Below are 71003 nucleotides of genomic sequence, written 5' to 3' on the forward strand. Positions count from 1 at the left end.
ATGGATAAGGGTTTCTCGTTAATCCAGACGGCGAGGCCAAAGGATTATGCGTCAGGCCGAAGCCGAAAGGTCAAGGACGTGGATAGGGATGGAAGGTGATCCCGACCGCAAGGCAACAGGATTCAGCGTCGGGCAGTTGCCAGAGTCATCCGCGATAACGCCAGGTGGAAGGGACACTTACAAAACGGCACAAGGATACGGGTAACGTAGAAGAGAGTATGCGCGGAAGGAGACAAGCAACACAAGACGCGCAGTCCAGACATACACCGCAGCATCCGGAGATTCTATACGGAATGCGCCGGACGAGCTCGTCTAGTTGTTACCCGAGGAAAAGGGGAGGACGGTGCAGAATCAAATCTACACCGTAGCCAGCTGGTCACAAAAAAAAAAAAACAGAAACACGCACCACACCAACAGTTGACTAAAAACAAGAAAAAGAACGGGGCATGCATGGGCCGCACCAGCAACCTGAAATTTAAAGGGGGCTTAATGCAGGAAAGAGAAACGGACATCATAAATACTTACCTGCTGTCCTGGTTGCGAAGCGAATGCGAAGTCCTCTCCGCACCCGCTCTCAAAAGCTGCCAATGTGGAGTCAGATGCTGCCAACAGAGGACGAGTGAAGGGCGAGAGAGGACGAAAGGATGAGATAAAAAGGAGTGAAGGAAATGCAAAAGAAACTTACATACCTATGAAAGTTGCAAAATCACCACGAGCCAGGGAAGGGGGCGCCTCGATAGGCGATCGATTGGCACTGGACGATAGTGCGATCGATGGGCACACGGCAATGGAAATATCGGCCAAGGTGGAAATATCGCAAACGTGCAGGTGGCAACGCCGCACCGTCGGTATCGATATGCGAATAAATATCGATCACGCACGAATGGTGTGACCAGGCGGAGGAAACATGGAAAGGAGTGAGACGCAGCAACGAGCACCGAGCTGGGATCGATAGCCCATGAGTATCGATGTCCCAGTGGAGACACGGGAAACATCGGCGCGGGAGATTTAAAGTTGCTACGAGGAGGATGATCAGCGCTGTAGAAGCTCAAGGGAGTAACGAGCGTCGAGGGAGCATCGAGGGAGCAACGAGGGAGCGCCGCGGGAATCACAATGACTCGAAGGCTAGGACATGCAAGGAAACGCCGGAGGGTAGAAACAAGTTCTAAATGTTTCCCGAAGTAAGGGGGGAATGTGAGGAGTTGAATAACTCCCCACAAATAGAAGCAGCAGCAGATGGCCGGCCGCTTACCAGTTACGCGGCGAATTCGCGGAGTAACGGCGCGGCGAGGAGAGTTTGAAGACTTGGATGGAGAGCGAGAGAGTTTGGAGACCAAGGATGGAGATCGAGAGAGTTTGGAGACCAAGGATGGAGATCGAGAGAGTTTGGAGACCAAGGACGGAGAGCGAGAGAGTTTGGAGACCAATGAAGGAGAGCGAGAGAGTTTGGAGACCAATGAAGGAGAGCGAGAGAGATTGGAGACCAAGGATGGAGAGCGAGAGAGTTTGGAGACCAAGCATGTTGAACGAGAGAGAATGGAGACTTCGCGGGCAAGGCAAGAGTGCCGTGTGCAAAACAGGATAACGGAACTCAACCGGACTTTGGACATCTCGGCAGTGGAGCGGCACACAGGCGTGCCACAAGCAGCACGGCAATCAGCGGAGTGGCACCAGTGGGCGGAGCATCTATTGGAAGCGGTACGTGAAGGACAAGTGGGTCAACCAGGAGGCACGGACTTTGGACCCAGAGTGGAGAGATCCTTTTTTTTTTTTTTTCATTTTATTCAAATTTTATTTCGGCCGCTCCTCGAACACTCTCGTGCCCGCCAGCCCCAACCGGACGCGGAACGCGCGCCCCTCTCTCCATACGCGCACGCTGCGCCTGCCGCCCAGGATGCGAGCCTCCTGTACCACCGGTGCCTCCGCGATCCCTTCGGACCACTCATGCTCCGCGATCTCTCGCCATCGCTGGCCCTCCGGCGCCGACACCGTCCGCGACAATTTCGGCCGTGTCACCACCTCGGACACTTCGGGCGCCCAGTGCTGCCGCTTGAGCGGAGGACGGCCGTTTTCCACGGGCTCAGGCCAGGGTCCTCGCTCCAGAGGCTCCGCGGTTACTGTCGCGCTCCCGGTAGGCATTGGCGTCGATGGCCCTGTCCTTGGCGTTGTTGGTCCGGTGCTCGGTGTCGGTGGTGCCCACTCCGGTCTGCCACGGGTCCTGGGATCCAGCGGGCTCACCCGGGGACCACTTTCTTCCCAGATTCGGGGCTCCTCCGTCGCTGCCGTCTCCTCTACGGGTCCCTCCGGCTAGGTCCAGACAACCGTCTGCTGTCGCCACCTAACTCATTCGGCCACGAACGTCCGGGTGCCGGTATGTCCGTCCGGATGTGTTGCTGCTGCGGTGGTGGCTGCTGCTGTGGTGGTGGCTGCTGCTGTGGTGGCTGCTGCTGCGGTGGTGGCTGCTGCTGTGGTGGCTGCTGCTGCGATGGTGGTTGCTCGCGCTCGAGCTGCTGCTGCTGTGGTTGCTGCTTCTGCGGTGGTGGCTGCTCGAACCTCGGCGTGGGCGGTCGTGCTGGCGTCCACTGTGGTGACCCCTCGTACCGCGGTGTGGGCGGTATTTAGGGCAGCCACCGCGGAGGTGAGGACGCCCAGTCGTCTGCCACTTCTTGCGGCGGGATGCAGGGCTCGGGCGCATACCTCGGCGTGGGTGGGTACCCCGGGTTTTCCCACAGCTGCTGCTCCTCCTCCTCGGCCATCCGCAGTTGGGCCTGCCACTCCGGCGACTCCTCCATCTCCTTTCACCGCCGCTCCTCACTCCGCCTTCGCGCCACGCACTTTCGTCGAAACTCCCACGTTGCCGCTACCACAGCCTCGGCATGGCTACTGGGAGCCAGCTGGTCCTGGGGCGGCTCTTCGCTAGCCCACTCCACCTCCGCCTCGCCAGTCGGGATGCGTCCGTCGGCCCGGTTGACCGCTTTGGGAAACCGCCATCGCCGTTGCTCCACCCGCGGGTCCTCCACCAACTCGACGTCGCTGTCGGAGCTGATGACCGGCTCGGGGACGCCCCGCCCGGAGATCCGCCGCGAGGTTCGGGTAGGCCGGGCTGTCGACCATCCTTGCCCCGGGCTAGATCCTCCGGACGGCTGGTGGGCAGCCATCATTTTGCGCGCTTCGCTCCTGGCTATGCGAGTGCTCATGATGCTCGTCGATTTTGATTGTTCAGCTGGAGCCTGGGCTCCCTTTAATGACACCTCGGTTCCGAGCCTTCCTCTTTGCTCAATCCCGCTATTTCCATCGGCCTCTCCTTCTTACTACCCAGATCTACGGTACAGCTCTCTGCTCTGTGCCGTCTTCCCCCTTCCTTCGGCAGACTTTTGATGCGTGTTTTTCCTTCCTCCGATCAGTCCCAATCGAGACCTTAGACGCTCTGGTTCGCTCCCTTTGTGTTCTTAACGTTCTCCTGATGTCCTTTATGTGTTTCATTGCGCCTTTGTAGATGCCCTGTAGTATCCTTGGAGTCGATTTGTAGTATTCCTTTCGAATCCTTGGAGGTATCCTTGGAATTTGTTCGTAGTATCCTTTGGGAATCCTTGCAGGTATCCGTGGACTCTTTTCGTAGTATCCTTTGGGCATCCTTGGAGGTATCCTCGGAATCCTTTCGTAGTACCCTTTGGGCATCCTTGGAGGTATCCTTGGACTCCTTTCGTAGTATCCTTTGGGCATCCTTGGACGTATCCTTGGACTCCTTTCGTAGTATCCTTTGGGCATCCTTGGAGGTATCCTTGGGATCCTTTCGTAGTATCCTTTGGTCATCCTTGGAGGTATCCTTGGACTCCTTTCGTAGTACCTTTTGGGAATCTTTGGACGTATCCTTGGACTCCTTTCGTAGTATCCTTTGGGAATCCTTGGGGGTATCCTTGGGATCCTTTCGTAGTATCCTTTGGTCATCCTTGGAGGTATCCTTGGACTCCTTCCGTAGTATCCTTGGGGCATCCTTGGGGGTATCCTTGGACTTTGTGAGGAGTCGTTTGACCCCTCACAAATAGCGCCACCAACATCGCCAGCGCCAACAGCATCGGCCGCCAGCGCCAACAACATCGCCAGCTAGCAGCTACAACATCGCCAGCGCCAACAGCATCGGCCGCCAGCGCCAACAACAACGCCAGCTAGCAGCTACAACATCGCCAGCGCCAACAGCAAACAAAACCCTCGCGAATAACTTTGTAAAAAAAAACATTGTACAGTGCATTTAATATATAAGCTTAGCCAATAATCATAAGATTTGTAGTTATATTGATACACAATAATTATTTTAGCTCAGCCTAAGCGATAGGATCTGTTTACCTTTTCCCCCTCCGTTCTCACATCAGCAGTAGCCACACACACACACACACACCAGGAGAGCAACGAAATATTCACCACGATAAGTGCAGCGCCGCACAGGAGCAAGCGAGAGAGGACATGCGATCGAGGAGGAAAACAACCCCCGAAAATTGGCACGCGCCAAGCGAAGAGCGAGATAAAAGGAGTACCGAAACTTCGACAAGTGGAAAAAACCCAGAGCAGCCGAAAACTTGAACAAAACGCGGCGGCAAAGCTTAACTAGCTCTCTTTTGGAAAAGGCGGTGCACGGGATCAGAAGTGCGAGGAGTCATTTTTGCAAAGGCGGTGCACGTGATCAGAAACAGGAGCTCTCTTTTGGAAAAGGAGGTGCACAGGATCAGAAGTGCGAGGAGTCATTTTTGCAAAGTCGGTGCACGGGATCAGAAACAGGTCTCTCTTTTGGAAAACGCGGCGCACCGGACCAGAAGTGCGAGCAGTTCACTTTTGGAAAACGCAGCGCACCGGACCAGAAGTGCGAGCAGGTGACTTTTGGAAAACGCGGCGCACCGGACCAGAAGTGCGAGAAGCAGGGGACTCTTGCAAAGGCGGCGCACGGGATCAGAAGTGCGATCAGAGCAAATTTATGTGGACAACAGGAGTCTTTTGCCTTCGGGCTGATGCCAAGTGACCCAGGAAGGCGTTTACCTAGACGACCTCGAGGAGAGTGTGCCGGCCCAGGACCAGCGGCGGAGCACCCGTAGTCACGCGTGTGTGTGTGCGTGAGAGCGAGACGGGTGAGTGAGTGGAGTGAACCGCGTTTTGGCCAGCGAGAGTCCCGTGCAATGAGAAATTTCTCGAAGGCCTCGATGCGGTTTCGCCCAGAGTAGGCTAGAATTTATAAACCATGACCTAACCTAACCCGTTAGTTGCGAGCACTGAGAAAAAAAAACATGAACCAAGAATTTAAATAAAGAATATTTTCTTACATATCTGAACACATGTTGTTGCCATGTTGTTCTTTTTCCCTTTGACTACTTTGATTTCTGATTTGATTTCCGAGCTGACTACACCGAGAGAAAGGGGTGGACCCAACTTTAGGAAACCCGTTGCTCATTAATTAAATAAAAATATTTCTCAGACATTAAAAATACTACGCACTGCCACACCCTCTTTCCAAAGGAACTTCGGGAAATATTTTTTTAAAAGGAAAATTTATTCTTCTTCTTTTATCACTGCCGGCTGTATTGAGCCAACTCGCGCCCGACTACACTGGGAAAACAAAATAAAGTAGAAACTCGAGTTACAAATGAATCAATAAAAATACCCCAATAAAAGTATTTCTCGCCTGATTTTAATGCAACTCGTAGGGAAAAAAAATACAATCAAGCTGGCCACGCATAAATATGAATATTTCCAGACAAATGCCTAGATTTTAGGCCATAAATTCTGCCCTAGGGAAAAGTTGTCCCCATAATCGATCCCCTCTCTCTCGTCCTTCTCGTAGCGAATGCTATGAGCCAGGCCCAAATGCGCGTTACCGCTGACGCTTTTCACTCTGCTACAGACACCGAATAAACTGTTTCTCTCACTCCGTACCCCGGTGGCTGGCACTCTACATCTCACGCCAGCCAACCGATTTTCGTCTTAGACCTTTTTGTCCCATATCTTTACAAATATTTTCGGAAAAGAGACCCTGGCGGGACTGAGTATATCCCAGCCTACGAGACTTCTTTACAGAATGGAGCCCGAACAGGGACATGGGGTTTACGAAAATTTTAGACGACCTAAATATGGCCTAAATACCCATCTGTGTACAGAGTTTGAAAATTTTCGGTTCAGTCACTTAGAAGCGAAATTTTTAAGTCGGAACGTAAGGAGAGTCATATATCGAGGGACACAAAAATTTCTAGGGCAGGAAACAGGAAAATATATATATATTCAAAAATATACCAACGCATCGAACATAACCTCAGAAAAAAAAACTTAGAATTTAAGCAGAGCACATGGCATTCGGGAGAACTTATACAAAAGTATACCCACACACAGCGAGAAATTTATAACGCACGCAGACACACATACATGTATTTCTAAGCAGAGCAAAGTACATAACCTAAAATCAGATATTCTTTGTTCCAAGCTCACGTGGCCAGCAAATCAAGTGAGGACGAAACACATACAGGCAGATAATCGGAAAGAGAGAGAGAACGAGAGCCCTCTAGGCTAGCCAACTCAGCGCAGCCATTTTGTTTTTTTCGTTTTCACTCTCATCGTCGTCCCTCTCACACGAGCAGGAGTCGATCAAGTACAGGCAACGGGATCACATCGTTGGGGGCTTCTCATATAACCATCGCCGAGTCAACACGTGCATCGGCAGCTCTCAAAAACATCGTCGTGGAAAAATTTAAAACTACATCGTCGTCGAACAAAATTTAATCACCGTCGAGAAAATTTAGGAATTAAATCGTCGTTTGACATCGGATTGTGGTCACCATCGTTGCACGTGGGAATTTAGTGAATTCTTGATGACAAATAAAATAAAATTTTCAATGAAGATTTTAACCAGTTCGAACATCGTTTGACCCTCGTCCAAGAATTTCTCTCGTCCTATCGAAACTTTTCCTGTCGTTTGCCAGTTAACTATTATTTCACAGCAATATGGGGGCGCGTTGGATTTCGTATCTCCGGAAGCGGGAATTGGAGGCGATTCTGAAGGAGTTTTCCTTGGAAGCAACCGGAACAGTTGAGGAAATGAGGAGCCGGCTGTCTGCTTTTAATAATCGGGACGACCACGTGCTGGAGATAGCCGAGCGGCTACAGGATTGCGAAGCGGAAATTACAGCCGCCCTAACGGATAGGAAGCAGCGTTCACCGACTCCGTACCCACACCCACCGGGTCCAACACAGCTTCAGGTGCCAGCACTGGAAGGCCGAGGTGCCGCCGATGTAGTCGGAGACACGGAGATCCATCCGGTCAAGCGGGAAATTTTTCCCAGGAAATCAGAGATGTCCGCAGCCACGCTAGCGGAAAAGCTGAAGAATTGGGGAATCACTTTTGACGGGACCACGGACCCCATAACCTTCATCCAACACCTCGAGGAACGAGCCACCGCACACGAAGTTGACGTGGAGAAGATGCCGCAGGCCATCCCTGGTCTTTTGACGGATACAGCTGAGCACTGGTTTCGGACAAGCCAGCTGCTAGGAAAATCTTGGACGAACTTTAAGAAGGCGTTTCTTGACTTCTTTCTGCCACCCAGGTACTTTCAGCGACTCGAGGATGAACGAGTACGAGATCCCAGCGTATGCAGGAGCATCACCAATAGGTCAACAGAATTTCACACGACCGGCCAGACGACCACCCACCCCAGCCACAGTTTTACAATCAGTTCCTCGAGTGGGGAACAGGTCAATGGTGCCGAACTTCAGTCTTGCTTGCAGGAATTGTGCCCAGGAGGGTCACCGTTTAGCTACATGTCGCAATCCCATAGTCCTCTTTTGTTGGGATTGTGGTCGCAGAGGAGTACGCACTCTCGAGTGTTGCCGTCGTACCCAGCCGGGAAACGAGAGGAGTCTTCCCCGGAATTAGGAGAAATCTTACAGGTTCAGTCGAGCAGAAATATCGCGCAGGTGCAAATCGAGGGTCAGGAGTTTAACGCTACCATAGACACCGGAGCTAGCAGAAGCTTCGTGAGCGAACGAGTTGTTCAACGTGTAGGGACGCCACATAACGTACGGTCGGTACACACACACGTGCGAAATAATTTATTTCGACGGAATCATGCTACTGTTTCAGCGGAACCAGTAGAGGAAGGGCGAGCGCCTTCCCCAGTCAGACCAGGATACACGCCTGACACTGGAGGAGCACTAGCCGCAATCACCGCAAACGCCGAGCAAGAAGAATTAGAACCCTGGGTAAACAAATTCCTACAGGAGGAATTGGCCAAATTCGAAGGATTGACGGGAGTGTCAAATATCGCTGAGCATACGATCACGATGCGAGATGATAAGCCCATCAAACAGAGGTATTTTCCTAAGAATCCCGCGATGCAGAGGATTATCGATGAGCAGATCGACGAACTGCTACGCAACGACTGTATAGAGCCTTCTCGGAGCCCCCACAGCGCCCCTATTGTACTCGTGGGCAAGAAATCTGGAGAGATGCGACTATGTGTAGATTTTCGACAACTAAATGCCCATTCTATTCCAGATGCATACCCGCTGCCAAGGATAACACACATCTGGGAGCGTCTGCGCCATGCCAAGTACATATCGACGCTCGATTTGAAGAGCGGATATTGGCAAATCCCTGTAGCCGAGTCCAGCCGCGAGTGCACAGCATTTACAGTCCCCAGGAGGGGCTTGTACCACTGGAAAATGATGCCGTTTGGCCTCCACTCAGCACCAGCCACATTCCAGCGGGCGCTCGACAGCGTCATAGGACCGGACATGGAGCCCAACGCGTTCGCGTATTTGGATGACATCATCATCATCGGCCGCACTCTGGAGGAGCATGTGCAGCATCTACAAGAAGTATTTCGACGGCTACGAAAGGCGAACCTTCGTCTCAACGCGAAGAAATGCAGTTTCTTTAAGCGCAGCCTGGTGTACTTGGGACACGTCATCAGTGAGGAGGGAATTCACACGGATCCCGACAAGATTTCGGCAGTACGGCGACTGAGTCCGCCCACCACATGCAAGGAGTTGAGGAGATTTGTACCCAACTTTGCCAGCGTAGTGCAGCCCATGTCTTTGCTACTCAAGAAAGGAAAGAAATGGCAATGGTAGCAGGAGCAGCAAGATGCGTTCGAGGAACTCAAAAGAAAACTCACGGAGGCGCCGGTTCTCGCCTGCTCCGACTTCAACGAGAAGTTCGTGTTGCAAACAGACGCCAGCGACATCGGCCTAGGAGCAGTTTTAACGCAGAAAATCCAGGGAGAAGAACGAGTCAACGAGAACGCATTCGCCAGCAGACGCCTCATCGCCGCCGAGGAGAACTACTCCGCCACAGAAAAGGAGTGTCTGGCTATCATATGGGCCATCAGGAAACTCAGATGCTACTTGGAAGGTTATCGATTTGAGGTGATAACGGACCACCTCGCCTTGAAGTGGCTCAACTCGATTGATAATCCCACCGGCCGCATAGCGCGCTGGGCGTTTGAACTGCAGCAGTACCAGTTTGACGTCACCTATCGACGCGGGAGCCAGAACATTGTTGCAGATGCACTTTCTCGACAGCCTTTGGAAGTACTTCAGATGATCCAGGAGGATAAGCCGGGATGCACATGGTACCAGCGGATGCTGAAACTTGTTCAGGACAGGCCTGAAGATTACCCGGACTACGCGTACGAGAACCAACAGCTCTATCGGCATATCGGATCCCGACCTGACGACGAAGACTCCGTGCCCTGGAAACTGTGCGTAGCCAAGGAACACCGACAGCGAGTACTGTCGGAATGCCATGACCAGCCGACGGCAGGACATCTCGGAACCAGGAAGACAACCACCCGCATCGCCCAGAGATATTACTGGCCAGGTCTTTTCCGCGATATTGCCAGGTATGTCCGCAAGTGTGACACTTGCCAACGGTTCAAAGTCAGCCAAACCAAACCGGCGGGTAAAATGTTCACCAGACAGATTAACGAGCCGTTCGATACTGTCTGCGCCGATTTTATTGGCCCCTTCCGCGATCCAAGAGTGGGAATACGATGCTGCTCGTATTCTTCGACGCCTTTGCGAAATGGGTTGAGTTGGTCCCCTTGAGAAAAGCTACTTCGGCGCATCTCGAAAAATCCTTTTGGGAGAGGATTTTGAATCACTTTGGTATTTCCCGAACATTTGTCTGCGATAATGGGACACAGTTTACGAGTCGTTCATTCAAAGCCTTCTGCAAGCAGGCGGGAATGGAGATCCAACATACAGCACCTTATACTCCGCAGCAGAACCCGACAGATAGGGCCAATCGCACCATTAAAACGATGGTCGCCCAGTATATCGAGGACAAGCAGACGACGTGGGACGAACTTCTGCCCGAACTGAATCTGGCAATTAATAGCAGCATCTCAGAATCAACCGGATTCAGTCCAAGGCAGAGAGCCACGACTCCCAGGAGCCTTGTATGATGAAGTGACTCCAGGACCAAGCCAAGCGCCACGTTAACCCGAAGCGAAAGCGGAATTGCTACGGGACATTTTCAAGGTAGTACAGGAGAACACTCAGAGAGCTTCGTTGGAGCAGCGGAAGCATTACGATCTCAGGCGACGTGCGTGGAGACCGACCATAGGATCGCTGGTCTTCGTAAAACAGCATCATTTGTCCAGGGCAGCGGATAACTTTGCCGCTAAGCTAGCACCCAAGTACGAGGGCCCGTACAAAGTAAAGTAAAAACCCAGTTAGTAATCGTTAAAACAAAGCACTAATACCCTTTTGTTCTCCCCTACAGACATGGCGTCGGACAACCCGTCACACCTGTGGCGCATGACAACACGCAAGCCACGGCCACCCACATTTCTCAACGCCCCCCGAAGTAGGAGGGGAATGTGAGGAGTCGTTTGACCCCTCACAAATAGCGCCACCAACATCGCCAGCGCCAACAGCATCGGCCGCCAGCGCCAACAACATCGCCAGCTAGCAGCTACAACATCGCCAGCGCCAACAGCATCGGCCGCCAGCGCCAACAACAACGCCAGCTAGCAGCTACAACATCGCCAGCGCCAACAGCAAACAAAACCCTCGCGAATAACTTTGTAAAAAAAAACATTGTATAGTGCATTTAATATATAAGCTTAGCCAATAATCATAAGATTTGTAGTTATATTGATACACAATAATTATTTTAGCTCAGCCTAAGCGATAGGTTCTGTTTACCTTTTCCCCCTCCGTTCTCACATCGGCAGTAGCCACACACACACACACACACCAGGAGAGCAACGAAATATTCACCACGATAAGTGCAGCGCCGCACAGGAGCAAGCGAGAGAGGACATGCGATCGAGGAGGAAAACAACCCCCGAAAATTGGCACGCGCCAAGGGAAGAGCGAGAAAAGGAGTACCGAAACTTTGACAAGTGGAAAAAACCCAGAGCAGCCGAAAACTTGAACAAAACGCGGCGGCAAAGCTTAACTAGCTCTCTTTTGGAAAAGGCGGTGCACGGGATCAGAAGTGCGAGGAGTCATTTTTGCAAAGGCGGTGCACGTGATCAGAAACAGGAGCTCTCTTTTGGAAAAGGAGGTGCACGGGATCAGAAGTGCGAGGAGTCATTTTTGCAAAGTCGGTGCACGGGATCAGAAACAGGTCTCTCTTTTGGAAAACGCGGCGCACCGGACCAGAAGTGCGAGCAGTTCACTTTTGGAAAACGCAGCGCACCGGACCAGAAGTGCGAGCAGGTGACTTTTGGAAAACGCGGCGCACCGGACCAGAAGTGCGAGAAGCAGGGGACTCTTGCAAAGGCGGCGCACGGGATCAGAAGTGCGATCAGAGCAAATTTATGTGGACAACAGGAGTCTTTTGCCTTCGGGCTGATGCCAAGTGACCCAGGAAGGCGTTTACCTAGACGACTTCGAGGAGAGTGTGCCGGCCCAGGACCAGCGGCGGAGCACCCGGAGTCACGCGTGTGTGTGTGCGTGAGAGCGAGACGGGTGAGTGAGTGGAGTGAACCGCGTTTTGGCCAGCGAGAGTCCCGTGCAATGAGAAATTTCTCGAAGGCCTCGATGCGGTTTCGCCCAGAGTAGGCTAGAATTTATAAACCATGACCTAACCTAACCCGTTAATTGCGAGCACTGAGAAAAAAAAACATGAACCAAGAATTTAAATAAAGAATATTTTCTTACATATCTGAACACATGTTGTTGCCATGTTGTTCTTTTTCCCTTTGACTACTTTGATTTCTGATTTGATTTCCGAGCTGACTACACCGAGAGAAAGGGGTGGACCCAACTTTAGGAAACCCGTTGCTCATTAATTAAATAAAAATATTTCTCAGATATTAAAAATACTACGCACTGCCACACCCTCTTTCCAAAGGAACTTCGGGAAATATTTTTTTAAAAGGAAAATTTATTCTTCTTCTTTTATCACTGCCGGCTGTATTGAGCCAACTCGCGCCCGACTACACTGGGAAAACAAAATAAAGTAGAAACTCGAGTTACAAATGAATCAATAAAAATACCCCAATAAATGTATTTCTCGCCTGATTTTAATGCAACTCGTAGGGAAAAAAATCCAATCAAGCTGGCCACGCATAAATATGAATATTTCCAGACAAATGCCTAGATTTTAGGCCATAAATTCTGCCCTAGGGAAAAGTTGTCCCCATAATCGATCCCCTCTATCTCGGCCTTCTCGTAGCGAATGCTATGAGCCAGGCCCAAATGCGCGTTACCGCTGACGCTTTTCACTCTGCTACAGACACCGAATAAACTGTTTCTCTCACTCCGTACCCCGGTGGCTGGCACTCTACATCTCACGCCAGCCAACCGATTTTCGTCTTAGACCTTTTTGTCCCATATCTTTACAAATATTTTCGAAAAAGAGACCCTGGCGGGACTGAGTATATAGCAGCCTACGAGACTTCTTTACAGAATGGAGCCCGAACAGGGACATGGGGTTTACGAAAATTTTAGACGACCTAAATATGGCCTAAATACCCATCTGTGTACAAAGTTTGAAAATTTTCGGTTCAGTCACTTAGAAGCGAAATTTTTAAGTCGGAACGTAAGGAGAGTCATATATCGAGGGTCACAAAAATTTCTAGGGCAGGAAACAGGAAAATATATATATATTCAAAAATATACCAACGCATCGAACATAACCTCAGAAAAAAAAACTTAGAATTTAAGCAGAGCACATGGCATTCGGGAGAACTTATACAAAAGTATACCCACACACAGCGAGAAATTTCTAACGCACGCAGACACACATACATGTATTTCTAAGCAGAGCAAAGTACATAACCTAAAATCAGAGATTCTTTGTTCCAAGCTCACGTGGCCAGCAAATCAAGTGAGGACGAAACACATACAGGCAGATAATCGGAAAGAGAAAGAGAGCGAGAGCCCTCTAGGCTAGCCAACTCAGGTCACGAGAGTTTCGAAAGAACGAGGTAGGGAAAAGCTAACGTATACTCCCTACAGCGCAGCCATTTTGTTTTTTTCGTTTTCACTCTCATCGTCGTCCCTCTCACACGAGCAGGAGTCGATCAAGTACAGGCAACGGGATCACATCGTTGGGGGCTTCTCATATAACCATCGCCGAGTCAACACGTGCATCGGCAGCTCTCAAAAACATCGTCGTGGAAAAATTTAAAACTACATCGTCGTCGAACAAAATTTAATCACCGTCGAGAAAATTTAGGAATTAAATCGTCGTTTGACATCGGATTGTGGTCACCATCGTTGCACGTGGGAATTCAGTGAATTCTTGGTGACAAATAAAATAAAATTTTCAATGAAGATTTTAACCAGTTCGAACATCGTTTGACCCTCGTCCAAGAATTTCTCTCGTCCTATCGAAACTTTTCCTGTCGTTTGCCAGTTAACTATTATTTCACAGCAATATGGGGGCGCGTTGGATTTCGTATCTCCGGAAGCGGGAATTGGAGGCGATTCTGAAGGAGTTTTTCTTGGAAGCAACCGGAACAGTTGAGGAAATGAGGAGCCGGCTGTCTGCTTTTAATAATCGGGACGACCACGTGCTGGAGATAGCCGAGCGGCTACAGGATTGCGAAGCGGAAATTACAGCCGCCCTAACGGATAGGAAGCAGCGTTACCGACTCCGAACCCACACCCACCGGGTCCAACACAGCTTCAGGTGCCAGCACTGGAAGGCCGAGGTGCCGCCGATGTAGTCGGAGACACGGAGATCCATCCGGTCAAGCGGGATATTTTTCCCAGTTGACGTGGAGAAGATGCCGCAGGCCATCCCTGGTCTTTTGACGGATACAGCTGAGCACTGGTTTCGGACAAGCCAGCTGCTAGGAAAATCTTGGACGAACTTCAAGAAGGCGTTTCTTGACTTCTTTCTGCCACCCAGGTACTTTCAGCGACTCGAGGATGAGATCCGCACCAGAGATCAGCGACGGGGAGAGGCTTTCAAACAATACCTAGTCAACATCAGACTCATGATGCACAGAGCGGGGTATAATGCAGAGCAGGAGTTGGACCGGATCTATGAAAATCTCCAACCGGAGTACCAGATGTACGCAAGGAGGCACGACTTCACCACTTTGGAGCAACTTACCACTTTAGCGGTAAACTACGAGGTCACCCGCGATCGGAGCACAGGAAGCCATGCCAGAATGTTGGCCGAACCACAACCAGCGCCTAGAAGGAACGAGTACGAGATTCCAGCGTATGCAGGAGCATCACCAATAGGTCAACAGAATTTCACACGACCGGCCAGACGACCACCCACCCCAGCCACAGTTTTACAATCAGTTCCTCGAGTGGGGAACAGGTCAATGGTGCCGAACTTCAGTCTTGCTTGCAGGAATTGTGCCCAGGAGGGTCACCGTTTAGCTACATGTCGCAATCCCATAGTCCTCTTTTGTTGGGATTGTGGTCACAGAGGAGTACGCACTCTCGAGTGTTGCCGTCGTACCCAGCCGGGAAACGAGAGGAGTCTTCCCCGGAATTAGGAGAAATCTTACAGGTTCAGTCGAGCAGAATTATCGCGCAGGTGCAAATCGAGGGTCATAGACACCGGAGCTAGCAGAAGCTTCGTGAGCGAACGAGTTGTTCAACGTGTAGGGACGCCACATAACGTACGGTCGGTACACACTCATGTCAGCCTGGCGGAAGGCTCACGCAAGGAGATAACCAAGTCTCTGGTAGTTTTCCCTTCGTTCATGGAAGACGTACTATTGGGCATGGGCATGTCTGCCACTCTCCAATGCGGCCGCGCTTCGCTGCAGCTGTACCCTCTCCTAATAAGCAGCCCCACTAACGACTTAGCTATGCCTCCTCTCTTGACAAATGCGTTCACTCCAGCAAACAACGATCCAGATAACGAGGTGCAAACCACCCCGACCAGCAGTATTTTAGGGTCTCGAGACGACAACGCCGTGCGAAATAATCCATTTCGACGGAATCATGCTACTGTTTCAGCGGAACCAGTAGAGGAAGGGCGAGCGCCTTCCCCAGTCAGACCAGGATACACGCCTGACACTGGAGGAGCACTAGCCGCAATCACCGCAAACGCCGAGCAAGAATTAGAACCCTGGGTAAACAAATTCCTACAGTAGGAATTGGCCAAATTCGAAGGAATGACGGGAGTGTCAAATATCGCTGAGCATACGATCACGATGCGAGATGATAAGCCCATGATAGGTATTTTCCTAAGAATCCCGCGATGCAGAGGATTATCGATGAGCAGATCGACGAACTGCTACGCAACGACTGTATAGACCCTTCTCGGAGCCCCCACAGCGCCCCTATTGTACTCGTGGGCAAGAAATCTGGAGAGATGCGACTATGTGTAGATTTTCGACAACTAAATGCCCATTCTATTCCAGATGCATACCCGCTGCCAAGGATAACACACATCTGGGACCGTCTGCGCCATGCCAAGTACATATCGACGCTCGATTTGAAGAGCGGATATTGGCAAATCCCTGTAGCCGAGTCCAGCCGCGAGTGCACAGCATTTACAGTCCCCGGGAGGGGCTTGTACCACTGGAAAGTGATGCCGTTTGGCCTCCACTCAGCACCAGCCACATTCCAGCGGGCGCTCGACAGCGTCATAGGACCGGACATGGAGCCCAACGCGTTTGCGTATTTGGATGACATCATCATCATCGGCCGCACTCTGGAGGAGCATGTGCAGCATCTACAAGAAGTATTTCGACGGCTACGAAAGGCGAACCTTCGTCTCAACGCGAAGAAATGCAGTTTCTTTAAGCGCAGCCTGGTGTACTTGGGACACGTCATCAGTGAGGAGGGAATTCACACGGATCCCGACAAGATTTCGGCAGTACGGCGACTGAGTCCGCCCACCACATGCAAGGAGTTGAGGAGATGTCTAGGGATTGCGTCATGGTACAGGAGATTTGTACCCAACTTTGCCAGCGTAGTGCAGCCCATGTCTTTGCTACTCAAGAAAGGAAAGAAATGGCAATGGGAGCAGGAGCAGCAAGATGCGTTCGAGGAACTCAAAAGAAAACTCACGGAGGCGCCGGTTCTCGCCTGCTCCGACTTCAACGAGATGTTCGTGTTGCAAACAGACGCCAGCGACATCGGCCTAGGAGCAGTTTTAACGCAGAAAATCCAGGGAGAAGAACGAGTCAACGAGAACGCATTCGCCAGCAGACGCCTCATCGCCGCCGAGGAGAACTACTCCGCCACAGAAAAGGAGTGTCTGGCTATCATATGGGCCATCAGGAAACTCAGATGCTACTTGGAAGGTTATCGATTTGAGGTGATAACGGACCACCTCGCCTTGAAGTGGCTCAACTCGATTGATAATCCCACCGGCCGCATAGCGCGCTGGGCGTTTGAACTGCAGCAGTACCAGTTTGACGTCACCTATCGACGCGGGAGCCAGAACATTGTTGCAGATGCACTTTCTCGACAGCCTTTGGAAGTACTTCAGATGATCCAGGAGGATAAGGCGGGATGCACATGGTACCAGCGGATGCTGAAACTTGTTCAGGACAGGCCTGAAGATTACCCGGACTACGCGTACGAGAACCAACAGCTCTATCGGCATATCGGATCCCGACCTGACGACGAAGACTCCGTGCCCTGGAAACTGTGCGTAGCCAAGGAACACCGACAGCGAGTACTGTCGGAATGCCATGACCAGCCGACGGCAGGACATCTCGGAATCAGGAAGACAACCACCCGCATCGCCCAGAGATATTACTGGCCAGGTCTTTTCCGCGATATTGCCAGGTATGTCCGCAAGTGTGACACTTGCCAACGGTTCAAAGTCAGCCAAACCAAACCGGCGGGAAAAATGTTCAACAGACAGATTAACGAGCCGTTCGATACTGTCTGCGCCGATTTTATTGGCCCCTTCCGCGATCCAAGAGTGGGAATACGATGCTGCTCGTATTCTTCGACGCCTTTTCGAAATGGGTTGAGTTGGTCCCCTTGAGAAAAGCTACTTCGGCGCATCTCGAAAAATCCTTTCGGGAGAGGATTTTGAATCACTTTGGTATTCCCCGAACATTTGTCTGCGATAATGGGACACAGTTTACGAGTCGTTCATTCAAAGCCTTCTGCAAGCAGGCGGGAATGGAGATCCAACATACAGCACCTTATACTCCGCAGCAGAACCCGACAGATAGGGCCAATCGCACCATTAAAACGATGGTCGCCCAGTATATCGAGGACAAGCAGACGACGTGGGACGAACTTCTGCCCGAACTGAATCTGGCAATTAATAGCAGCATCTCAGAATCAACCGGATTCAGTCCAGCGTTCATCGTCCAAGGCAGAGAGCCACGACTCCCAGGAGCCTTGTATGATGAAGTGACTCCAGGACCAAGCCAAGCGCCACGTTCACCCGAAGCGAAAGCGGAATTCCTACGGGACATTTTCAAGGTAGTACAGGAGAACACTCAGAGAGCTTCGTTGGAGCAGCGGAAGCATTACGATCTCAGGCGACGTGCGTGGAGACCGACCATAGGATCGCTGGTCTTCGTAAAACAGCATCATTTGTCCAGGGCAGCGGATAACTTTGCCGCTAAGCTAGCACCCAAGTACGAGGGCCCGTACAAAGTAAAGTAAAAACCCAGTTAGTAATCGTTAAAACAAAGCACTAATACCCTTTTGTTCTCCCCTACAGACATGGCGTCGGACAACCCGTCACACCTGTGGCGCATGACAACACGCAAGCCACGGCCACCCACATTTCTCAACGCCCCCCGAAGTAGGAGGGGAATGTGAGGAGTCGTTTTACCCCTCACAAATAGCGCAACCAACATCGCCAGCGCCAACAGCATCGGCCGCCAGCGCCAACAGCATCGGCCGCCAGCGCCAACAACAACGCCAGCTAGCAGCTACAACATCGCCAGCGCCAACAGCAAACAAAACCCTCGCGAATAACTTTGTAAAAAAAAACATTGTACAGTGCATTTAATATATAAGCTTAGCCAATAATCATAAGATTTGTAGTTATATTGATACACAATAATTATTTTAGCTCAGCCTAAGCGATAGGTTCTGTTTACCTTTTCCCCCTCCGTTCTCACATCAGCAGTAGCCACACACACACACACACACCAGGAGAGCAACGAAATATTCACCACGATAAGTGCAGCGCCGCACAGGAGCAAGCGAGAGAGGACATGCGATCGAGGAGGAAAACAACCCCCGAAAATTGGCACGCGCCAAGGGAAGAGCGAGAGAAAAGGAGTACCGAAACTTCGACAAGTGGAAAAAACCCAGAGCAGCCGAAAACTTGAACAAAACGCGGCGGCAAAGCTTGACTAGCTCTCTTTTGGAAAAGGCGGTGCACGGGATCAGAAGTGCTAGGAGTCATTTTTGCAAAGGCGGTGCACGGGATCAGAAACAGGAGCTCTCTTTTGGAAAAGGCGGTGCACGGGATCAGAAGTGCGAGGAGTAATTTTTGCAAAGGCGGTGCACGGGATCAGAAACAGGTCTCTCTTTTGGAAAACGCGGCGCACCGGACCAGAAGTGCGAGCAGTTCACTTTTGGACTTTTGGAAAACGCGGCGCACCGGACCAGAAGTGCGAGAAGCAGGGGACTCTTGCAAAGGCGGCGCACGGGATCAGAAGTGCGAGCAGAGCATATTTATGTGGACAACAGGAGTCTTTTGCCTTCGGGCTGATGCCAAGTGACCCAGGAAGGAGTTTACCTAGACGACCTCGAGGAGAGTGTGCCTGCCCAGGACCAGCGGCGGAGCACCCGGAGTCACGCGTGTGTGTGAGAAATTTCTCGAAGGCCTCGATGCGGTTTCGCCCAGAGTAGGCTAGAATTTATAAAGCATGACCTAACCTAACCCGTTAATTGCGAGCACTGAGAAAAAAAAAAACATGAACCAAGAATTTAAACAAAGAATATTTTCTTACATATCTGAACACATGTTGTTGCCATGTTGTTCTTTTTCCCTTTGACTACTTTGATTTCTGATTTGATTTCCGAGCTGACTACACCGAGAGAAAGGGGTGGACCCAACTTTAGGAAACCCGTTGCTCATTAATTAAATAAAAATATTTCTCAGACATTAAAAATACTACGCACTGCCACACCCTCTTTCCAAAGGAACTTCGGGAAATATTTTTTTAAAAGGAAAATTTATTCTTCTTCTTCTATCACTGCCGGCTGTATTGAGCCAACTCGCGCCCGACTACACTGGGAAAACAAAATAAAGTAGAAACTCGAGTTACAAATGAATCAATAAAAATACCCCAATAAATGTATTTCTCGCCTGATTTTAATGCAACTCGTAGGGAAAAAAATCCAATCAAGCTGGCCACGCATAAATATGAATATTTCCAGACAAATGCCTAGATTTTAGGCCATAAATTCTGCCCTAGGGAAAAGTTGTCCCCATAATCGATCCCCTCTATCTCGGCCTTCTCGTAGCGAATGCTATGAGCCAGGCCCAAATGCGCGTTACCGCTGACGCTTTTCACTCTGCTACAGACACCGAATAAACTGTTTCTCTCACTCCGTACCCCGGTGGCTGGCACTCTACATCTCACGCCAGCCAACCGATTTTCGTATTAGACCTTTTTGTCCCATATCTTTACAAATATTTTCGGTAAAGAGACCCTGACGGGACTGAGTATATCCCAGCCTACGAGACTTCTTTACAACTTTCAATGTTGTTTTGCGTCTGTTGTGTTTGCTTGCTGTGGCCGCTCGCTTGTGTTTTCCGTTTGTTGCTGTTTTTTGAATATAAAATAAACGACGCGCCGAAAGTAATTGTTATTTGTTCCCCGTGCCCCGTGTTTTTTTTCGCGTCTAGTAGTCCTTGTGCCCGTCGAACGGAAGTGTCAAACTCACCAGTGCTAGTCGCCCCAGTTGTGCAGTCAGTAGGACCACAAGTTTCCACACACGACAGGCCTGTTTGCTGCTCTCTCTGCCCGGCAAACAAACATTTAGTGAATATTTTCTACACTTTTTGTTCGGTCGTGTTTTTTTTATTTTGCTAAAGTCACGTTGTGCCATCGGTATTGTTTTCGTTTCGGTTTTCGGGGAACAGTGCCGTTGTTCGTCTTGGGGGTCTAGTGACCTTGCGCGACCCGCACCATGGACCTGCGCAGCTGGCGTAAGGTCCTTATCCAGTAGGTCATCGAGTGTCGCTTCACCGAACACAACTTCATCACACTGGAGCAGTCGGACATCGATGCCTTCTTCTCGATCTACGTGCAAAAGGCCCAGGTGGCGCCGGTAGAGGAGGAGAACGCGCTGCCGGCCCAGCCTGGGGAGCACCGCTCCCCCCTGCAGAACTTCCTCCGAGATCATTATCCAGAGTTCAGTGCCCACATAGATGGCCGTGGCCAACTTGTGACCGCGGACTACGTGTATGTCTACACACTGCTCCTGCATTACTCATGCGTGAAGCAGCCCAGCGTGTTTATCCACAGCATCTGCAAGAAGCTGCCGGAGCTAGTGCAGACCTGCATCGCAAACTTCTTCGGCCAGACGTTGGAGCAACAGCTGACGCGCCAATTTCTCCGCCAGTCTATGAACAATGTGGCTGTGATTTACCGCCAGGGCGTCCAGATCAGCCCCAGTCGTCCGAGCTGCAGCACCATGAGTCCCGAACTGACCATTGACACCACACCGGACACATCCTCGTCCACATCCGCATCGCCTCAGCCGCCGAGCAGCACGCCACAGATCCGTCATCCAGCGCCTCCAAATGTCCGCCAACGAAATGCTAGCAGCGCACCCGGGAGCTGCACGGTGTTCGGGCCCAGCTGGAGGTGGTGTCCTACGAGAAGACCATGCTCGAGGAGCAGCAAACGGAGAAGGAGGACCTGATCATAGAAATGCTGGACAACATTGATGGGGCCAGAGGGTCAGGCTCGATGCTGTGCTTCTCGACGAAGCAAGCCACACTCTCGCTTAGCTCCAGCAAGATAGCGTTCTGCTTCTGCAGCTCTTTCCTCAGCTCGGCGTTCTCGTGCTCCTTCTCGCGCAGCTGCTTGTCGACCACAGAGCTGTGCAGATTCTCGGGCGTGGTGTTCGGGGACAGGGAACAGTTGAGCAAATCCGAGGACGCATTTAGAACCTCACGTCGGTTGTGTAACTCCTCGCGCGCTTCCTGTAGACAACGATCCAGCTCCTGCTTGTCGCGCTTCAGGCTGGATTCCTCCAGGCGCTGTTCCAGCTATTCAAGAAGAAAAACAAAAAAATATAAATATATATTTATGGAATTTTGGGTAGGTATTATGTAGGTACTTTGAATTTATATTTCCTAAACAGCGCCCTTTTTCGCCAATATTAATTTTAGAATTATGTACCTAGTAGCTTTAATTTAATTAAATAATTAACAACCATTAAATATGAATTCAAAAATATTAATTTAACAAATAAAATTCCCTCTCAATACCAAAAGTGTGTACAGTTCCGACCCAAAGGTGACTAGTTTTTCGCTGATATTCACACAAAATTCGCCGGATTTAGTTCTTTTGTGTAATGCCCCCATAAAATCAGAGAGGTAGCATACCTGCTCGACAAGCTCGGATTTTTCGGCGCGCAAATCCTGTAGCTTATCGTTAGTCTCGGCTATAATGGCCTCCTTTTGGCTGCTTTCCTTCATCAGGCTTCGCTTCAACTGAAATGAGGAAAGTTTTATTATTGGTTTATGGCACCAAGTACCTGTGACCATCTGGTGGTCTACTACCTACATGATCGAACTCATTTAGCACGTTGTCTGCATTCTCACCATTCTGGACGGCGTTCTTGAGCTTGGCCAGTTGACTCTTGGCCATCATGTTCTCTGTAATGGGAAAAAACGATAAAATATGTTACTATCATATTTAACTACTATCAGAGGGATGTAAGCCACAAGATCTATGAGGCATTCTTACCTTTGTTTAGCGTTTTAATCAGATCCTCGTCCGCTTGCTGCCCTTCGAGCATGGTCTTCTCGTAGGACACCACCTCCAGCTGGGCGCGAACACCGCGCAGCTCCCGGGTGCGCTGCTCCAGCAGCTCGGTTCTGGGTGTGAGCGGAGCGGACATTTAGAAGCGCTGAATTTTGTGTGAATATCAGCGAAAAACTAGTCACCTTTGGGTCGGAACTGTACACACTTTGGGTATTGAGAGGGAATTTTATTTGTTAAATTAATATTTTTGAATTCATATTTAATGGTTATTAATCATGTTAAGCTACTAGGTACATAATTCTAAAATTAATATTGGCGAAAAAGGGCGCCGTTTAGGAAATCTAAATTCAAAGTACCTACATAATACCTACCCAAAATTCCATAAATATATATTTATATTTTTTTTGTTTTTCTTCTTGAATAGCTTAAAACGTCCGGGAACAAACTACTCGCGTGCGTGGACAGAATCCGGGAGCTGGAACAGCGCCTGGAGGAATCCAGCCTGATTGTATACAATCAGCTGATTGTATACAATCAGCTCCCTGAAGCGCGACAAGCAGGAGCTGGATCGTTTTCTACAGGAAGCGCGCGAGGAGTTACACAACCGACGTGAGGTTCTAAATGCGTCCTCGGATTTGCTCAACTGTCCCCTGTCCCCGAACACCACGCCCGAGAATCTGGACAGCTCTGTGGTCGACAAGCAGCTGCGCGAGAAGGAGCACGAGAACGCCGAGCTGAGGGAAGAGCTGCAGAAGCAGAACGCTATCTTGCTGGAGATAAGCAAAAGTGTGGCTTGCTTCGCACAGCATCGAGCCTCTGGCCCCATCAGTGTTGTCCAGCATTTCTATGATCAGGTCCTCCTTCTTCGTTTGCTGCTCCTCGAGCATGGTCTTCTCGTAGGACACCACCTCCAGCTGGGCGCGAACACCGTGCAGCTCCCGGGTGCGCAGCTAGCATTTCGTTGGCGGACATTTGGAGGCGCTGGCGATCGCGATGATCAGCTCGGCGGCTGAGGCGATGCGGATGTGGACGAGGATGTGCCCGGTGTGGTGTCAATGGTTAGCTCGAGACTCATGGTGCTGCAGCTCGGACGACTGGGGCTGATCTGGACGCCCTGGCGGTAAACCACAGCCACATTGTTCATAGACTGGCGGAGAAATTGGCGCGTCAGCTGTTGCTCCAATGTCTGGCCGAAGAAGTTTGCGATGCAAGTCTGCACTAGGTCAGGCAGCTTCTTGCAGATGCTGTGGATGAACACGCTGGGCTGCTTCACGCACGAGTAATGCAGGAGCAGTGTTTAGACGTACACGTAGTCCGCGGTCACAAGTTGTCCACGGCCATCTATGTGGGCACTGAACTCTGGATAATGATCTGCGTTGGAATAAAAATGGGTCTCATTATTTGGCTAGTTTTAAGCAACAAGTTAGGGGAGGAAAATCCTTGGAAAATCCCAAAACCTTTTCGAGGCGCCAAGGGAACTAGCTTAAAAGAGGACTTGAGAAGTGTACATACCCTTGCATGTCCTATAGTAATCTAAGGTTTCACTAAAATTGTATAAAATGGCCATTAATCCTTGAATAATCCTACTATTTCAACTAGTTTATTGACAATAAAGTGAAGTAAAATGGAAGAAAGAAAATCCTTTGAAAATCCCAAAATAAGAAAATAACTAAATTAAAAAGGGGAATTTGATATGTACATATCTAAAAAGAATTTATATTCCCTTGTATTTATAATCACAATTCAATATTTGACTAAATAGGAATAAAATAAACATTTGCCCTTGAACAATACTTATATTTCAACTAGTTTTATTGAAATTAAAAAAAATTGCTCATATAATCAGTTCTATAAGTTAAATATCAAGTCGGTTAGGGTCTATTCAAAGTCCTTCCTTTTCCCCATGAATGTTCCTATATCCAAAACATTTTTTTCTTATCTAGATATGACCCTGACAGTACTGAAATAATATACAATGACCATTAGTCCTTGAATACCATTATTTCCACTTGTTCTGTTTACAACAAAGTGAAATTCTCATATAATCAGTTCTTTAACAATCGACTCTGGTAGGTGCCTATGTTTTTTCTATATGAAAGTTCCTATATCAAAGGTGTCTTGGAATGTAGACTCATGACATTTGGGCAACCATGACTTTGAAAAAATAGTATCCCCTATAGTATAGTATAGTATTGAAAAAATAGTATAGTATAGTAGTAAAATAGATGAAGGATGACAACCCTGTTTTTCAGGAGACATGACATGCAAAATTATTTCGGGCTGGAAATGCAAAATACCCGAACTCACCTCGGAGGAAGTTCTGCAAAGGCGAGCGGTGCTCCCCGGGCTGGGTCGGCAGCGCGTTCTCCTCCTCCACCGGCGCCACCTGGGCCTTTTGCACGTAGATCGAGAAGAAGGCATCGATGTCCGACTGCTCCAGCGTGATGAAGTTGTGTTCGGTGAAGCGACACTCGATGACCTGTGTCGGGAAATCGCGTAAGTGGATGGCATCGGGAAGACCTGCGAAGATCCCAGGATCTCTACTACTTACCCACTGGATAAGGACCTTACGCCAGCTGCGCAGGTCCATGGTGCGGGTCGCGCAAGGTCACTAGACCCCCGACGAACAACGGCACTGTTCCCCGAAAACCGAAACGAAAACAATACCTATGGCACAACGTGACTTTAGCAAAATAAAAAAAACACGACCGAACAAAAAGTGTAGAAAATATTCAATAAATGTTTGTGTTTGCCGGGCAGCGAGAGCAGAAAACACGTCTGTCCTGTGTGGAAATGTGGAAGCCTGTGCTCCTACTGACTGCACAACTGGGGCGACTAGCACTGGTGAGTTTGACACTTCCGTTCGACGGGCACAAGGACTACTAGACGCGAAAAAAAATACACGGGGCACGGGGTACAAATAACATTTACTTTCGGCGCGTCGTTTATATTATATTCAAAAGCCGACGCTAGGGATGGGAGAAATGTATCAAAATCGATACTTTTCGTATAAAAATAAATATTTATATCGTGATATTTTTCAACTGACTTATCGCTGTTATCGCTATCAGCAACGTAAGTGACGGAAACGTAAGTGCGTAAATACAAATAAATATTTATGTCCTTCAAATTAGCGTCGGCCTGTTAGCAATGTCCGTCAAATTAGCGTCGGCCTGTTAGCAACGAAAGTGGAACGGTGGAATTTGGAACATGGGGGCCCTTTTTATTTTTAAATTTTCTCGCTTTTTGGGGACCAAATCGAAAAATCTAAAATGCTAGATTGTTAAGAAAGAAAAGATCTATCGATCTAGGTAGGTTTGAGACACATCCGAGGTCTATTAATGTTTCAAAAATGCATTTGAAAAATCGTGTCCCCACAATTTTCTTAACTGCTCCCCTCACAGAGGTTGTGCCAATATGCACGATAAGCCAAGCTATTGGGAGTTAATTCAAGCTCCTTTTTTGAAAGTTTCATTAAAATCAAACCAACAGTTTTCGAGAAAACAGCCTAACAGTGACGCAACCTCGGATTTTCCCCATACAAGAAAGGGGGCAAAAATTAAATTACCACGGCTCCACTCCTAGAAGTTGTGCCAACATGCACGGTATATGGGTAGATAGGGGATAATCTAAGGAGTGTTCTGTGAAAATGTTATCAAAATCAAACCCACAGATTTTGAGAAAACTGCTTTACAGTTGGGGGTGCTAAAAAGGTTAATAAAAGACCGTTTAATCCAGAAACTGAACCTTTAGATACTAAGACATGAACCTCAATGTAAACAGCTTAGCCATGACAATCATTTGACGCTAACTTTCTATAACTTTATACAACTTTCACAGAGGTTGTGCCAACTTGCACGGTATCGCATTAGAAGGGGCATCATTTTAGCTAATTTCTGAATAAATTACAGGCAATTCAAATCCACAGTTTTCGAGAAATTCAAGTATTTTCAATTATGGCTTTTGCCACGCGGTCACACTGTCCAGGCCAGCGAGAAATCGTATGCACCCGTGACATCAACCATCAAAATATATATGCAAATTTTAATTAATTCATACAACTCTCACAGAGATTGTGCCAACTTGCACGGTATCGCATTCGAAGGGGCATCATTATAGCTAATTTCTGAGTTAATTACAGGCAATTCAAACCCACAGTTTTCGAGAAATTCAAGTATTTTCAATTATGGCTTTTGCCACGCGGTCACACTGTCCAGACCAGCGAGAAAGCAAATTCAGCCAAGACATTTACCACGAAAAGGTATTTATCGGTATATGGCCAAGTTCCAAGCTACGACCTACAACACTTAATTGAGCCAATCGAATACTTTTGGCCGCCAAGTATTGAAAAATATATATTTTATGTTTCAAATTTTCATTGTGATATGTATGCACCCCCTAATTGGTATTTATTTCCCTATTATTTTAATGTATAATTCATCGAAATCGAGCCAGTGGTTTGGTAGAATTTAACATTTTATTGATTTAAGAAAAATATAAAAATTACCTATTTGCTATTGTGGAGTTGCCATACTGCCGAACAGAATCCCCGTTACTTTGAATTAGAAGCTCGTGCAGAGAAGTAAAGTGAAAAGAAAATAAAAGCTGAAATTTATAATAAAACTTAAAACATAGATACATCATGTGTAATTTATTCGTATTAAAACTATTTTGCTGCTCGCTAATGCGATTAGTGTGAGTGCTGGCAGCGCGGTTGCCAAACGATTTAAAAATCGCTTAACAGACAACACATCCGCGGCCCAGCTTCATCGCGCCCAACATCCCAGCTTCCACAAAGTGCATATCGATTTCCTTCTGTGTCGACATGTTGATGTCCCAGTGCCACAGAGAGTCTGCTGCATCATTTCTAAGTCTCCTCCGGCTTTTGTTTGAGTTTCGATTCGTGACTTCTCCATCCAGAAGCACACGGAGCATAGCTGGTACAGCGAGGAGCACTCTTCAACTTCCTCCCTCCCCGGCATCGCTATCTTCGTTATCCTTATCATTATCCGGCATACGCGCGGAAACATCGTCCACCCCGAGTAAACAATGTTGGCGCCTGGAAACACTCAAGTGCAATATTTGGCAACAATAACTTAATGTCAACATAAGGTTTTTTCGGATCGTGACTGCAACTCCAGTGGCGGCTTATCAATGCCCTTCAGTTCCAAAAAAAAAGTTTCACTTGTGAATCACCTTGGGAACCACCTGGGACATGTCCTCGTGCACAAGTGAAGAACAAGTGACGCTCCATATAGAAAATTGTATGGGATGTCCGCATTTTCACAAGTGAAAATTCAAATGAAAATTTTTCGAAGTCCTACGGGATTTCACTTGTTCCTTATACTCATTTTTCGTATGGCCTGTCACGTGCCGGTGACTCGTCCCAAGTGAATCACTTGGGAAAGTCAGAATTTTTCTTTGAGTTTTCACATGTGAAATCACTTGCAAGGGACACGTCCCAAGTGAAACACTTGGGAAAATCAGAATTTTTCCTTGAGTTTTCACTTGTGAAATCACTTGCAAGGGACACGTCCCAAGTGAATCACTTGTGAAAATCAGAATTTTTCCTTGAGTTTTCAATTAAAAAAAATATAGAATTTAATTCATTTCATTTTAATTCATTTTAATTATATGGTACTATTTAGATTTTCAAAAATTGTACAATTATTGTTTCTGTTTTTTTGCTTCGTAAGCTTATTTTTAACGTTAGACATCGCCGTTCTTAAACCTTTGTCCGGATCCTCTGAATCCTTGGCCAACGCTCCTGAAAAAACATATGTTTAAAAAATGCGTTTTATTTGTTTAATTGTATATTTACCTTTTATAGCTTGTTGCAGAATTTTTATTGGCACAAAACATTTCGTCATCCACTTTCGGCTAACGGAACCCATTGAATACCTTCAAAATTTACGTACTTTAAACTAAGATCAATGCACAACATCTTAAACTTAATGTAGCACTTACCTGACTTTATTATATTACCTAAACGATTAAAGTAACTCTGCTGCGCACCATTAAAATGGATGCTTCCCTTTCAATCACTCAAACAGAATGCACCAAGTCTTCTCACCCCTTTACTAGATTTCTTTTGTTTTCTCTTCGCTGTTGGCGCGTGCCACTGCACCTATACCCTTTCTAAAGTAAAATATATCCGACTATATAGTTTTTACTTCTTGAGTAAAAAATACAATACGATTTTTTTTTAAATGTTAATCCTTAAATGTTTTAAATACTTAAATCAATTTTAACGGACTAAATTTCTATAACTTAACTATAAAATTATATTGTAATAAGAATGTATAATAAGTAAAAATAACATTATAAGTAAATTCAATTTACTAAATTTTACTATAATCAAATAGTTTACTTTTATAAAACAATATTAGTTGTTTTTTTCGATTCACAATAATGCTCCTAAAATATTAGGGCATTCACATGTCGCTTCTCCACGAATATTTTTCCGCCGAAATATTAGTCGCTAGCCGAGCATAACGGAGAGACGCAAAAAAAAATAACGGACCAACCGAAATTTGTCTCTGCGAGCGCGGAGTGCAGGCAGATTATAAGACAAGAAAGAGAGGGAAATATCCGAATATCTGCCTCTCTTTGTTGCACGATCGTTTTCGTGGGCAGTCTTCTACGCTGCGCCGACTGCTCTGCTGACGTCAACAGCGGCACAGCGTTTTAGGCACAAAAAAAAAAACAAAAAAAGCTTTTTGCCTTGAGCCATGTCACCGCGTCCCTACTGCAGAACTGAAGGGTGTTTAACCAGATCTGCATAACAGGCGCAGAGCTACAGCAATAAGCCCCGGAGGAGATACTGCTGAGAAGACTTGGATATTTTTGAGAAAACATTTTTTTATTGGACGGTAGAGGCGAGCCCCAAGTGGTATGCATAGCCGAGGACATCGGGCAGGTGCTGAAATCCCATTCTCCCCCAACTAACATTCCGGGGATATGGCGACAAATCCGCTCTTAATTAATTAACATTTGACTTTGTGTACCGCCATGTGAGCTAATTAGAGGTCGCGACCCCCCGCATGGCGACCCCAATTAGTCGCCCCATTCGATTAAACCCGAGTGCGCTTCGGCTGCTTTCCGGAATGGTGTCATACCTGCCATAAAGCATGTCTGCCAGCCGTCAAAGGCGCCGTGTCAACACGACCATTGCACTTCTGCTCCGGCGGGACCAAGATGACATTGCATCACCACCATCGATTCCAGTGGGTCAACAGCCGTCCCGGTGACGGGGTTGCCATCCCCCCGACCCAGGGCTTAGTTCGGTGCGTGTGATTAAACAATTGCATGGCCGGGTGGGAAGCCCTATTTGCCTTTCGGAAAAGAAATTCCTGGAACGGCCCTTATTAAATTGCTCAACCTAAAAGTTTTGAATTTCTCACACGGACACCCTACAACAATTTGGCTCTCAAGTGGCGGCAATGTGACAAGTGGGGGTATTATTTCAAGTGCAGTGGCGTTCATGACTGGGACCCCGGGTGGAGCGGACGCGTCCGCAAAACATTACTCAAATCGCCCCTAATGGTGGTGTATTTATATTTCGGGGCACGGAGGCCAGCTGACCGACTCATGGACGCGCAACAATTCCATTTACAAATTATAGCTTCGGTGTTTTATAACATATAACCTCCTAAGCTTGGAAATAATTTTTATTTATTTATTTACATTCTGGTTTTGGGACAATTGCAAATTGCCACCAACCACTTAATTTAGCTATAGCTACTGGGCCTTAAGCTATTTACATATTTTCTGCAAAAGTTTATTTATATATAGTTATTAACAAAATTTAGATATTGTTATATAAGCGTATGGCCTTGATGAAATCATTGGCGCTGGCGATATTGGTGGATTTTGGGGATAGGGCATCAGGTGACTTTATGGAGAGGAAAAAGTGCCGCACGTTGTTTCGCGTACCGCAGTGCTCGCACTGGGGTGGGGGTTGTTTATTGAGAACATGCTCATGGGTGTATCTTGAGTGTCCAAAACGTAGTCTTAAGAATTTTGTGAGATCTCTGCGGTTGATGTTGTCTTCGGATGGGATGGTGTAATCTTTAATTGATCATTTCTTTTCGTTGACATATTTGTAGTGGTCAGATGCGTTTTATCAGATCGATTCCATTTGTTTTTTGAAAGTATTTTAAATGAATAACTGTGTGTCTGTGAAGTTATAGTTGCATTCCATAACCTGTGGGCTTCTTTTGTTGTGAGCTTCTTTTGCTGCTAGGTCTGATGTGTCGTTACCTGGAATCCACAGTAATATAATCTTTGGTTGGTGGCGGTTGAGGATGTCTCGAGTACGAACGGTATAGAAAGATTGGTTATTGGTGTTGGTAACTAAAGTTACAGCCCTTCAGTTCAAAAAAAAAGTTTCACTTGTGAATCACCTTGTGAATCCCGTGGGACATGTCCTCTTGCACAAGTGAAGAACAAGTGACGCTCCATATAGAAAATTGTATGGGATGTCCGCATTTTCACAAGTGAAAATTCAAATGAAAATTTTTCGAAGTCCCACGGGATTTCACTTGTTCCTTATACCCATTTTTCGTATGGCCTGTCACGTGCCGGTGACACGTCTCAAGTGAAATCACTTGTGAAAATAACATTTTTCCCATGAGTTTTCACTTATGAAATCTCTTGCAAGTGACACGTCCCAAGTCAAATCACTTGTGAAAATGAGATTTTTTCCATGCGTTTTCACTTATTAAATCACTTGCAAGTGACACGTCCCAAGTGAAATCACTTGTGAAAATCAGAATTTTTCAATGAGTTTTCACTTATTAAATCACTTGCAAGTGACACGTCCCAAGTCAAATCACTTGTGAAAATGAGATTTTTTCCATGCGTTTTCACTTATGAAATCACTTGCAAGTGATACGTCCCAAGTGAAATCACTTGTGAAAATCAGATTTTTTCCATAAGTTTTCACTTATAGAATTTAAAATACATAAATTTGTATATACTTTTAAATATTTTCTGTTAAAGGACAATTATTTTTAGTAAGCCTAATTTTGTGTTACGTTAATTTGCTTTTTACATTGGTCATCGCCTTCCTTAAACCTTTGTCCGGGTCCTCCGAATCCTTGGCCAACGCTCCTGATAACGATCGTAACGAGTGATACACACATCGAAAGGTATCGTAAAAACCAAAAAGATTGCATACCAAGACTTTCGAAATATAGATTTGTTTGGGAGAAAAGGCGGTGAAAGTGTAAAAGTAAAATTTTAGAAAATTGGAGCTGCTGGATACGGTGGGGCTAAAAACCCCCGGCTATTTAGCTAGTTTTATTCTTACTGTGAATAAGCGTCGAATGACACCTCATTTGTTGAAATGAATTTTAAAAGCAATTAAAACTTATACCAAAAGTACACCAAACTTTTATAAACTATATACTCATGTTTGTTAAATTAAGTTTAGTTCGACTTAACTTGTTTCCAGTCCATTTTTAAAGTACTTAGACCAGATAATAATAAGAAACAACACGATCCTTGAACGATCACATTTTCCCCAATTTCAAAGGCGACTCAACATACAAGCTCAAAGTGTCCCAACTTACAGACCTCCTAATTTTCCGACCTCTCCCCTAAAAATTAAAAAAATTACATGAATATTTTCTTGTTATTTTCAGAAATAAAAATGTAAACGTGACCAAGGCTATAGAAGCCGCTTTAGAGCTATGACTAATAGGGACGTCAGGCCGTTTGTCAGAAAACGAGTACCAAATAATTCTTACGTCTTTACGTAAAAATTTTTGTATTGCCAATAGTGGATATTTTAAGCAAAAAAATGCTCCAAAAAAATGGCAGAAACGATTTTTCCTAAATTACAAAAGAGTTTTAGAAAAGTTGAATTTAAAAAGAAAGACTTTTTTATTGGAAAATAAATCAGAGAAATCAGAAAATGAATTTCCTGAAGTTAGTGGTAGTGGCTTCCTGAATTGCAATCACTTCCGCTTGGAAAACACTACAGTGGTCTGGTAGGCGGAATGAGACTTTTAAGTCTAGTTCGGGGGAAAAGACTCCCCCACCTGTTTGGGAGTTAAGCTTGGAACCGTCAGTGTATATGTTGACGGCGTTTACGAATTTATGTGGGAGGTTGTCCCAGTCTGAACGGGTGGGTATATAAATTTTGTATCTTCTTTTGAAGTCGACTATGGGTGGGGCGTAGTCTGTATAACGTGGTAGGGGTGAATGCTTTGATAGGATATTGGAGTGACCCGTGGAGCCTGTTGTCCATGCCGCTGCTTCACGGAGCCTCAGCGCTGTGGCTGATGCCCAGCTTTTGGCAAGTAGGTCCAGGGGTTGGAGATCGAGAATTGTATTTAGTGCCTCAGTGGCGGTAGTGCGCAGCGCCCCACTGATGCAGAGCTCTGCGCCTCTTTGGATCTTGTGAAGGATCCGGAGGTTACAGTTTTTATCTAGAGAAGGCCACCAAACGATGTTTCCGTAGAGTAGAATGGGCCTGACTATTGCAGTATATAGCCAGTGAACTATCATGGGGGAGAAACCCCACTTCCTCCCCATGGCTTTTTTACAAGCGAAGAGGGCTATGGCCGCTTTGCGTGTGCGATCTAGGATGCTATCAGTCCAGAGGAGCTTTTTGTCAAGAATGACACCTAGGTACTTTGCTTGGTTGCTAAAGGTTAGGCGCGTTTGGTGTAGTTTTGGGGGAACTAGAATTGGTACCTTGTACTTCCTTGTAAAGAGAACTAGTTCGGTTTTTTCCGGGTTAACTCACAGTCCACAGCCAGCTGTCCACCGGGAGAGGGTGGATAGGGCTGTCTCCATTAGATTGCAAAGGGTTTGCGGGAATTTACCCTGCAGTAGGATAACCACGTCATCCGCGTAGGCTACCACTTTTGTGCCCGCCTCTTCTAGGAGTGAAAGCAGTTTGTTGACCACTAAAACCCATAGAAGAGGTGAGAGTACGCCCCCTTGGGGGGTTCCTCTACTGACGTTCCTGGTCGAGTGGGCCGGTCCCATAGTGAAGTGCACTACCCTGCTGGTTAGCATGGTGTGTATGAGTCCCACTATGGGCCACTCAATGCCCAGTTCAGTCAGAGCACAAGTAATCGCCGTTGGGGTGACGTTGTTAAAGGCGCCTTTTATGTCTAGAAACGCTACAAGAGAGTATTCCTTATTGCGGAAGCCTCGTTCTGTACTGTACACTAGAGAGTGGAGGGCGGTATCGGTTGACCTACCCTTACGGTACGCATGCTGTGCGTCAGAGAGTAGGCTATGGTCGATGGTTAGTCTGATATGGGTGTCGATTAGCCTTTCCAGGGTCTTCAACAAGAAGGAAGAGAGACTGATCGGGCGGAAGTCCTTTGGGTTGGTGTGGGAGGGCTTGCCGGCTTCGGTATAAAAATTACCTTAACGTCCAGCCACCTTGTTGGAATATGGTTTAGAGCAAGGCAGCCGTTGAAGATGGCTGTCAGCCAGGGAAGGGACATATCTAGTGTCCGTTGTAACTGAGCCGGGAAGAACCCATCTGGGCCAGGTGATTTGCAGGGCTTAAAAGAGTTGACAGCCCACTGAATGCGGCCAGGGTTTGAAATGTTGTCAATACTCTGGTCGTCTAAATTCTCCTCTATGTGGAGGTCCTCCACTACATGGGTGTTCTTAGGGAAGTGGGTGTCTAATAGTAGTTCAAGGGTTTCCTGAATGTTTTCCGTCCAGCTGTCAGCATTGGTTTTAAGATAGCCAATGGTCGCTGGAGCTTTAGCTAGAATTTTTCTGAGTCTGGATGCCTCCGCAGTAGATTCTATACCACTGCAGAAGTTAGCCCAGGCTCTTCGTTTTGATATTCTAATTTCCTTTTTGTATAGGCTTAGTTTTGTATGATATAAATTCCAGGTGGATTCGCTATTGTTGTATTTAGCTTTATTGAAGTAAGTTCTACACTCTCTTTTAAGTTTCGCTAGGGTTGGGTTCCACAATGGGGGTTTGTTCTTTGTTTTGACTGTTCTGCATTACATTGCCCTGGTACCACCCTGCATCTGTGCAATCGGGTGGCGGGCCTGGGTTTTCGTCCAGCACTTTCAAGGCCACTGATGCAAGGGCCCGTCTAACCAGACCCCATTGGTTTCTTGGGATCCTTCCGCCTTCAACGCTCTGGTCGATGACACCAATGATCTTCCGATCCTTTACCACTTCCGCAAAGGATCTCGACCATGTGCCGCGGTTGGTTACCTTAGCCTTCTTGCTCGCTGGTTGAGCTGACTGCATCAACCTCTCTCGCTTGTTGCTGTGGGTGGTGGTCATAGCGATGTCGAAGTCGAAGGATAATTGCCTTTGCCCAGGCTATGTCCTCTTGGATTTTCAGGTAATCCAATTTCGATGTCTGATCCTCCCGTATCGGATTGGTGGCCAGCCGTTTGAGGATCCTAGAAGCCTTCCTTCTTTCAAGAGGTCCTGCCTGGTTAGGTGGTACCCTTTTAAACTCCTTTGCCCTGGTACTCACCACGAGACCGGCCTTAGCGCTACCCTCAGGTTGGAGTGGCTTGTTAGCCACACATACGCTGGTGGGAGGCTTGGGCTTGTCGCTATGGCGAGTTGGGCTTAGCCGGCTGCGTTGTTCGCTGGCCTTGGCAGGGGTGGACGTCACGTGGACTGGGGTAGTCAGAGCCGTGATCTCGCTCTTTCTTTCGTCGTTGGTTACGACTTCCGACTTTATAAGAGTGTCGGGCTCTTGTCTTGTGCAGTCTTTTAGTTTTATATTTGTTAAATTCTTCATGTTAATTCCCACGAGCTGCGGAGAAAGGACAGGTCTACCCGGGCAGAGATCCGCCGTACCCGGGTAAGGCTGAATTAGAACAGGCGGTCGCCACTTGCCTGAGCTCACCGTTTGAGACTGAGTTGTTTGATGACTCGGGCTCCCAGCCAGATTGACTCTCGGCACGGTACGAGTGACACCTTAGTCCAGCCCGGGGTGAGATGAGTTGTGTGGGTAGGGAAGAGGTAGGTACAGAGCGTGTGGGCAGGGGTGTGTGTGAGCTATTTGTCGGAGGCGGCAGCACAAGCGCGACGTCGGTACTGCTACGGCGCAGATACCCGCTGACTGTCCGGGGCTACTTATTTGCGCTTCGTGTTGGGGGCTTGGTGGTAGCCGGGCCGTGTCCAACTTCCACGCTTATTCGTAGCTACCCTGGAGAACCAGGGCGCTCGCTATCCGCAACCTGCGACCCGTTCGGTAGCCTTCAGCTCGGCGCCCTCAGAGCCATCCCACTAGCTCTTTGGCCGAAAAAAAAGGAACAAGTAAAATCCCGTGGGACTTCGAAAAATTTTCATTTGAATTTTCACTTGTGAAAATGCGGACATCCCATACAATTTACTATATGGAGCGTCACTTGTTCTTCACTTGTGCCGTCTTTCTATACCGTTCGTACTCGAGACATCCTCAACCGCCACCAACCAAAGATTATATTACTGTGGATTCCAGGTAACGACACATCAGACCTAGCAGCAAAAGAAGCTCACAACAAAAGAAGCCCACAGGTTATGGAATGCAACTATAACTTCACAGACACACAGTTATTCATTTAAAATACTTTCAAAAAACAAATGGAATCGATCTGATAAAACGCATCTGACCACTACAAATATGTCAACGAAAAGAAATGATCAATTAAAGATTACACCATCCCATCCGAAGACAACATCAACCGCAGAGATCTCACAAAATTCTTAAGACTACGTTTTGGACACTCAAGATACACCCATGAGCATGTTCTCAATAAACAACCCCCACCCCAGTGCGAGCACTGCGGTACGCGAAACAACGTGCGGCACTTTTTCCTCTCCATAAAGTCACCTGATGCCCTATCCCCAAAATCCACCAATATCGTCAGCGCCAATGATTTCATCAAGGCCATACGCTTATATAACAATATCTAAATTTTGTTAATAACTATATATAAATAAACTTTTGCAGAAAATATGTAAATAGCTTAAGGCCCAGTAGCTATAGCTAAATTAAGTGGTTGGTGGCAATTTGCAATTGTCCCAAAACCAGAATATAAATAAATAAATAAAAATTATTTCCAAGCTTAGGAGGTTATATGTTATAAAACCCCGAAGCTATAATTCAGCTGGCCTCCGTGCCCCGAAATATAAATACACCACCATTGGGGGCGATTTGAGTAATGTTTTGCGGACGCGTCCGCTCCACCCGGGGTCCCAGTCATGAACGCCACTGCACTTGAAATACTACCCCCACTTGGCACATTGCCGCCACTTGAGAGCCAAATTTTTGTAGGGTGTCCGTGTGAGAAATTCAAAACTTTTAGGTTGAGCAATTTAATAAGGGCCGTTCCAGGAATTTCTTTTCCGAAAGGCAAATAGGGCTTCCCACCCGGCCATGCAATTGTTTAATCACACGCACCGAACTAAGCCCTGGGTCGGGGGGATGGCAACCCCGTCACCGGGACGGCTGTTGACCCACTGGAATCGATGGTGGTGATGCAATGTCATCTTGGTCCCGCCGGAGCAGAAGTGCAATGGTCGTGTTGACACGGCGCCTTTGACGGCTGGCAGATATGCTTTATGGCAGGTATGACACCATTCCGGAATGCAGCCAAAGCGCACTCGGGTTTAATCGAATGGGGCGACTAATTGGGGTCGCCATGCGGGGGGTCGCGACCACTAATTAGCTCACATGTCGGTACACAAAGTCAAATGTTATAATGTAGACATTATTATGTAGACATTAAATTATTGTTGCCAAATATTGCACTTGAGTGTTTCCAGGCGCCAACATTGTTTACTCGGGATGGAGGATGTTTCCGCGCGTATGCCGGATAATGATAAGGATAACGAAGATAGCGATGCCGGGGAGGGAGGAAGTTGAAGAGTGCTCCTCGCTGTACCAGCTAAGCTCCGTGTGCTTCTGCGCGCTCCTTTTGTGTCGAGCGGATTTACTTTCAACCAGGATGAAGAAGTCACGAATCGAAACTCAAACAAAAGCCGGAGGAGACTTAGAAATGATGCAGCAGACTCTCTGTGGCACTGGGACATCAACATGTCGACACAGAAGGAAATCAATATGCACTTTGTGGAAGCTGGGATGTTGGGCGCGATGAATGTGGGCCGCGGGTGTGTTGTCTGTTAAGCGATTTTTAAATTGTTTGGCAACCGCGCTGCCAGCACTCACACTAATCGCATTAGCGAGCAGCAAAATAGTTTTAATACGAATAAATTACACATAATGTATCTATGTTTTAAGTTTTATTATAAATTTCAGCTTTTATTTTCTTTTCACTTTACTTATCTGCACGAGCTTCTAATTCAAAGTAACGGGGATTCTGTTCGGCAGTATGGCAACTCCACAATAGCAAATAGGTAATTTTTATATTTTTCTTAAATCAATAAAATGTTAAATTCTACCAAACCACTGGCTCGATTTCGATGAATTATACATTAAAATAATAGGGAAATAAATACCAATTAGGGGGTGCATACATATCACAATGAAAATTTGAAACATAAAAATATATATTTTTCAATACTTGGCGGCCAAAAGTATTCGATTGGCTCAATTAAGTGTTGTAGGTCGTAGCTTGGCACTTGGCGATATATCGATAAATACCTTTTCGTGGTAAATGTCTTGGCTGAATTTGCTTTCTCGCTGGTCTGGACAGTGTGACCGCGTGGCAAAAGCCATAATTGGAAATACTTGAATTTCTCGAAAACTGTGGGTTTGACTTGCCTGTAATTAACTCAGAAATTAGCTATAATGATGCCCCTTCGAATGCGATACCGTGCAAGTTGGCACAACATCTGTGAGAGTTGTATGAATTAATTAAAATTTGCATATATATTTTGATGGTTGATGTCACGGGTGCATACGATTTCTCGCTGGCCTGGACAGAGTGACCGCGTGGCAAAAGCCATAATTGAAAATACTTGAATTTCTCGAAAACTGTGGGTTTGAATTGCCTGTAATTTATTCAGAAATTAGCTAAAATGATGCCCCTTCGAATGCGATACCGTGCAAGTTGGCACAACCCCTGTGAGAGTTGTATGAATTAATATGCAAACTTTAGTTTGCATATATATTTTGATGGTTGATGTCACGGGTGCATACGATTTCTCGCTGGCCTGGACAGTGTGACCGCGTGGCAAAAGCCATAATTGAAAATACTTGAATTTCTCGAAAACTGTGGATTTGAATTGCCTGTAATTTATTCAGAAATTAGCTAAAATGATGCCCCTTCTAATGCGATACCGTGCAAGTTGGCACAACCTCTGTGAAAGTTGTATAAAGTTATAGAAAGTTAGCGTCGAATGATTGTCATGGCTAAGCTGTTTACATTGTGGTTCATGTCTTAGTATCTAAAGGTTCAGTTTCTGGATTAAACGGTCTTTTATTAATCTTTTTAGCACCCCCAACTGTAAAGCAGTTTTCTCAAAATCTGTGGGTTTGATTTTGATAACATTTTCACAGAACACTCCTTAGATTATCCCCTATCTACCCATATACCGTGCATGTTGGCACAACTTCTAGGAGTGGAGCCGTGGTAATTTCATTTTTGCCCCCTTTTTTGTATGGGGAAAATCCGAGGTTGCGTCACTGTTAGGCTGTTTTCTCGAAAACTGTGGGTTTGATTTTAATGAAACTTTCAGAAAAGGAGCTTGAATTAACTCCCAATAGCTTGGCTTATCGTGCATATTGGCACAACCTCTGTGAGGGGAGCAGTTAAGAAAATTGTGGGGACACGATTTTTCAAATGCATTTTTGAAACATTAATAGACCTCGGATGTGTCTCAAACCTACCTAGATCGATAGATCTTTTCTTTCTTAACAATCTAGCATTTTAGATTTTTCGATTTGGTCCCCAAAAAGCGAGAAAATTTAAAAATAAAAAGGGCCCCCATGTTCCAAATTCCACCGTTCCACTTGACTAAATGTCCGTCAAATTAGCGTCGGCCTGTTAGCAACGAAAGTGGAACGGTGGAACTTGGAACATGGGGGCTCTTTTTATTTTTAAATTTTCTCGCTTTTTGGGGACCAAATCGAAAAATCTAAAATGCTAGATTGTTAAGAAAGAAAAGATCTATCGATCTAGGTAGGTTTGAGACACATCCGAGGTCTATTAATGTTTCAAAAATGCATTTGAAAAATCGTGTCCCCACAATTTTGTTAACTGCTCCCCTCACAGAGGTTGTGCCAATATGCACGATAAACCAAGCTATTAAGGGTTAATTCAAGCTCCTTGTCTGAAAGTTTCATCAAAATCAAACCCACAGTTTTCGATAAAATAGCCTAACAGTACCGCAACCTCGGATTTTCCCCATACAAAAAAGGGGGGCAAAAATGAAATTACCTACTGCTCCACTCCTAGAGGTTGTGCCAACATGCACGGTATATGGGTAGATAGGGGATAATCTAGGGACTGTTCTGTGAAAGTTTTATCAAAAACAAACCCACAGATTTTGAAAAAATTGCTTAACAGTTGGGGGTGTTAAAAAGGTTATTAAAAGGCCGTTTAATCCAGAAACGGAACCATTGGATACTAAGACATAAACCACAATGTAAACAGCTTAGCCATGACAATCATTCGACGCTAACTTTCTATAACTTTATACAGCTCTCACAGAGGTTGTGCCAACTTGCACGGTATCGCACTCGAAGGGGCATCATTAAAGCTAATTTCTAAATAAAATTCAGGCAATTCAAACCCACAGTTTTCGAGAAATTCAAGTATTTTCAATTATGGCTTTTGCCACGCGGTCACACTGTCCAGACCAGCGAGAAAGCAAATTCAGCCAAGACATTTACCACGAAAAGGTATTTATCGATATATCGCCAAGTGCCAAGCAACGACCTACAACACTTAATTGAGCCAATCGAATACTTTTGGCCGCCAAGTATTGAAAAATATATATTTTATGTTTCAAATTTTCATTGTGATATGTATGCACCCCCTAATTGGTATTTATTTCCCTATTATTTTAATGTATAATTCATCGAAATCGAGCCAGTGGTTTGGTAGAATTTAACATTTTATTGATTTAAGAAAAATATAAAAATTACCTATTTGCTATTGTGGAGTTGCCATACTGCCGAACAGAATCCCCGTTACTTTGAATTAGAAGCTCGTGCAGAGAAGTAAAGTGAAAAGAAAATAAAAGCTGAAATTTATAATAAAACTTAAAACATAGATACATCATGTGTAATTTATTCGTATTAAAACTATTTTGCTGCTCGCTAATGCGATTAGTGTGAGTGCTGGCAGCGCGGTTGCCAAACGATTTAAAAATCGCTTAACAGACAACACATCCGCGGCCCAGCTTCATCGCGCCCAACATCCCAGCTTCCACAAAGTGCATATCGATTTCCTTCTGTGTCGACATGTTGATGTCCCAGTGCCACAGAGAGTCTGCTGCATCATTTCTAAGTCTCCTCCGGCTTTTGTTTGAGTTTCGATTCGTGACTTCTCCATCCTGGTTGAAAGTAAATCCGCTCGACACAAAAGGAGCGCGCAGAAGCACACGGAGCATAGCTGGTACAGCGAGGAGCACTCTTCAACTTCCTCCCTCCCCGGCATCGCTATCTTCGTTATCCTTATCATTATCCGGCATACGCGCGGAAACATCGTCCACCCCGAGTAAACAATGTTGGCGCCTGGAAACACTCAAAAGCAATATTTGGCAACAATAACTTAATGTCAACATAAGGTTTTTTCGGATCGTGACTGCAACTCCAGTGGCGGCTTATCAATGTTTAACCAGAGCTGCATAACAGGCGCAGAGCTACAGCAATAAGCCCCGGAGGAGATACTGCTGAGAAGACTTGGATATTTTTGAGAAAAAATTTTTTTATTGGACGGAAGAGGCGAGCCCCAAGTGGTATGCATAGCCGAGGACATCGGGCAGGTGCTGAAATCCCATTCTCCCCCAACTAACATTCCGGGGATATGGCGACAAATCCGCTCTTAATTAATTAACATTTGACTTTGTGTACCGCCATGTGAGCTAATTAGAGGTCGCGACCCCCCGCATGGCGACCCCAATTAGTCGCCCCATTCGATTAAACCCGAGTGCGCTTTGGCTGCATTCCGGAATGGTGTCATACCTGCCATAAAGCATATCTGCCAGCCGTCAAAGGCGCCGTGTCAACACGACCATTGCACTTCTGCTCCGGCGGGACCAAGATGACATTGCATCACCACCATCGATTCCAGTGGGTCAACAGCCGTCCCGGTGACGGGGTTGCCATCCCCCCGACCCAGGGCTTAGCTCGGTGCGTGTGATTAAACAATTGCATGGCCGGGTGGGAAGCCCTATTTGCCTTTCGGAAAAGAAATTCCTGGAACGGCCCTTATTAAATTGCTCAACCTAAAAGTTTTGAATTTCTCACACGGACCCCTACAACAATTTGGCTCTCAAGTGGCGGCAATGTGCCAAGTGGGGATATTATTTCAAGTGCAGTGGCGTTCATGACTGGGACCCCGGGTGGAGCGGACGCGTCCGCAAAACATTACTCAAATCGCCCCTAATGGTGGTGTATTTATATTTCGGGGCACGGAGGCCAGCTGAATTATAGCTTCGGTGTTTTATAACATATAACCTCCTAAGCTTGGAAATAATTTTTATTTATTTATTTATATTCTGGTTTTGGGACAATTGCAAATTGCCACCAACCACTTAATTTAGCTATAGCTACTGGGCCTTAAGCTATTTACATATTTTCTGCAAAAGTTTATTTATATATAGTTATTAACAACATTTAGATATTGTTATATAAGCGTATGGCCTTGATGAAATCATTGGCGCTGGCGATATTGGTGGATTTTGGGGATAGGGCATCAGGTGACTTTATGGAGAGGAAAAAGTGCCGCACGTTGTTTCGCGTACCGCAGTGCTCGCACTGGGGTGGGGGTTGTTTATTGAGAACATGCTCATGGGTGTATCTTGAGTGTCCAAAACGTAGTCTTAAGAATTTTGTGAGATCTCTGCGGTTGATGTTGTCTTCGGATGGGATGGTGTAATCTTTAATTGATCATTTCTTTTCGTTGACATATTTGCAGTGGTCAGATGCGTTTTGCCAGATCGATTCCATTTGTTTTTTTAAAGTATTTTTAATGAATAACTGTGTGTCTGTGAAGTTATAGTTGCATTCCATAACCTGTGGGCTTCTTTTGTTGTGAGCTTCTTTTGCTGCTAGGTCTGATGTGTCGTTACCTGGAATCCACAGTAATATAATCTTTGGTTGGTGGCGGTTGAGGATGTCTCGAGTACAACACGGTTATTGGTGTTGGTAACTAAAGTTACAGCCCTTCAGTTAAAAAAAAAAGTTTCACTTGTGAATCACCTTGTGAATCCCGTGGGACATGTCCTCTGGCACAAGTGAAGAACAAGTGACGCTCCATATAGTAAATTGTATGGGATGTCCGCATTTTCACAAGTGAAAATTCAAATGAAAATTTTTCGAAGTCCCACGGGATTTCACTTGTTCCTTTTTTTTTCGGCCAAAGAGCTAGTGGGATGGCTCTGAGGGCGCCGAGCTGAAGGCTACCGAACGGGTCGCAGGTTGCGGATAGCGAGCGCCCTGGTTCTCCAGGGTAGCTACGAATAAGCGTGGAAGTTGGACACGGCCCGGCTACCACCAAGCCCCCAACACGAAGCGCAAATAAGTAGCCCCGGACAGTCAGCGGGTATCTGCGCCGTAGCAGTACCGACGTCGCGCTTGTGCTGCCGGCTCCGACAAATAGCTCACACACACCCCTGCCCACACGCTCTGTACCTACCTCTTCCCTACCCACACAACTCATCTCACCCCGGGCTGGACTAAGGTGTCACTCGTACCGTGCCGAGAGTCAATCTGGCTGGAAGCCCGAGTCATCAAACAACTCAGTCTCAAACGGTGAGCTCAGGCAAGTGGCGACCGCCTGTTCTAATTCAGCCTTACCCGGGTACGGCGGATCTCTGCCCGGGTGGAACTGTCCTTTCTCCGCAGCTCGTGGGAATTAACATGAAGAATTTAACAAATATAAAACTAAAAGACTGCACAAGACAAGAGCCCGACACTCTTATAAAGTCGGAAGTCGTAACCAACGACGAAAGAAAGAGCAAGATCACGGCTCTGACTACCCCAGTCCACGTGACGTCCACCCCTGCCAAGGCCAGCGAACAACGCAGCCGGCTAAGCCCAACTCGCCATAGCGACAAGCCCAAGCCTCCCACCAGCGTATGTGTGGCTATCTGATGTGTCGTTACCTGGAATCCACAGTAATATAATCTTTGGTTGGTGGCGGTTGAGGATGTCTCGAGTACGAACGGTATAGAAAGATTGGTTATTGGTGTTGGTAACTAAAGTTACAGCCCTTCAGTTCAAAAAAAAAGTTTCACTTGTGAATCACCTTGTGAATCCCGTGGGACATGACCTCTTGCACAAGTGAAGAACAAGTGACGCTCCATATAGAAAATTGTATGGGATGTCCGCATTTTCACAAGTGAAAATTCAAATGAAAATTTTTCGAAGTCCCACGGGATTTCACTTGTTCCTTATACCCATTTTTCGTATGGCCTGTCACGTGCCGGTGACACGTCTCAAGTGAAATCACTTGTGAAAATAACATTTTTCCCATGAGTTTTCACTTATGAAATCACTTGCAAGTGACACGTCCCAAGTCAAATCACTTGTGAAAATGAGATTTTTTCCATGCGTTTTCACTTATGAAATCACTGGCAAGTGATACGTCCCAAGTGAAATCACTTGTGAAAATCAGATTTTTTCCATGAGTTTTCACTTATAGAATTTAAAATACATAAATTTGTATATACTTTTAAATATTTTCTGTTAAAGGACAATTATTTTTAGTAAGCCTAATTTTGTGTTACGTTAATTTGCTTTTTACATTGGTCATCGCCTTCCTTAAACCTTTGTCCGGGTCCTCCGAATCCTTGGCCAACGCTCCTGATAACGATCGTAACGAGTGATACACCAATCGAAAGGTATCGTAAAAACCAAAAAGATTGCATACCAAGACTTTCGAAATATAGATTTGTTTGGGAGAAAAGGCGGTGAAAGTGTAAAAGTAAAATTTTAGAAAATTGGAGCTGCTGGATACGGTGGGGCTAAAAACCCCCGGCTATTTAGCTAGTTTTATTCTTACTGGGAATAAGCGTCGAATGACACCTCATTTGTTGAAATGAATTTTAAAAGCAATTAAAACTTATACCAAAAGTACACCAAACTTTTATAAACTATATACTCATGTTTGTTAAATTAAGTTTAGTTCGACTTAACTTGTTTCCAGTCCATTTTTAAAGTACTTAGACCAGATAATAATAAGAAACAACACGATCCTTGAACGATCACATTTTCCCCAATTTCAAAGGCGACTCAACATACAAGCTCAAAGTGTCCCAACTTACAGACCTCCTAATTTTCCGACCTCTCCCCTAAAAATTAAAAAAATTACATGAATATTTTCTTGTTATTTTCAGAAATAAAAATGTAAACGTGACCAAGGCTATAGAAGCCGCTTTAGAGCTAGGACTAATAGGGACGTCAGGCCGTTTGTCAGAAAACGAGTACCAAATAATTCTTACGTCTTTACGTAAAAATTTTTGTATTGCCAATAGTGGATATTTTAAGCAAAAAAATGCTCCAAACAAATGGCAGAAACGAATTTTCCTAAATTACAAAAGAGTTTTAGAAAAGTTGAATTTAAAAAGAAAGACTTTTTTATTGGAAAATAAATCAGAGAAATCAGAAAATGAATTTCCTGAAGTTAGTGGTAGTGGCTTCCTGAATTGCAATCACTTCCGCTTGGAAAACACTACAGTGGTCTGGTAGGCGGAATGAGACTTTTAAGTCTAGTTCGGGGGAAAAGACTCCCCCACCTGTTTGGGAGTTAAGCTTGGAACCGTCAGTGTATATGTTGACGGCGTTTACGAATTTATGTGGGAGGTTGTCCCAGTCTGAACGGGTGGGTATATAAATTTTGTATCTTCTTTTGAAGTCGACTATGGGTGGGGCGTAGTCTGTATAACGTGGTAGGGGTGAATGCTTTGATAGGATATTGGAGTGACCCGTGGAGCCTGTTGTCCATGCCGCTGCTTCACGGAGCCTCAGCGCTGTGGCTGATGCCCAGCTTTTGGCAAGTAGGTCCAGGGGTTGGAGATCGAGAATTGTATTTAGTGCCTCAGTGGCGGTAGTGCGCAGCGCCCCACTGATGCAGAGCTCTGCGCCTCTTTGGATCTTGTGAAGGATCCGGAGGTTACAGTTTTTATCTAGAGAAGGCCACCAAACGATGTTTCCGTAGAGTAGAATGGGCCTGACTATTGCAGTATATAGCCAGTGAACTATCATGGGGGAGAAACCCCACTTCCTCCCCATGGCTTTTTTACAAGCGAAGAGGGCTATGGCCGCTTTGCGTGTGCGATCTAGGATGTTATCAGTCCAGAGGAGCATTTTGTCAAGAATGACACCTAGGTACTTTGCTTGGTTGCTAAAGGTTAGGCGCGTTTGGTGTAGTTTTGGGGGAACTAGAATTGGTACCTTGTACTTCCTTGTAAAGAGAACTAGTTCGGTTTTTTCCGGGTTAACTCACAGTCCACAGCCAGCTGTCCACCGGGAGAGGGTGGATAGGGCTGTCTCCATTAGATTGCAAAGGGTTTGCGGGAATTTACCCTGCAGTAGGATAACCACGTCATCCGCGTAGGCTACCACTTTTGTGCCCGCCTCTTCTAGGAGTGAAAGCAGTTTGTTGACCACTAAAACCCATAGAAGAGGTGAGAGTACGCCCCCTTGGGGGGTTCCTCTACTGACGTTCCTGGTCGAGTGGGCCGGTCCCATAGTGAAGTGCACTACCCTGCTGGTTAGCATGGTGTGTATGAGTCCCACTATGGGCCACTCAATGCCCAGTTCAGTCAGAGCACAAGTAATCGCCGTTGGGGTGACGTTGTTAAAGGCGCCTTTTATGTCTAGAAACGCTACAAGAGAGTATTCCTTATTGCGGAAGCCTCGTTCTGTACTGTACACTAGAGAGTGGAGGGCGGTATCGGTTGACCTACCCTTACGGTACGCATGCTGTGCGTCAGAGAGTAGGCTATGGTCGATGGTTAGTCTGATATGGGTGTCGATTAGCCTTTCCAGGGTCTTCAACAAGAAGGAAGAGAGACTGATCGGGCGGAAGTCCTTTGGGTTGGTGTGGGAGGGCTTGCCGGCTTCGGTATAAAAATTACCTTAACGTCCAGCCACCTTGTTGGAATATGGTTTAGAGCAAGGCAGCCGTTGAAGATGGCTGTCAGCCAGGGAAGGGACATATCTAGTGTCCGTTGTAACTGAGCCGGGAAGAACCCATCTGGGCCAGGTGATTTGCAGGGCTTAAAAGAGTTGACAGCCCACTGAATGCGGCCAGGGTTTGAAATGTTGTCAATACTCTGGTCGTCTAAATTCTCCTCTATGTGGAGGTCCTCCACTACATGGGTGTTCTTAGGGAAGTGGGTGTCTAATAGTAGTTCAAGGGTTTCCTGAATGTTTTCCGTCCAGCTGTCAGCATTGGTTTTAAGATAGCCATTGGTCGCTGGAGCTTTAGCTAGAATTTTTCTGAGTCTGGATGCCTCCGCAGTAGATTCTATACCACTGCAGAAGTTAGCCCAGGCTCTTCGTTTTGATATTCTAATTTCCTTTTTGTATAGGCTTAGTTTTGTATGATATAAATTCCAGGAGGATTCGCTATTATTGTATTTAGCTTTATTGAAGTAAGTTCTACACTCTCTTTTAAGGTTCGCTAGGGTTGGGTTCCACAATGGGGGTTTGTTCTTTGTTTTGACTGTTCTACATTACATTGCCCTGGTACCACCCTGCATCTGTGCAATCGGGTGGCGGGCCTGGGTTTTCGTCCAGCACTTTCAAGGCCACTGATGCAAGGGCCCGTCTAACCAGACCCCATTGGTTTCTTGGGATCCTTCCGCCTTCAACGCTCTGGTCGATGACACCAATGATCTTCCGATCCTTTACCACTTCCGCAAAGGATCTCGACCATGTGCCGCGGTTGGTTACCTTAGCCTTCTTGCTCGCTGGTTGAGCTGACTCCATCGACCTCTCTCGCTTGTTGCTGTGGGTGGTGGTCATAGCGATGTCGAAGTCTGGGATAATTGCCTTTGCCCAGGCTATGTCCTCTTGGATTTTCAGGTAATCCAATTTCGATGTCTGATCCTCCCGTATCGGATTGGTGGCCAGCCGTTTGAGGATCCTAGAAGCCTTCCTTCTTTCAAGAGGTCCTGCCTGGTTAGGTGGTACCCTTTTAAACTCCTTTGCCCTGGTACTCACCACGAGACCGGCCTTAGCGCTACCCTCAGGTTGGAGTGGCTTGTTAGCCACACATACGCTGGTGGGAGGCTTGGGCTTGTCGCTATGGCGAGTTGGGCTTAGCCGGCTGCGTTGTTCGCTGGCCTTGGCAGGGGTGGACGTCTCGTGGACTGGGGTAGTCAGAGCCGTGATCTTGCTCTTTCTTTCGTCGTTGGTTACGACTTCCGACTTTATAAGAGTGTCGGGCTCTTGTCTTGTGCAGTCTTTTAATTTTATATTTGTTAAATTCTTCATGTTAATTCCCACGAGCTGCGGAGAAAGGACAGGTCCACCCGGGCAGAGATCCGCCGTACCCGGGTAAGGCTGAATTAGAACAGGCGGTCGCCACTTGCCTGAACTCACCGTTTGAGACTGAGTTGTTTGATGACTCGGGCTCCCAGCCAGATTGACTCTCGGCACGGTACGAGTGACACCTTAGTCCAGCCCGGGGTGAGATGAGTTGTGTGGGTAGGGAAGAGGTAGGTACAGAGCGTGTGGGCAGGGGTGTGTGTGAGCTATTTGTCGGAGGCGGCAGCACAAGCGCGACGTCGGTACTGCTACGGCGCAGATACCCGCTGACTGTCCGGGGCTACTTATTTGCGCTTCGTGTTGGGGGCTTGGTGGTAGCCGGGCCGTGTCCAACTTCCACGCTTATTCGTAGCTACCCTGGAGAACCAGGGCGCTCGCTATCCGCAACCTGCGACCCGTTCGGTAGCCTTCAGCTCGGCGCCCTCAGAGCCATCCCACTAACTCTTTGGCCGAAAAAAAAGGAACAAGTGAAATCCCGTGGGACTTCGAAAAATTTTCATTTGAATTTTCACTTGTGAAAATGCGGACATCACATACAATTTACTATATGGAGCGTCACTTGTTCTTCACTTGTGCAAGAGGACATGTCCCACGGGATTCACAAGGTGATTCACAAGTGAAACTTTTTTTTAACTGAAGGGCTGTAACTTTAGTTACCAACACCAATAACCAATCTTTCTATACCGTTCGTATTCGAGACATCCTCAACCGCCACCAACCAAAGATTATATTACTGTGGATTCCAGGTAACGACACATCAGACCTAGCAGCAAAAGAAGCTCACAACAAAAGAAGCCCACAGGTTATGGAATGCAACTATAACTTCACAGACACACAGTTATTCATTAAAAATACTTTCAAAAAACAAATGGAATCGATCTGGCAAAACGCATCTGACCACTACAAATATGTCAACAAAAAGAAATGATCAATTAAAGATTACACCATCCCATCCGAAGACAACATCAACCGCAGAGATCTCACAAAATTCTTAAGACTACGTTTTGGACACTCAAGATACACCCATGAGCATGTTCTCAATAAACAACCCCCACCCCAGTGCGAGCACTGCGGTAAAGTCACCTGATGCCCTATCCCCAAAATCCACCAATTGGCGCCAGCGCCAATGATTTCATCAAGGCCATACGCTTATATAACAATATCTAAATTTTGTTAATAACTATATATAAATAAACTTTTGCAGAAAATATGTAAATAGCTTAAGGCCCAGTAGCTATAGCTAAATTAAGTGGTTGGTGGCAATTTGCAATTGTCCCAAAACCAGAATATAAATAAATAAATAAAAATTATTTCCAAGCTTAGGAGGTTATATGTTATAAAACACCGAAGCTATAATTCAGCTGGCCTCCGTGCCCCGAAATATAAATACACCACCATTGGGGGCGATTTGAGTAATGTTTTGCGGACGCGTCCGCTCCACCCGGGGTCCCAGTCATGAACGCCACTGCACTTGAAATAATACCCCCACTTGGCACATTGCCGCCACTTGAGAGCCAAATTTTTGTAGGGTGTCCGTGTGAGAAATTCAAAACTTTTAGGTTGAGCAATTTAATAAGGGCCGTTCCAGGAATTTCTTTTCCGAAAGGCAAATAGGGCTTCCCACCCGGCCATGCAATTGTTTAATCACACGCACCGAACTAAGCCCTGGGTCGGGGGGATGGCAACCCCGTCACCGGGACGGCTGTTGACCCACTGGAATCGATGGTGGTGATGCAATGTCATCTTGGTCCCGCCGGAGCAGAAGTGCAATGGTCGTGTTGACACGGCGCCTTTTACGGCTGGCAGATATGCTTTATGGCAGGTATGACACCATTCCGGAATGCAGCCAAAGCGCACTCGGGTTTAATAGAATGGGGCGACTAATTGGGGTCGCCATGCGGGGGGTCGCGACCACTAATTAGCTCACATGGCGGTACACAAAGTCAAATGTTATAATGTAGACATTATTATGTAGACATTAAATTATTGTTGCCAAATATTGCACTTGAGTGTTTCCAGGCGCCAACATTGTTTACTCGGGGTGGAGGATGTTTCCGCGCGTATGCCGGATAATGATAAGGATAACGAAGATAGCGATGCCGGGGAGGGAGGAAGTTGAAGAGTGCTCCTCGCTGTACCAGCTAAGCTCCGTGTGCTTCTGCGCGCTCCTTTTGTGTCGAGCGGATTTACTTTCAACCAGGATGGAGAAGTCACGAATCGAAACTCAAACAAAAGCCGGAGGAGACTTAGAAATGATGCAGCAGACTCTCTGTGGCACTGGGACATCAACATGTCGACACAGAAGGAAATCGATATGCACTTTGTGGAAGCTGGGATGTTGGGCGCGATGAAGCTGGGCCGCGGATGTGTTGTCTGTTAAGCGATTTTTAAATCGTTTGGCAACCGCGCTGCCAGCACTCACACTAATCGCATTAGCGAGCAGCAAAATAGTTTTAATACGAATAAATTACACATGATGTATCTATGTTTTAAGTTTTATTATAAATTTCAGCTTTTATTTTCTTTTCACTTTACTTCTCTGCACGAGCTTCTAATTCAAAGTAACGGGGATTCTGTTCGGCAGTATGGCAACTCCACAATAGCAAATAGTTATTTTTTATATTTTTCTTAAATCAATAAAATGTTAAATTTTACCAAACCACTGGCTCGATTTCGATGAATTATACATTAAAATAATAGGGAAATAAATACCAATTATATATTTTTCAATACTTGGCGGCCAAAAGTATTCGATTGGCTCAATTAAGTGTTGTAGGTCGTAGCTTGGCACTTGGCGATATATCGATAAATACCTTTTCGTGGTAAATGTCTTGGCTGAATTTGCTTTCTCGCTGGTCTGGACAGTGTGACCGCGTGGCAAAAGCCATAATTGAAAATACTTGAATTTCTCGAAAACTGTGGGTTTGACTTGCCTGTAATTAACTCAGAAATTAGCTATAATGATGCCCCTTCGAATGCGATACCGTGCAAGTTGGCACAACATCTGTGAGAGTTGTATGAATTAATTAAAATTTGCATATATATTTTGATGGTTGATGTCACGGGTGCATACGATTTCTCGCTGGCCTGGACAGAGTGACCGCGTGGCAAAAGCCATAATTGAAAATACTTGAATTTCTCGAAAACTGTGGGTTTGAATTGCCTGTAATTTATTCAGAAATTAGCTAAAATGATGCCCCTTCGAATGCGATACCGTGCAAGTTGGCACAACCCCTGTGAGAGTTGTATGAATTAATTAAAGTTTGCATATATATTTTGATGGTTGATTTCACGGGTGCATACGATTTCTCGCTGGCCTGGACAGTGTGACCGCGTGGCAAAAGCCATAATTGAAAATACTTGAATTTCTCGAAAACTGTGGATTTGAATTGCCTGTAATTTATTTAGAAATTAGCTTTAATGATGCCCCTTCGAATGCGATACCGTGCAAGTTGGCACAACCTCTGTGAGAGCTGTATGAATTAATTAAAGTTTGCATATATATTTTGATGGTTGATGTCACGGGTGCATACGATTTCTCGCTGGCCTGGACAGTGTGACCGCGTGGCAAAAGCCATAATTGAAAATACTTGAATTTCTCGAAAACTGTGGATTTGAATTGCCTGTAATTTATTCAGAAATTAGCTAAAATGATGCCCCTTCTAATGCGATACCGTGCAAGTTGGCACAACCTCTGTGAAAGTTGTATAAAGTTATAGAAAGTTGGCGTCGAATGATTGTCATGGCTAAGCTGTTTACATTGTGGTTCATGTCTTAGTATCTAAAGGTTCAGTTTCTGGATTAAACGGTCTTTTATTAACCTTTTTAGCACCCCCAACTGTAAAGCAGTTGTCTCAAAATCTGTGGGTTTGATTTTGATAAAATTTTCACAGAACACTCCTTAGATTATCCCCTATCTACCCATATACCGTGCATGTTGGCACAACTTCTAGGAGTGTAGCCGTAGGTAATTTAATTTTTGCCCCCTTTTTTGTATGGGGAAAATCCGAGGTTGCGTCACTGTTAGGCTATTTTCTCGAAAACTGTGGGTTTGATTTTATTGAAACTTTCAGAAAAGGAGCTTGAATTAACCCCCAATAGCTTGGCTTATCGTGCATATTGGCACAACCTCTGTGAGGGGAGCAGTTAAGAAAATTGTGGGGACACGATTTTTCAAATGCATTTTTGAAACATTAATAGACCTCGGATGTGTCTCAAACCTACCTAGATCGATAGATCTTTTCTTTCTTAACAATCTAGCATTTTAGATTTTTCGATTTGGTCCCCAAAAAGCGAGAAAATTTAAAAATAAAAAGAGCCCCCATGTTCCAAATTCCACCGTTCCACTTTCGTTGCTAACAGGCCGACGCTAATTTGACGGACATTGCTAACAGGCCGACGCTAATTTGAAGGACATAAATATTTATTTGTATTTACGCACTTACGTTTCCGTCACTTACGTTGCTGATAGCGATAACAGCGATAAGTCAGTTGAAAAATATCACGATATAAATATTTATTTTTATACGAAAAGTATCGATTTTGATACATTTCTCCCATCCCTAGCGTCGGCTTTTGAATATAATATAAACGACGCGCCGAAAGTAAATGTTATTTGTACCCCGTGCCCCGTGTATTTTTTTTCGCGTCTAGTAGTCCTTGTGCCCGTCGAACGGAAGTGTCAAACTCACCAGTGCTAGTCGCCCCAGTTGTGCAGTCAGTAGGAGCACAGGCTTCCACATTTCCACACAGGACAGACGTGTTTTCTGCTCTCGCTGCCCGGCAAACACAAACATTTATTGAATATTTTCTACACTTTTTGTTCGGTCGTGTTTTTTTTATTTTGCTAAAGTCACGTTGTGCCATAGGTATTGTTTTCGGTTGGGTTTTCGGGGAACAGTGCCGTTGTTCGTCGGGGGTCTAGTGACCTTGCGCGACCCGCACCATGGACCTGCGCAGCTGGCGTAAGGTCCTTATCCAGTGGGTAAGTAGTAGAGATCCTGGGATCTTCGCAGGTCTTCCCGATGCCATCCACTTACGCGATTTCCCGACACAGGTCATCGAGTGTCGCTTCACCGAACACAACTTCATCACGCTGGAGCAGTCGGACATCGATGCCTTCTTCTCGATCTACGTGCAAAAGGCCCAGGTGGCGCCGGTGGAGGAGGAGAACGCGCTGCCGACCCAGCCCGGGGAGCACCGCTCGCCTTTGCAGAACTTCCTCCGAGGTGAGTTCGGGTATTTTGCATTTCCAGCCCGAAATAATTTTGCATGTCATGTCTCCTGAAAAACAGGGTTGTCATCCTTCATCTATTTTACTACTATACTATACTATTTTTTCAATACTATACTATACTATAGGGGATACTCTTTTTTCAAAGTCATGGTTGCCCAAATGTCATGAGTCTACATTCCAAGACACCTTTGATATAGGAACTTTCATATAGAAAAAACATAGGCACCTACCAGAGTCGATTGTTAAAGAACTGATTATATGAGAATTTCACTTTGTTGTAAACAGAACAAGTGGAAATAATGGTATTCAAGGACTAATGGTCATTGTATATTATTTCAGTACTGTCTGGGTGTATTACCTCATATCTAGATAAGAAAAAAATGTTTTGGATATAGGAACATTCATGGGGAAAAGGAAGGACTTTGTATAGACCCTAACCGACTTGATATTTAACTTATAGAACTGATTATATGAGCAATTTTTTTTAATTTCAATAAAACTAGTTGAAATATAAGTATTGTTCAAGGGCAAATGTTTATTTTATTCCTATTTAGTCAAATATTGAATTGTGATTATAAATACAAGGGAATATAAATTCTTTTTAGATATGTACATATCAAATTCCCCTTTTTAATTTAGTTATTTTCTTATTTTGGGATTTTCAAAGGATTTTCTTTCTTCCATTTTACTTTACTTCACTTTATTGTCAATAAACTAGTTGAAATAGTAGGATTATTCAAGGATTAATGGCCATTTTATACAATTTTAGTGAAACCTTAGATTACTATAGGACATGCAAGGGTATGTACACTTCTCAAGTCCTCTTTTAAGCTAGTTCCCTTGGCGCCTCGAAAAGGTTTTGGGATTTTCCAATGATTTTCCTCCCCTAACTTGTTGCTTAAAACTAGCCAAATAATGAGACCCATTTTTATTCCAACGCAGATCATTATCCAGAGTTCAGTGCCCACATAGATGGCCGTGGACAACTTGTGACCGCGGACTACGTGTACGTCTAAACACTGCTCCTGCATTACTCGTGCGTGAAGCAGCCCAGCGTGTTCATCCACAGCATCTGCAAGAAGCTGCCTGAGCTAGTGCAGACTTGCATCGCAAACTTCTTCGGCCAGACATTGGAGCAACAGCTGACGCGCCAATTTCTCCGCCAGTCTATGAACAATGTGGCTGTGGTTTACCGCCAGGGCGTCCAGATCAGCCCCAGTCGTCCGAGCTGCAGCACCATGAGTCTCGAGCTAACCATTGACACCACACCGGGCACATCCTCGTCCACATCCGCATCGCCTCAGCCGCCGAGCTGATCATCGCGATCGCCAGCGCCTCCAAATGTCCGCCAACGAAATGCTAGCTGCGCACCCGGGAGCTGCACGGTGTTCGCGCCCAGCTGGAGGTGGTGTCCTACGAGAAGACCATGCTCGAGGAGCAGCAAACGAAGAAGGAGGACCTGATCATAGAAATGCTGGACAACACTGATGGGGCCAGAGGCTCGATGCTGTGCGAAGCAAGCCACACTTTTGCTTATCTCCAGCAAGATAGCGTTCTGCTTCTGCAGCTCTTCCCTCAGCTCGGCGTTCTCGTGCTCCTTCTCGCGCAGCTGCTTGTCGACCACAGAGCTGTCCAGATTCTCGGGCGTGGTGTTCGGGGACAGGGGACAGTTGAGCAAATCCGAGGACGCATTTAGAACCTCACGTCGGTTGTGTAACTCCTCGCGCGCTTCCTGTAGAAAACGATCCAGCTCCTGCTTGTCGCGCTTCAGGGAGCTGATTGTATCTTCTCTGGAAGATACAATCAGGCTGGATTCCTCCAGGCGCTGTTCCAGCTCCCGGATTCTGTCCACGCACGCGAGTAGTTTGTTCCCGGACGTTTTAAGCTATTCAAGAAGAAAAACAAAAAAAATATAAATATATATTTATGGAATTTTGGGTAGGTATTATGTAGGTACTTTGAATTTAGATTTCCTAAACGGCGCCCTTTTTCGCCAATATTAATTTTAGAATTATGTACCTAGTAGCTTAACATGATTAATAACCTTTAAATATGAATTCAAAAATATTAATTTAACAAATAAAATTCCCTCTCAATACCCAAAGTGTGTACAGTTCCGACCCAAATGTGACTAGTTTTTCGCTGATATTCACACAAAATTCAGCGCTTCTAAATGTCCGCTCCGCTCACACCCAGAACCGAGCTGCTGGAGCAGCGCACCCGGGAGCTGCGCGGTGTTCGCGCCCAGCTGGAGGTGGTGTCCTACGAGAAGACCATGCTCGAAGGGCAGCAAGCGGACGAGGATCTGATTAAAACGCTAAACAAAGGTAAGAATGCCTCATAGATCTTGTGGCTTACATCCCTCTGATAGTAGTTAAATATGATAGTAACATATTTTATCGTTTTTTCCCATTACAGAGAACATGATGGCCAAGAGTCAACTGGCCAAGCTCAAGAACGCCGTCCAGAATGGTGAGAATGCAGACAACGTGCTAAATGAGTTCGATCATGTAGGTAGTAGACCACCAGATGGTCACAGGTACTTGGTGCCATAAACCAATAATAAAACTTTCCTCATTTCAGTTGAAGCGAAGCCTGATGAAGGAAAGCAGCCAAAAGGAGGCCATTATAGCCGAGACTAACGATAAGCTACAGGATTTGCGCGCCGAAAAATCCGAGCTTGTCGAGCAGGTATGCTACCTCTCTGATTTTATGGGGGCATTACACAAAAGAACTAAATCCGGCGAATTTTGTGTGAATATCAGCGAAAAACTAGTCACCTTTGGGTCGGAACTGTACACACTTTTGGTATTGAGAGGGAATTTTATTTGTTAAATTAATATTTTTGAATTCATATTTAATGGTTATTAATCATGTTAAGCTACTAGGTACATAATTCTAAAATTAATATTGGCGAAAAAGGGCGCTGTTTAGGAAATATAAATTCAAAGTACCTACATAATACCTACCCAAAATTCCATAAATATATATTTATATTTTTTTTGTTTTTCTTCTTGAATAGCTGGAACAGCGCCTGGAGGAATCCAGCCTGAAGCGCGACAAGCAGGAGCTGGATCGTTGTCTACAGGAAGCGCGCGAGGAGTTACACAACCGACGTGAGGTTCTAAATGCGTCCTCGGATTTGCTCAACTGTTCCCTGTCCCCGAACACCACGCCCGAGAATCTGCACAGCTCTGTGGTCGACAAGCAGCTGCGCGAGAAGGAGCACGAGAACGCCGAGCTGAGGAAAGAGCTGCAGAAGCAGAACGCTATCTTGCTGGAGCTAAGCGAGAGTGTGGCTTGCTTCGTCGAGAAGCACAGCATCGAGCCTGACCGTCTGGCCCCATCAGTGTTGTCCAGCATTTCTATGATCAGGTCCTCCTTCTCCGTTTGCTGCTCCTCGAGCATGGTCTTCTCGTAGGACACCACCTCCAGCTGGGCGCGAACACCGTGCAGCTCCCGGGTGCGCTGCTAGCATTTCGTTGGCGGACATTTGGAGGCGCTGGATGACGGATCTGTGGCGTGCTGCTCGGCGGCTGAGGCGATGCGGATGTGGACGAGGATGTGTCCGGTGTGGTGTCAATGGTCAGTTCGGGACTCATGGTGCTGCAGCTCGGACGACTGGGGCTGATCTGGACGCCCTGGCGGTAAATCACAGCCACATTGTTCATAGACTGGCGGAGAAATTGGCGCGTCAGCTGTTGCTCCAACGTCTGGCCGAAGAAGTTTGCGATGCAGGTCTGCACTAGCTCCGGCAGCTTCTTGCAGATGCTGTGGATAAACACGCTGGGCTGCTTCACGCATGAGTAATGCAGGAGCAGTGTGTAGACATACACGTAGTCCGCGGTCACAAGTTGGCCACGGCCATCTATGTGGGCACTGAACTCTGGATAATGATCTCGGAGGAAGTTCTGCAGGGGGGGGCGGTGCTCCCCAGGCTGGGCCGGCAGCGCGTTCTCCTCCTCTACCGGCGCCACCTGGGCCTTTTGCACGTAGATCGAGAAGAAGGCATCGATGTCCGACTGCTCCAGTGTGATGAAGTTGTGTTCGGTGAAGCGACACTCGATGACCTACTGGATAAGGACCTTACGCCAGCTGCGCAGGTCCATGGTGCGGGTCGCGCAAGGTCACTAGACCCCCAAGACGAACAACGGCACTGTTCCCCGAAAACCGAAACGAAAACAATACCGATGGCACAACGTGACTTTAGCAAAATAAAAAAAACCACCGAACAAAAAGTGTAGAAAATATTCACTAAATGTTTGTTTGCCGGGCAGAGAGAGCAGCAAACAGGCCTGTCGTGTGTGGAAATGTGGAAACTTGTGGTCCTACTGACTGCACAACTGGGGCGACTAGCACTGGTGAGTTTGACACTTCCGTTCGACGGGCACAAGGACTACTAGACGCGAAAAAAAACACGGGGCACGGGGAACAAATAACAATTACTTTCGGCGCGTCGTTTATTTTATATTCAAAAAACAGCAACAAACGGAAAACACAAGCGAGCGGCCACAGCAAGCAAACACAACAGACGCAAAACAACATTGAAAGTTGTAAAGAAGTCTCTTAGGCTGGGATATACTCAGTCCCGCCAGGGTCTCTTTACCGAAAATATTTGTAAAGATATGGGACAAAAAGGTCTAATACGAAAATCGGTTGGCTGGCGTGAGATGTAGAGTGCCAGCCACCGGGGTACGGAGTGAGAGAAACAGTTTATTCGGTGTCTGTAGCAGAGTGAAAAGCGTCAGCGGTAACGCGCATTTGGGCCTGGCTCATAGCATTCGCTACGAGAAGGCCGAGATAGAGGGGAACGATTATGGGGACAACTTTTCCCTAGGGCAGAATTTATGGCCTAAAATCTAGGCATTTGTCTGGAAATATTCATATTTATGCGTGGCCAGCTTGATTGGATTTTTTTCCCTACGAGTTGCATTAAAATCAGGCGAGAAATACATTTATTGGGGTATTTTTATTGATTCATTTGTAACTCGAGTTTCTACTTTATTTTGTTTTCCCAGTGTAGTCGGGCGCGAGTTGGCTCAATACAGCCGGCAGTGATAGAAGAAGAAGAATAAATTTTGCTTTTAAAAAAATATTTCCCGAAGTTCCTTTGGAAAGAGGGTGTGGCAGTGCGTAGTATTTTTAATATCTGAGAAATATTTTTATTTAATTAATGAGCAACAGGTTTCCTAAAGTTGAGTCCACCCCTTTCTCTCGGTGTAGTCAGCTCGGAAATCAAATCAGAAATCAAAGTAGTCAAAGGGAAAAAGAACAACATGGCAGCGGCAAATTTTGTGTTCAGATATGTAAGAAAATATTCTTTGTTAAAATTCTTGGTTCATGTTTTTTTTTTCTCAGTGCTCGCAATTAACGGGTTAGGTTAGGTCATGGTTTATAAATTCTAGCCTACTCTGGGCGAAACCGCATCGAGGCCTTCGAGAAATTTCTCATTGCACGGGACTCTCACGCTCTCACGCACACACACACGCGTGACTCCGGGTGCTCCGCCGCTGGTCCTGGGCAGGCACACTCTCCTCGAGGTCGTCTAGGTAAACTCCTTCCTGGGTCACTTGGCATCAGCCCGAAGGCAAAAGACTCCTGTTGTCCACATAAATATGCTCTGCTCGCACTTCTGATCCCGTGCGCCGCCTTTGCAAGAGTCCCCTGCTTCTCGCACTTCTGGTCCGGTGCGCCGCGTTTTCCAAAAGTCCAAAAGTGAACTGCTCGCACTTCTGGTCCGGTGCGCCGCGTTTTCCAAAAGAGAGACCTGATTCTGATCCCGTGCACCGCCTTTGCAAAAATGACTCCTCGCACTTCTGATCCCGTGCACCGCCTTTTCCAAAAGAGAGCTCCTGTTTCTGATCCCGTGCACCGCCTTTGCAAAAATGACTCCTAGCACTTCTGATCCCGTGCACCGCCTTTTCCAAAAGAGAGCTAGTCAAGCTTTGCCGCCGCGTTTTGTTCAAGTTTTCGGCTGCTCTGGGTTTTTTCCACTTGTCGAAGTTTCGGTACTCCTTTTCTCTCGCTCTTCCCTTGGCGCGTGCCAATTTTCGGGGGTTGTTTTCCTCCTCGATCGCATGTCCTCTCTCGCTTGCTCCTGTGCGGCGCTGCACTTATCGTGGTGAATATTTCGTTGCTCTCCTGGTGTGTGTGTGTGTGGCTACTGCTGATGTGAGAACGGAGGGGGAAAAGGTAAACAGAACCTATCGCTTAGGCTGGGCTAAAATAATTATTGTGTATCAATATAACTACAAATCTTATGATTATTGGCTAAGCTTATATATTAAATGCACTGTACAATGTTTTTTTTTACAAAGTTATTCGCGAGGGTTTTGTTTGCTGTTGGCGCTGGCGATGTTGTAGCTGCTAGCTGGCGTTGTTGTTGGCGCTGGCGGCCGATGCTGTTGGCGCTGGCGATGTTGTAGCTGCTAGCTGGCGATGTTGTTGGCGCTGGCGGCCGATGCTGTTGGCGCTGGCGATGTTGGTGGCGCTATTTGTGAGGGGTCAAACGACTCCGCCTGCTTGCAGAAGGCTTTGAATGAACGACTCGTAAACTGTGTCCCATTATCGCAGACAAATGTTCGGGGAATACCAAAGTGATTCAAAATCCTCTCCCGAAAGGATTTTTCGAGATGCGCCGAAGTAGCTTTTCTCAAGGGGACCAACTCAACCCATTTCGAAAAGGCGTCGAAGAATACGAGCAGCATCGTATTCCCACTCTTGGATCGCGGAAGGGGCCAATAAAATCGGCGCAGACAGTATCGAACGGCTCGTTAATCTGTCTGGTGAACATTTTACCCGCCGGTTTGGTTTGGCTGACTTTGAACCGTTGGCAAGTGTCACACTTGCGGACATACCTGGCAATATCGCGGAAAAGACCTGGCCAGTAATATCTCTGGGCGATGCGGGTGGTTGTCTTCCTGATTCCGAGATGTCCTGCCGTCGGCTGGTCATGGCATTCCGACAGTACTCGCTGTCGGTGTTCCTTGGCTACGCACAGTTTCCAGGGCACGGAGTCTTCGTCGTCAGGTCGGGATCCGATATGCCGATAGAGCTGTTGGTTCTCGTACGCGTAGTCCGGGTAATCTTCAGGCCTGTCCTGAACAAGTTTCAGCATCCGCTGGTACCATGTGCATCCCGGCTTATCCTCCTGGATCATCTGAAGTACTTCCAAAGGCTGTCGAGAAAGTGCATCTGCAACAATGTTCTGGCTCCCGCGTCGATAGGTGACGTCAAACTGGTACTGCTGCAGTTCAAACGCCCAGCGCGCTATGCGGCCGGTGGGATTATCAATCGAGTTGAGCCACTTCAAGGCGGGGTGGTCCGTTATCACCTCAAATCGATAACCTTCCAAGTAGCATCTGAGTTTCCTGATGGCCCATATGATAGCCAGACACTCCTTTTCTGTGGCGGAGTAGTTTGCAACACGAACTTCTCGTTGAAGTCGGAGCAGGCGAGAACCGGCGCCTCCGTGAGTTTTCTTTTGAGTTCCTCGAACGCATCTTGCTGCTCCTGCTCCCATTGCCATTTCTTTCCTTTATTGAGTAGCAAAGACATGGGCTGCACTACGCTGGCAAAGTTGGGTACAAATCTCCTCAACTCCTTGCATGTGGTGGGCGGACTCAGTCGCCGTACTGCCGAAATCTTGTCGGGATCCGTGTGAATTCCCTCCTCACTGATGACGTGTCCCAAGTACACCAGGCTGCGCTTAAAGAAACTGCATTTCTTCGCGTTGAGACGAAGGTTCGCCTTTCGTAGCCGTCGAAATACTTCTTGTAGATGCTGCACATGCTCCTCCAGAGTGCGGCCGATGATGATGATGTCATCCAAATACGCGAACGCGTTGGGCTCCATGTCCGGTCCTATGACGCTGTCGAGCGCCCGCTGGAATGCGGCTGGTGCTGAGTGGAGGCCAAACGGCATCATTTTCCAGTGGTACAAGCCCCTCCCGGGGACTGTAAATGCTGTGCACTCGCGGCTGGACTCGGCTACAGGGATTTGCCAATATCCGCTCTTCAAATCGAGCGTCGATATGTACTTGGCATGGCGCAGACGCTCCCAGATGTGTGTTATCCTTGGCAGCGGGTATGCATCTGGAATAGAATGGGCATTTAGTTGTCGAAAATCTACACATAGTCGCATCTCTCCAGATTTCTTGCCCACGAGTACAATAGGGGCGCTGTGGGGGCTCCGAGAAGGCTCTATACAGTCGTTGCGTAGCAGTTCGTCGATCTGCTCATCGATAATCCTCTGCATCGCGGGATTCTTAGGAAAATACCTCTGTTTGATGGGCTTATCATCTCGCATCGTGATCGTATGCTCAGCGATATTTGACACTCCCGTCAATCCTTCGAATTTGGCCAATTCCTCCTGTAGGAATTTGTTTACCCAGGGTTCTAATTCTTCTTGCTCGGCGTTTGCGGTGATTGCGGCTAGTGCTCCTCCAGTGTCAGGCGTGTATCCTGGTCTGACTGGGGAAGGCGCTCGCCCTTCTTCTACTGGTTCCGCTGAAACAGTAGCATGATTCCGTCGAAATGGATTATTTCGCACGGCGTTGTCGTCTCGAGACCCTAAAATACTGCTGGTCGGGGTGGTTTGCACCTCGTTATCTGGATCGTTGTTTGCTGGAGTGAACGCATTTGTCAAGAGAGGAGGCATAGCTAAGTCGTTAGTGGGGCTGCATGTTAGGAGAGGGTACAGCTGCAGCGAAGCGCGGCCGCATTGGAGAGTGGCAGACATGCCCATGCCCAATAGTACGTCTTCCATGAACGAAGGGAAAACTACCAGAGACTTGGTTATCTCCTTGCGTGAGCCTTCCGCCAGGCTGACATGAGTGTGTACCGACCCTACACGTTGAACAACTCGTTCGCTCACGAAGCTTCTGCTAGCTCCGGTGTCTATGGTAGCGTTAAACTCCTGACCCTCGATTTGCACCTGCGCGATAATTCTGCTCGACTGAACCTGTAAGATTTCTCCTAATTCCGGGGAAGACTCCTCTCGTTTCCCGGCTGGGTACGACGGCAACAGTCGAGAGTGCGTACTCCTCTGCGACCACAATCCCAACAAAAGAGGACTATGGGATTGCGACATGTAGCTAAACGGTGACCCTCCTGGGCACAATTCCTGCAAGCAAGACTGAAGTTCGGCACCATTGACCTGTTCCCCACTCGAGGAACTGATTGTAAAACTGTGGCTGGGGTGGGTGGTCGTCTGGCCGGTCGTGTGAAATTCTGTTGACCTATTGGTGATGCTCCTGCATACGCTGGGATCTCGTACTCGTTCCTTCTAGGCGCTGGTTGTGGTTCGGCCAACATTCTGGCATGGCTTCCTGTGCTCCGATCGCGGGTGACCTCGTAATTTACCGCTAAAGTGGTAAGTTGCTCCAAAGTGGTGAAGTCGTGCCTCCTTGCGTACATGTGGTACTCCGGTTGGAGATTTTCATAGATCCGGTCCAACTTCTGCTCCGCATTATACCCCGCTCTGTGCATCATGAGTCTGATGTTGACTAGGTATTGTTTGAAAGTCTCTCCCCGTCGCTGATCTCTGGTGCGGATCTCATCCTCGAGTCGCTGAAAGTACCTGGGTGGCAGAAAGAAGTCAAGAAACGCCTTCTTGAAGTTCGTCCAAGATTTTCCTAGCAGCTGGCTTGTCCGAAACCAGTGCTCAGCTGTATCCGTCAAAAGACCAGGGATGGCCTGCGGCATCTTCTCCACGTCAACTTCGTGTGCGGTGGCTCGTTCCTCGAGGTGTTGGATGAAGGTTATGGGGTCCGTGGTCCCGTCAAAAGTGATTCCCCAATTCTTCAGCTTTTCCGCTAGCGTGGCTGCGGACATCTCTGATTTCCTGGGAAAAATATCCCGCTTGACCGGATGGATCTCCGTGTCTCCGACTACATCGGCGGCACCTCGGCCTTCCAGTGCTGGCACCTGAAGCTGTGTTGGACCCGGTGGGTGTGTGTCGGTGAACGCTGCTTCCTATCCGTTAGGGCGGCTGTAATTTCCGCTTCGCAATCCTGTAGCCGCTCGGCTATCTCCAGCACGTGGTCGTCCCGATTATTAAAAGCAGACAGCCGGCTCCTCATTTCCTCAACTGTTCCGGTTGCTTCCAAGGAAAACTCCTTCAGAATCGCCTCCAATTCCCGCTTCCGGAGATACGAAATCCAACGCGCCCCCATATTGCTGTGAAATAATAGTTAACTGGCAAACGACAGGAAAAGTTTCGATAGGACGAGAGAAATTCTTGGACGAGGGTCAAACGATGTTCGAACTGGTTAAAATCTTCATTGAAAATTTTATTTTATTTGTCACCAAGAATTCACTGAATTCCCACGTGCAACGATGGTGACCACAATCCGATGTCAAACGACGATTTAATTCCTAAATTTTCTCGACGGTGATTAAATTTTGTTCGACGACGATGTAGTTTTAAATTTTTCCACGACGATGTCTTTGAGAGCTGCCGATGCACGTGTTGATTCGGCGATGGTTATATGAGAAGCCCCCAACGATGTGATCCCGTTGCCTGTACTTGATCGACTCCTGCTCGTGTGAGAGGGACGACGATGAGAGTGAAAAAGAAAAAAACAAAATGGCTGCGCTGTAGGGAGTATACGTTAGCTTTTCCCTACCTCGTTCTTTCGAAACTCTCGTGACCTGAGTTGGCTAGCCTAGAGGGCTCTCGCTCTCTCTCTCTTTCCGATTATCTGCCTGTATGTGTTTCGTCCTCACTTGATTTGCTGGCCACGTGAGCTTGGAACAAAGAATCTCTTATTTTAGGTTATGTACTTTGCTCTGCTTAGAAATACATGTATGTGTGTCTGCGTGCGTTAGAAATTTCTCGCTGTGTGTGGGTATACTTTTGTATAAGTTCTCCCGAATGCCATGTGCTCTGCTTAAATTCTAAGTTTTTTTTTCTGAGGTTATGTTCGATGCGTTGGTATATTTTTGAATATATATATATTTTCCTGTTTCCTGCCCTAGAAATTTTTGTGTCCCTCGATATATGACTCTCCTTACGTTCCGACTTAAAAATGTCGCTTCTAAGTGACTGAACCGAAAATTTTCAAACTCTGTACACAGATGGGTATTTAGGCCATATTTAGGTCGTCTAAAATTTTCGTAAACCCCATTTCCCTGTTCGGGCTCCATTCTGTAAAGAAGTCTCGTAGGCTGGGATATACTCAGTCCCGCCAGGGTCTCTTTTCCGAAAATATTTGTAAAGATATGGGACAAAAAGGTCTAAGACGAAAATCGGTTGGCTGGCGTGAGATGTAGAGTGCCAGCCACCGGGGTACGGAGTGAGAGAAACAGTTTATTCGGTGTCTGTAGCAGAGTGAAAAGCGTCAGCGGTAACGCGCATTTGGGCCTGGCTCATAGCATTCGCTACGAGAAGGCCGAGAGAGAGGGGATCGATTATGGGGACAACTTTTCCCTAGGGCAGAATTTATGGCCTAAAATCTAGGCATTTGTCTGGAAATATTCATATTTATGCGTGGCCAGCTTGATTGGATTTTTTTTCCCTACGAGTTGCATTAAAATCAGGCGAGAAATACTTTTATTGGGGTATTTTTATTGATTCATTTGTAACTCGAGTTTCTACTTTATTTTGTTTTCCCAGTGTAGTCGGGCACGAGTTGGCTCAATACAGCCGGCAGTGATAAAAGAAGAAGAATAAATTTTCCTTTGGGTGTGGCAGTGCGTAGTATTTTTAATATCTGAGAAATATTTTTATTTAATTAATGAGCAACGGGTTTCCTAAAGTTGGGTCCACCCCTTTCTCTCGGTGTAGTCAGCTCGGAAATCAAATCAGAAATCAAAGTAGTCAAAGGGAAAAAGAACAACATGGCAACAACATGTGTTCAGATATGTAAGAAAATATTCTTTATTTAAATTCTTGGTTCATGTTTTTTTTTCTCAGTGCTCGCAATTAACGGGTTAGGTTAGGTCATGGTTTATAAATTCTAGCCTACTCTGGGCGAAACCGCATCGAGGCCTTCGAGAAATTTCTCATTGCACGGGACTCTCGCTGGCCAAAACGCGGTTCACTCCACTCACTCACCCGTCTCGCTCTCACGCACACACACACGCGTGACTCCGGGTGCTCCGCCGCTGGTCCTGGGCCGGCACGACCTCGAGGTCGTCTAGGTAAACGCCTTCCTGGGTCACTTGGCATCAGGCCGAAGGCAAAAGACTCCTGTTGTCCACATAAATTTGCTCTGATCGCACTTCTGATCCCGTGCGCCGCCTTTGCAAGAGTCCCCTGCTTCTCGCACTTCTGGTCCGGTGCGCCGCGTTTTCCAAAAGTCACCTGCTCGCACTTCTGGTCCGGTGCGCTGCGTTTTCCAAAAGTGAACTGCTCGCACTTCTGGTCCGGTGCGCCGCGTTTTCCAAAAGAGAGACCTGTTTCTGATCCCGTGCACCGAATTTGCAAAAATACTCCTCGCACTTCTGATCCCGTGCACCTCCTTTTCCAAAAGAGAGCTCCTGTTTCTGATCACGTGCACCGCCTTTGCAAAAATGACTCCTCGCACTTCTGATCCCGTGCACCGCCTTTTCCAAAAGAGAGCTAGTTAAGCTTTGCCGCCGCGTTTTGTTCAAGTTTTCGGCTGCTCTGGGTTTTTTCCACTTGTCGAAGTTTCGGTACTCCTTTTCTCTCGCTCTTCCCTTGGCGCGTGCCAATTTTCGGGGGTTGTTTTCCTCCTCGATCGCATGTCCTCTCTCGCTTGCTCCTGTGCGGCGCTGCACTTATCGTGGTGAATATTTCGTTGCTCTCCTGGTGTGTGTGTGTGTGTGGCTACTGCTGATGTGAGAACGGAGGGGGAAAAGGTAAACAGAACCTATCGCTTAGGCTGAGCTAAAATAATTATTGTGTATCAATATAACTACAAATCTTATGATTATTGGCTAAGCTTATATATTAAATGCACTATACAGTGTTTTTTTTTACAAAGTTATTCGCGAGGGTTTTGTTTGCTGTTGGCGCTGGCGATGTTGTAGCTGCTAGCTGGCGTTGTTGTTGGCGCTGGCGGGCGATGCTGTTGGCGCTGGCGATGTTGTAGCTGCTAGCTGGCGATGTTGTTGGCGCTGGCGGCCGATGCTGTTGGCTCTGGCGATGTTGGTGGCGCTATTTGTGAGGGGTCAAACGACTCCTCACAAAGTCCAAGGATACCCCCAAGGATGCCCCAAGGATACTACGGAAGGAGTCCAAGGATACCTCCAAGGATGACCAAAGGATACTACGAAAGGATCCCAAGGATACCCCCAAGGATTCCCAAAGGATACTACGAAAGGAGTCCAAGGATACGTCCAAAGATTCCCAAAAGGTACTACGAAAGGAGTCCAAGGATACCTCCAAGGATGACCAAAGGATACTACGAAAGGATCCCAAGGATACCTCCAAGGATGCCCAAAGGATACTACGAAAGGAGTGAAAGGATACGTCCAAGGATGCCCAAAGGATACTACGAAAGGAGTCCAAGGATACCTCCAAGGATGCCCAAAGGGTACTACGAAAGGATTCCGAGGATACCTCCAAGGATGCCCAAAGGATACTACGAAAAGAGTCCACGGATACCTGCAAGGATTCCCAAAGGATACTACGAACAAATTCCAAGGATACCTCCAAGGATTCGAAAGGGATACTACAAATCGACTCCAAGGATACTACAGGGCATCTACAAAGGCGCAATGAAACACATAAAGGACATCAGGAGAACGTTAAGAACACAAAGGGAGCGAACCAGAGCGTCTAAGGTCTCGATTGGGACTGATCGGAGGAAGGAAAAACACGCATCAAAAGTCTGCCGAAGGAAGGGGGAAGACGGCACAGAGCAGAGAGCTGTACCGTAGATCTGGGTAGTAAGAAGGAGAGGCCGATGGAAATAGCGGGATTGAGCAAAGAGGAAGGCTCGGAACCGAGGTGTCATTAAAGGGAGCCCAGGCTCCAGCTGAACAATCAAAATCGACGAGCATCATGAGCACTCGCATAACCAGGAGCGAAGCGCGCAAAATGATGGCTGCCCACCAGCCGTCCGGAGGATCTAGCCCGGGGCAAGGATGGTCGACAGCCGGGCCTACCCGAACCTCGCGGCGGATCTCCGGGCGGGGCGTCCCCGAGCCGGTCATCAGCTCCGACAGCGACGTCGAGTTGGTGGAGGACCCGCGGGTGGAGCAACGGCGATGGCGGTTTCCCAAAGCGGTCAACCGGGCCGACGGACGCATCCCGACTGGCGAGGCGGAGGTGGAGTGGGCTAGCGAAGAGCCGCCCCAGGACCAGCTGGCTCCCAGTAGCCATGCCGAGGCTGTGGTAGCGGCTACGTGGGAGTTTCGACGAAAGTGCGTGGCGCGAAGGCGGAGTGAGGAGCGGCGGTGAAAGGAGATGGAGGAGTCGCCGGAGTGGCAGGCCCAACTGCGGATGGCCGAGGAGGAGGAGCAGCAGCTGTGGGAAAACCCGGGGTACCCACCCACGCCGAGGTATGCGCCCGAGCCCTGCATCCCGCCGCAAGAAGTGGCAGACGACTGGGCGTCCTCACCTCCGCGGTGGCTGCCCTAAATACCGCCCACACCGCGGTACGAGGGGTCACCACAGTGGACGCCAGCACGACCGCCCACGCCGAGGTTCGAGCAGCCACCACCGCAGAAGCAGCCACCACAGCAGCAGCAGCTCGAGCGCGAGCAGCCACCACCGCAGCAGCAGCCACCACAGCGGCAGCAGCTCGAACGCGAGCAGCCACCACCGCAGCAGCAGCCACCGCAGCAGCAGCAGCTCGAACGCGAGCAACCACCATCGCAGCAGCAGCCACCACAGCAGCAGCCACCACCGCAGCAGCAGCCACCACAGCAGCAGCCACCACTACAGCAGCAGCCACCACCGCAGCAGCAACACATCCGGACGGACATACCGGCACCCGGACGTTCGTGGCCGAATGAGTTAGGTGGCGACAGCAGACGGTTGTCTGGACCTAGCCGGAGGGACCCGTAGAGGAGACGGCAGCGACGGAGGAGCCCCGAATCTGGGAAGAAAGTGGTCCCCGGGTGAACCCGCTGGATCCCAGGACCCGTGGCAGACCGGAGTGGGCACCACCGACACCGAGCACCGGACCAACAACGCCAAGGACAGGGCCATCGACGCCAATGCCTACCGGGAGCGCGACAGTAACCGCGGAGCCTCTGGAGCGAGTACCCTGGCCTGAGCCCGTGGAAAACGGCCGTCCTCCGCTCAAGCGGCAGCACTGGGCGCCCGAAGTGTCCGAGGTGGTGACACGGCCGAAATTGTCGCGGACGGTGTCGGCGCCGGAGGGCCAGCGATGGCGAGAGATCGCGGAGCATGAGTGGTCCGAAGGGATCGCGGAGGCACCGGTGGTACAGGAGGCTCGCATCCTGGGCGGCAGGCGCAGCGTGCGCGTATGGAGAGAGGGGCGCGCGTTCCGCGTCCGGTTGGGGCTGGCGGGCACGAGAGTGTTCGAGGAGCGGCCGAAATAAAATTTGAATAAAATGAAAAAAAAAAAAAAAGGATCTCTCCACTCTGGGTCCAAAGTCCGTGCCTCCTGGTTGACCCACTTGTCCTTCACGTACCGCTTCCAATAGATGCTCCGCCCACTGCTGCCACTCCGCTGATTGCCGTTCTGCTTGTGGCACGCCTGTGTGCCGCTCCACTGCCGAGATGTGGCACTTCCTCTCCCGGTCCAAAGTTCACGGGAGAGTCCAAAGTCCGGTGGAGTTCCGTTATCCTGTTTTGCACACGGCACTCTTGCCTTGCCCGCGAAGTCTCCATTCTCTCTCGTTCAACATGCTTGGTCTCCAAACTCTCTCGCTCTCCGTCCTTGGTCTCCAAACTCTCTCGATCTCCATCCTTGGTCTCCAAACTCTCTCGATCTCCATCCTTGGTCTCCAAACTCTCTCGCTCTCCATCCAAGTCTCCAAACTCTCCTCGCCGCGCCGTTACTACGCGAATTCGCCGCGTAACTGGTAAGCGGCCGGCCATCTGCTGCTGCATCTATTTGTGGGGAGTTATTCAACTCCTCACATTCCCCCCTTACTTCGGGAAACATTTGTCCTAGCCTTCGAGTCATTGTGATTCCCGCGGCGCTCCCTCGATGCTCCCTCGACGCTCTTAACTCCCTTGAGCTTCTACAGCGCTGATCATCCTCCTCGTAGCAACTTTAAATCTCCCGCGCCGATGTTTCCTGTGTCTCCACTGGGACATCGATACTCATGGGCTATCGATCCCAGCTCGGTGCTCGTTGCTGCGTCTCACTCCTTTCCATGTTTCCTCCGCCTGGTCACACCATTCGTGCGTGATCGATATTTATTCGCATATCGATACCGACGGTGCGGCGTTGCCACCTGCACGTTTGCGATATTTCCACCTTGGCCGATATTTCCATTGTCGTGTGCCCATCGATCGCACTATCGTCCAGTGCCAATCGATCGCCTATCGAGGCGCCCCCTTCCCTGGCTCGTGGTGATTTTGCAACTTTCATAGGTATGTAAGTTTCTTTTGCATTTCCTTCACTCCTTTTTATCTCATCCTTTCGTCCTCTCTCGCCCTTCACTCGTCTTCTGTTGGCAGCTTTTGAGAGCGGGTGCGGAGAGGACTTCGCATTCGCTTCGCAACCAGGACAGCAGGTAAGTATTTATGATGTCCGTTTCTCTTTCCTGCATTAAGCCCCCTTTAAATTTCAGGTTGCTGGTGCGGCCCATGCATGCCCCGTTATTTTTCTTGTTTTTAGTCAACTGTTGGTGTGGTGCGTGTTTCTGTTTTTTTTTTTTTTTTTGTGACCAGCTGGCTACGGTGTAGATCTGATTCTGCACCGTCCTCCCCTTTTCCTCGGGTAACAACTAGACGAGCTCGTCCGGCGCATTCCGTATAGAATCTCCGGATGCTGCGGTGTATGTCTGGACTGCGCGTCTTGTGTTGCTTGTCTCCTTCCGCGCATACTCTCTTCTACGTTACCCGTATCCTTGTGCCGTTTTGTAAGTGTCCCTTCCACCTGGCGTTATCGCGGATGACTCTGGCAACTGCCCGACGCTGAATCCTGTTGCCTTGCGGTCGGGATCACCTTCCATCCCTATCCACGTCCTTGACCTTTCTGCGTGGCGTGTGGATGACTCTCGCTTCGGCCTGACGCATAATCCTTTGGCCTCGCAGTCTGGATTAACGAGAAACCCTTATCCATGTCCTTGTGCTATCCTGATTGTCCTTTCCGTGTGGCGTATGGATGACTCTCGCTTCGGCCTGACGCCTAATCCTGTCGCCTCGTACCCGTTGTTAGACATCTGACGTTTCTGCTGTCTGCTCGTTTGGTTGTTGCTTGAGCTCGCCAACGTGAACTGACTTTTCTTTTTTCGACTGTGTGTGGCGAATTTTGCAGATCACTGGAGAGACGAAATCTACGACCTGGTAAGGGCCATCGTACCTCGGGGCTAGTTTTGCAGCGAATCCTTCGGCCGCTTTGGACAGGTGATGTTCCTTGGCCCACACTATGTCGCCCACCGCTGGTGACCATTGCCTCCTTCTCAGATTGTAGTGTATGGCTTGGTCCTGGGACGCCTTTTCCATATTTCGCCGCACGATCTCGAATACCTCTCTTAGTTTGTTGGAATTTTCCTCAGGGGTCTCCGTAGCTCGTCCAGTGCCTAGGGTTTCCTTATCCTATAGGCTGCTGCGTCTACCCTTCCCTGGGTAAGAAACGCCGGTGGATTCCGATGTGCTCGTGTTCACAGCTAGCATAATCTCCGGCCACTTCTCGTCCCAGTTTCTCTGGTCCTGCCCTGCGAACTGCGCAATCATG

At 47.4% G+C, this 71003-nt stretch overlaps 3 protein-coding genes, 1 long non-coding RNA gene and 2 pseudogenes across 5 annotated transcripts; 4 read left to right on the forward strand and 2 right to left on the reverse strand.

The window, feature by feature from the left end:
• The first annotated feature begins 4339 nt into the window (after positions 1-4339).
• Positions 4340-12118, forward strand: LOC139353574 (uncharacterized). Its single transcript, XM_070997929.1, has 2 exons — positions 4340-10695; positions 10763-12118. Exon 1 carries the CDS (start codon positions 6979-6981, stop codon positions 9106-9108), a length of 2130 nt encoding a protein of 709 aa, XP_070854030.1. The 5' UTR covers positions 4340-6978; the 3' UTR covers positions 9109-10695; positions 10763-12118.
• A 2107-nt stretch (positions 12119-14225) lies between these two features.
• Positions 14226-14954, forward strand: LOC139353624 (activity-regulated cytoskeleton associated protein 2-like). Its single transcript, XM_070997970.1, has 2 exons — positions 14226-14668; positions 14885-14954. Exons 1-2 carry the CDS (start codon positions 14226-14228, stop codon positions 14952-14954), a joined length of 513 nt encoding a protein of 170 aa, XP_070854071.1.
• A 5453-nt stretch (positions 14955-20407) lies between these two features.
• Positions 20408-24995, reverse strand: LOC139353625 (ELKS/Rab6-interacting/CAST family member 1-like; annotated as a pseudogene).
• Positions 24996-27946: 2951 nt separating this feature from the next.
• On the reverse strand, positions 27947-28520 carry LOC139353661 (uncharacterized). Of its 2 annotated transcripts, XR_011604878.1 has the most exons (3): positions 28314-28520; positions 28168-28247; positions 27947-28113 (listed from the first exon to the last, which is right to left on the reverse strand). It is a non-coding gene; the product is annotated as an uncharacterized lncRNA (long non-coding RNA). The 2 variants fall into 2 exon arrangements; XR_011604877.1 differs by lacking the exon at positions 28314-28520 and having other exon boundaries at positions 28168-28303.
• Positions 28521-52491: 23971 nt separating this feature from the next.
• LOC139353626 (uncharacterized) lies at positions 52492-57450 on the forward strand (annotated as a pseudogene).
• A 10138-nt stretch (positions 57451-67588) lies between these two features.
• On the forward strand, positions 67589-68402 carry LOC139353627 (uncharacterized). Its single transcript, XM_070997971.1, has 4 exons — positions 67589-67650; positions 67719-67827; positions 67916-68123; positions 68176-68402. The coding sequence occupies exons 1-4, from the start codon at positions 67589-67591 to the stop codon at positions 68400-68402; spliced, it is 606 nt and encodes a 201-aa protein (XP_070854072.1).
• Positions 68403-71003: the final 2601 nt, after the last annotated feature.

This window comes from Drosophila suzukii, chromosome Y (genome assembly GCF_043229965.1).
Source record: "Drosophila suzukii chromosome Y, CBGP_Dsuzu_IsoJpt1.0, whole genome shotgun sequence".
Lineage (NCBI taxonomy): Eukaryota > Metazoa > Arthropoda > Insecta > Diptera > Drosophilidae > Drosophila > Drosophila suzukii.

What these genes read in the sequence shown, in the direction of transcription:
- LOC139353574 (XM_070997929.1), top strand. Translation starts at nt 6,979, where the DNA reads ATGGGGGCGCGTTGGATTTCGTATCTCCGGAAGCGGGAATTGGAGGCG.
- LOC139353627 (XM_070997971.1), top strand. Translation starts at nt 67,589, where the DNA reads ATGGAGGAGTCGCCGGAGTGGCAGGCCCAACTGCGGATGGCCGAGGAG. An exon ending in GAGGAGGAGGAGCAGCAGCT is followed by an intron (nt 67,651 to 67,718) that starts GTGGGAAAACCC and finishes CGCCGCAAGAAG; the next exon opens with TGGCAGACGACTGGGCGTCC. An exon ending in GCACGACCGCCCACGCCGAG is followed by an intron (nt 67,828 to 67,915) that starts GTTCGAGCAGCC and finishes CAGCCACCACAG; the next exon opens with CGGCAGCAGCTCGAACGCGA.
- LOC139353624 (XM_070997970.1), top strand. Translation starts at nt 14,226, where the DNA reads ATGCCGCAGGCCATCCCTGGTCTTTTGACGGATACAGCTGAGCACTGG. An exon ending in AACGAGTACGAGATTCCAGC is followed by an intron (nt 14,669 to 14,884) that starts GTATGCAGGAGC and finishes TTGTGGTCACAG; the next exon opens with AGGAGTACGCACTCTCGAGT.